A 72,089-nucleotide genomic window follows, 5' to 3' on the forward strand; every position below is an offset into this window, starting at 1 on the left:
ACACATATATTCAGAAGGTTGTATGTCCTCAATCAAGGGAAGGCCTTCTTCATTTTCCATGTCCTTGCTTGCATATTCTTTGCACACCCACTTAATTATTTTCCAATCAAGAAACAGTTTGACCCAAAATCTGCAAAAAATGAAATCCACCAACTTTTCCCAAGCTGCAATATGAATCCATAAATTTGACATCTGATTCATCTTGAGTATTAAAGTAATATCAGGAGAAGAACAATATATCACAATCTATTCCATATGAAGTGTTGTATACTTGGCTTTATCTTACTGTTGCTAATCCCTGGCATATTAATTATGAGAATAAACTTGAGCTAACATTGTACTATATAGTAGTTTCACGACCAATATGGTTTTTCAAGGTAGGTCAAGCGACACTTCTGGCAGCTAAAGTTACTCTGTTGGTCAGGCTGGACTACACCTTGTCTCTGTAGTAGTTTCACAATCGATGAATCATAGTTCTTTTTTTGAAACTCTCTCTTGGAGAAAGGTAGTCATGATTCCTGCCCACTTGGGAATTTTCTCTTGTTCCCATCGCTTGTTGCTAGCCTCTTTCCTGCGATACCCTTGGATCACTCCCAGTCTGTATTAATCCTTGAAGCTACTATCACGACAACTTGAAACTTATGGGGCATGCTTGTTATCATGCGAGACCGCAAACCTTCCTGTAATTTATTGATGTATTTGTTTGTCCTCTTCTGATCAGTCTCAATTAACTTGGAGTAGTGTCGCTCTGTGTTTTGAAACTTGGTAGTTTAGTAAATAAGACTCATATCATATTGTTCTAGTATCAAAGAATTGAAAAAATAGAAAGAGAGGGGTTCAACCAAGAACCCTACAACATGCAGAGTGGACAACATCAAACACCCTGCTTGGAAATGGTAGCCTCTGGGGTGCCCATAACAACTAATAATGTTGGGATTCCCCTCCCATGATTAAACTGCACTTGAGCTTCGTGTTCATTGATCCTTGGAACCAATAACGGCTAGATCCAAGTTCAGGCGACTAAGATAGGTAGGTTATGTGAGTAAAACAAGTACAATTTTAGCTATATAAGTAGGCAATCAATATTGATAACCAAATCAATCCAAATTGAATGGGCACTAGCTGTATGATGAAGAAGACTAAGTTGTAACCTGCTTGAGGCCTATCCAGTTGAAGTGTCAGATCACATTTTTTTTAGGTCAGACAAAGCACATATATTTGAAAGATAAATAACCTCAGCAACACTTCTACATAATCAAAACAAGAAACAAAAAATTTGCACAATTACAATATATATAGTAACCCAGATCCTCAAAACACATAAATTGCCTGACATAATCGGATGATTATCTACAGCTGATCACGCATTGATCAACAACTATGCTTCTATTTTAACGTAAAAAGGACTTTTAGCAGTGGTCATGACTGCCGCTAAAAGTCAATTTTTCTCCAAGAGCATTAGCGGTGGCCGTGACCACTGCTAATGCTCATTTTTTGCACAAAATCGATGCGCAAGGCGCATCCAATCATCATTCAATGATCTACCCAGTTGACATTACGGGTTTTTCATATATATATATATATATATATATATATATATATATATATATATATATATATATATATATATATATATATATATATATGCTGGGAGTGACAACTCGAATGTTGTTTTGGTAATCTCGAGAATAGGTTGGCATCACTTTGGCACATGTAATTCATCAATGGTAAGGCACAACAAATGCACTCGGCTATTATATAACCATTACATGTAAATGTCTTATTAATAGAGATGAATCCTTTTTGGTGACATATGGTCCTTGTAGTTAAGTCAGTCATGTTTGTGCTTTTCTTTCTTCATCAAATCTTTGGACCCAACATATGACATGTATTAAGATGTCTTAATAAAGAATTATCTTGGATTTAGATCTTGTATGAATCATCAGTGAGAACTCTATAGTTCTTTTGTGCACGATTTTGAACATAAATTTGGCATTCATAGAGACTCAAACTCTATGCTTCCTTCAAATGCACCTCATTTAGTCTTGCTCGGATGCAAATCATAAGTGTGTTCAACTGTTGAGAGAGAGAGAGAGAGAGATGTTATTAAATGCCAAAAGGAAAATACTGGGATTACTGCAAATACATGTGCTTGCTTGCTGAAACTCTAATTGAATGAACAACTTCCACTCTTTATTTTTGTTTTTTAAAGAAGGATAAAATTCACTTGATCTGTAAAATCAGTACAAGAGGTCTGCAGGAATGATGATGAGGTATCACCCTGCTACAAAACTAGCGAATAAAAATACTTCCACTCTTTCAAAAAAATAAAAGTCCCATTCATGGAGCTTCCAAGGAAACAGAAGAGGGTTATAGAAAGCGCGGTTCACAGTTTACCACATTCTGCAGGTGTGAAAGTGATGAGGTTGTTGCCAAGGTCGTAAAGGACGTGGAAGTTGGCCAGCATGATGCCTCCAATTATTGAAACTATGGGCATTGTTGATGGCATCAACACTGAGCAAGTCAAGCCTGTATCTGGATCGCGAATGAAATATTGGCTTCTGGAAACATCGAGATCACCACCCTCAAAATGAAAGGTAACATTAGGGATGGACGCTGATTCTGGCAATGATTGGTAGCAGAGATCAAGCCCCGCCTTTGAGGAATCAGCAACCGGTAAACCGATAGCCTTGACGAGTGCATCCTTCACTCGCCTATCACAAGTGAAACACCATATTAAGTACGCATCAGTTGCAAGTTTTGTTCAATGAACATGGGTTTAGGTACCCCATTACCCCAAATTAGAGCAAGAAATTAAAGTGAGACGGTTTCTTACATGTAAGCGGGTGGTACTATATTGGTAAGCGCTGAGCCTGAGTCGATGATGGTACCACCTACTGCTACTCCATAAGACTCGCCCCGGAAATAACCACTGGGTATTAGGAGACGCTTCCCTCCGACACTGATATCCTCCAAGTTCACTAAATAAGAATCCTTGAAGAGCGGGTTAACTACCAGCGGCGTCGTTGTCGAGGCGTCTGAGCTGATCAAGGCAGCACTGTGGCCCAACACGAGTCGACTCGATTTGTAAACAGAGTCATTAAACAAAGTGAAGCAATAGGAGAATCGGTTATCGATTAACGACCCTAGTTGAGAGACGAGTGACATCGGGCTCCGATCTAGCCCAACTATGCCAGCACCCTCATCGAAACCTTGGTTGTGATTGCCGCAGCCGAACCCAATATTCTTAAACGATACGGTTCGATTCCCCGAGCCCAAGGTGAACATCTCTAAGGCAAGGTATCCTTGGGAAGTAGCTGGAGTCTCATAATCAAGCTTGTAGTTGCATCCACCAGTAGAATTATCAAATGTAGTTACACGCGAAGTTAGGGAGGCACAGAGAGGATTGGAGTGTAGCATCCTCGAAAAGGAGGAGGAATTTGACGGGCTAAATATTGGTTCTCTGTTGGAGCAATTGATGCATGGATCGCATTGTGTCCATACAAGAGGACTACCAGTATTAACCATGGCGGAAAAGGAGCGTGGGGGTGTTCCAATCGCTAGATTCATTAAGTACTCACCGACTCCGGCCTCAACCGAAACTTCGACATCATCATCACCTTGTGCCTGATGTTTACCATGCCGGATTTTCTGATGCAGCTTCTGAAGCCGATGTTTCTCTCGGCTAGCTGCTTTGTGTAATCGCTCCAAGTGGGTAAAACTGCGGTGTGCATCGACATGAATCAACTCTACATGAATGTCCAGGGCGGCCGTCGACGTCGTCATGTCAGCGGCGGCAAAGGTGGTGGTTGAGTATGATAGGAGAAGATGAGCGGTAAGCATAATGAGGAGGAAGAAGGACGATAGGTGGTGAGATGGTGGTGCAATTGCCATGTTGGTAGTATTGAGTGTATGAACCAGGTTAGTGATGCTAAATTGTGGAATATTTATAAGCAGAGAAGGTTGTTAATTAAGAGGGAAATTGTAACTGAACATCCATTAATGTTGGGTTGGCACACCAGCTATCCATCTATTCACGTAATCTAAGATGGGGTTTTCATGGTTGGAAGTAACAGTTGTTTCTTCAGTCTATTACTAGCATTGGAGCGCATGTCTTGTTAAGGGTTACATGCGGTTGGAAGTAACCGCTGTTCGGCAAATGAGCAAGACTAAGGCAAGGGTTACCATGTGGTTCAGTTCGGACCGACCCGAAAGACCCATTTTTGCATGGGTTCGCCCTGTTTTTGTGTACGTCTACAACCAGTTAATTTGGGCCAAATATATATGAGGGCCTTTTTCTTCTTTACGTGAAAATTTTGTCGACTATTTAAATGAATTGGGTTTGGGCAATCACCAAATAATCAAGCATGTATCCATTATAATTTCTTTTATTGACAGTAATTTGTATCTAAAATATCAAGACCCGAGCTGAAACCTGAAGTTTTTAATACCCAAACCGATCATACCTGAACCTGTGAAGACACAAACCGATGATACCCGAAGCCGTTAACACATATGGGTCTATTTTTTTTTTCAGCCATACCAAGACCTGAACCTGACCCAAATCAAAATGGGTCAATTAAAGAGCCGACCAAATTATAACGGACCCACTAGATACCTGAACCCATTTAACCCATACTTGTCCACAATTTTTTAGTCATACCCAAACCCGAATTAGATTTGGGTCCTACTTTTAGACCCGATTCAGAATTGAGCTAAACTATCCAGTTACCCCCCTAGTCAGCTTAGCGTATTTACACATATTTTCTAATTTAAAGAAGTGATTACTAAGAGTGGTTGTTGAACAAAGTAATAACGGAAGTTCAATGTTAATGGAGACAGAATCTAGAAATAACAAGCTTAATATATATATATATATATATATATATCAACAGGCATGTTATGATTCAAAACAGTGTAATTGAGATCGTGTCCATGTGATTAATTTGGGCCATTTAGCTAGCAATGCAAATGCATAACATCTCCATTTCTAATTGTCACACCAATGCCAAATCCATACTTGTATACCCAAAGAAGCGACGACTTTTTTTTTACCCAAATAAGATCGCGATTTCTCACCATTCAATGAAAATATGTTTATGTTTTCCCAGAAAATGTAAGAAAATCATGAAAGAATCGACTGAAATTGCTTCTCAAGGTTTTCTTCATAAACCACTGATTGAGCATGAAATCAATCATTATTTCCTAAATAATTCGATTTTGGTTTGTGTTCTTTGAAAAATATCTTCCCTACGAATCAGCATTCAGATTCTTTTAATTTCTCTATATGGTTTAATTCGTTTCTTTGTTTATCTTGTTGTGTTCTTTTGGCAAGTGATTAGTGGGCTGAAAGGGGTGAGCTCTCTCCTTCACTCGATTTCTCAAAGAGGGTTTCAAGATTTCAAAAAACCACTCCCTATGTTTTTGGGCGGGTTTTGGATTTCGAATCCAGCAGGGTGGATCCACAATAGCCAAACTAACAAAAATAAATAAAAAAAGTACTACCCTAATTCCGCATACACCCTCCGATGGCCCAAATGGATCCTAACGGGCCATCGAAACCTAAACAAGAAAAAATACAAGGATTTAAAAAATCTCACTATGCTAAAAATTCAATCTCAAGCAAAATGTGTTTGAAGACACGCTAAAAATAAAACTCCGGACTTTTCAATCTTGGTGGGAGCTTGGCCTTAGCATTCGGGTTCGATGGTTCATGTTTTTTTATTCAAGCTCACTCAGACGCGCTGCATCAGGGATCAAAAAGGCTTCACCCTCATAGCCTGCACCCTGCCAAGTGGATTACTATAGTGCCGACAAAAACATTCATCAATAAATATTTTGTATTTAACTAATTTCATAAACTTAAAAGGAACAAAATAATATATATCCTTGGATGACAAAATGAATTCATCATGTCCGAAATTTACCTGATCACTCCACCTTGTGAAACCTTCTCGAAAATTGAAACTTACATGTTCTCATATTTCTAAAAAAAAATGGAATTCGCAATAGGCTTTCTTTTCATAGTATTTCATCAAAAAGATAATATCTAGCAATTTTACCTTGTGCTAATGCAATCAAATCCCTAGAAAAAAATGAATCATCAACGGGTTATTATCAATGATTCATCCATAATTTTTCTAGGATTGCTTTACTGATGACAAAACTCTTACATAAGAAAATCAAGTTTGAGCGGACACTACAAGAAAATAGGGGATTAGCGACGGATATTAGCGATGAAAAAATTCCATCGCTAATTTGTGAGGGATTAACAAGAGAAACAAATCCGTCGCTAAGAACCGTAATATTTACAAAATATCAACGGAATCGCTTCCATCGCCAATTAGTGACAACTTAGGGATGAAATGTTTGGTCGTAATAACAGCGTATTTTAGCGGCGGATTTGGCGAGGAAAAGTGTGTCGTCGCTATCTCGCGACGGATTTAGAGACAGAATAGTTTTGTCGCTACGTAGTTATATTAATTTACGACGGCTTTACGACAGATTTAGGCAGTCGTGAAATCCGTCGCTAAATGTCGCGTAAATCCCTAATCAAAGCCCTCTTTCTCTTTTTTGTTCTGTTGTTCCCGTCGGCCACCCTCTCCCTCCTGCCGCCCCATATCTCGCTCGTCGACGTCTCCCCGACCCCCACCGCCCGTCGCTCTTCGGCCTGCCGCCGTACCCGTTGCCCCCGGTTCGCCGCCCCCCGACCGACGTATCCTAGATTTTTCTGATAAAAGACACATTTTTTTTCTGATAAAAGGCGCGGATGCCACTTTTAGTTTTTCCGGCAGGGGGTCGGCCCCTCGGCCTCGTTAGTATTTTTCGGCAGGGAGGCAAACCCGCTGCCGCGTGTTGTGTTTTCCAACAGAGGGCCTGAACCCCTGCCGCATGTTGTGTTTTCCGACAGAGGGGCGACCCCCCTATGGTGTTTTCTGTTTCCCGGCAGGGGGTCTCCCCCATTGCCTCGTTAGTATTTTCTGGCAGGGGGGCCGACCCCCTCCCGCGTGTTGTGTTTTTCGGCAGGGGGGCAACCCACTGCCGCATTTTTTGTTTTCCGGCAGGGGGTGCCCCTCTACCGCATTTTTTTGTTTTTCGGCAGGGGGCGCCACCCTGCCAAAAAAAATAACCGAGGCAGGGGGGCGACCCCCTGCCGCGTTTTCTGTTTTTTGGCAGAGGGGGCGACCCCCATGCCTCGTTGTTTTATTTTGGCAGGGGGTCACCACCTGCCCCCTTTTTTGTCGTTTATTTTTTTTTCGGCAGGGGGTCGCCCCCTGCCCCTTTTTTCCGGCATGTGGGGCGACCCCGTGCCTGTTTTTTTTTTTTTCCGGCAGAGGGTTGCCCCCTGCCCCTTATTTTTTCGGCTGAGGGGCGACCCCCTGCCTCTTTTTTTTTCGAGCAGGGGGTCGCCCCTTGCCTCATTTTTTTATTCGTGCAGGGGGTCGCCCCCGTACCTCTTTTTTTTTCGGCAGTGGGGCGCCCCCTGCCTCGTTTGTTTTCTTCGCCAGGAGGTCGACTCCTGCCTCATTTTTTTATTCGGGCAGGGGGTTGCTCCCGTGATCCTCTGGTAGGGGGGAGGGGTGTGACCCTGCCTCTTTTTTTTTTTTTGCGGCAGGTGGTCGCCCCTCCGACCTCTGTTTTTTTTTTTTTTTTGCAGGGGGCGACGGGTCGAGGTTCAAGAACCCGGCGCTCGTCGGGCGCCTAAACCATGTCATCACCCTGTGCCTGCCGCTTTGAGAGACGATCACTGCCTCTGGAGTGTCTTCATTTTAACACTGTGTGATTTCATTTTAACACAGTATCTCTTGCAGATTTCTCAATGTATCCAGCTTGTGCTCTTCCACCCGTGGTAAGTAATTGACAAAAACAATGCAAATCGGGTAAATACCCGTGGTGAGTAAGTGATGCAAGCGCTTCACATGTTATTTAATTTATTGAATGCAACACTTTACTGTTCACACACTCACTTAGTTGTTGATATCTAGGACTGCTTTGTTGGAGTTTGGACATCATGGTGAGCATGATTTTAATGTACGAGAATAGAAGTGTTCTTATTTTTGGAGTACGGATTGCATGCTAGGCATGACAGTAGTTAGCGAGATATTGAAGTATGTTTGTTGGAGGTACATGTTTGACATTTTTTTATATGAATGATTTCCATGTATTGCAATATTTGATGTGATTATATACATGCTTGCATGTAGTTAATTTCAATTTAATTATGACTTCCATGTGAAATTGTATAATGATAGTATGCTTCAAATTAATGCATCATGTTATAAATAGTTTTGCATATAAAAATATTAAGTTATCAATGCATGCATCATAATTCTTGTGATTGTATGACATCATATATTGCATGATAAATTTGATATTTTCTTCATCACAGCATTTGATGGTTTTCTTTTAACTGGTTTGGATACATTTCGTAACATCATTCGACAAAATGACTACAAACCGTTTATGGATGTACCGTATGGTAGTTGACAATGAGTTATCGCATGAATATATAGATGGTATTGAAAGTTTTATTGAATTTGCAACTGCAAGTGTCAGTACAGTGGATCCCACAGGTCGGATTAGGTGTCCCTACAAGATTTGTAAGAATAATTGATTTGTAGAACCTCATGGCGTTAGACATCACCTATACAGAAAGGGTTTTGTGAGTGATTATCATAATTGAATGTTTCATGGAAAAGAATTTAGAAGCAATTTTGATGCACGGGTGAATGTAGTGCACGATAATCCATATATGGATTTGATATTTGATGCCACAGGAACAGAACTCGGTTCTGCTATGGGTCCTAGTGATGTAAGAATTGCAGAAGATGAAGAATCACCAAACGATGCAGCTAGTAGATTTTATGATTTGCTTAGAGATGTTGATGAACCACTTTGGAACGGTTGCAGGAGTCACGCTATCTTTTCTGTAGTTTTTCAACTAATGAATTTGAAGTCCGAGTATAATTTGAGTCAATCATGTTTTGACCATTTTAAGAAAAAGAATGAAGGATTGCGGTAAACAATTTCAAGAGATTATCCCATTACCCGGGACTGGGTCATCACACGATTTGTGATAATTATGTTACCATTTGATGATAACAGAGAAATGTGCCATGTTACCTAGGTGAGGTCGTCAACCATGAGAAAATATATTTGAAGAAAATGTAGGAGGAATGTCCCATTTACCCGGGATGAGGTCGTCACCCAAAATTTGGAACTATTTATGCTATAAACAAAATACAAGAAATAAAACTTTGGCCAAAAAGTAATTTTTATTGATATTAACATTCAAAGACAAAGAGAGGGTGGGCAGACAGTTTGCCACCATTCTCGATATTCAGATAATACATTTGGTCCAGGAAATACAGATAGAGAAATAAAGGAGTCCCAGGTATATTTAGCGACATGATATGCCCCAGACCACTGATCCGACTGTAGCTTGAATTTTGGCACGTTGCCTGTCGGGAAGCGGGTGTTGGCACGAACCTGCCGCTGCGAAAACTGCCTCAGACATCGTTTCGGTTGATAATCAACACAAAAGAAAGGGCCCATCAACTTGTAACGCTTATCGCGAGCGTAGGTGTATCGAGGAACGGTCTCTCTTCTATCGAAGAAGTCCCAAGTAATCTCCTCCTGATGCAGTTTCTCGATCAAGGCTCGACACTGAATGGCTGTCTTCGGCTGCTTACTGTTGAACCTGAAAGAACTGGCCTTCGAAGAAACGTGTCGCAGGAACCATGACTGCAGGGCGTAAGTGCATCCTTCTACCAAAATGGTCTCCCCAAGAGCAAATTGAGCCAAGCCTCTATAAAGAAAGGCTAATGCGGCCATGGAGACTGAAAGTTGACGGGTCTGCTTGCTTCCCCATCTTCGAAAGAGCTGGGCAACTCTGATATCTATGAAATTCTGACCATCTTGGAAGAAAGCTAACCCCACTGTGCACAGGATCATGGCATGCTGAATTCTGTCTTTCGCTGCTCGAGACAGAGTGCCAACCTCTTTGTAGGCTCCGTACTTTTGATATAGTTCGAATAGGTTGATGAACTGATTCCCACTAATCTCAATAAGGGGCCAAGATCTGCTCCCTGTTGCTCTGGCCAAGGCTTCTCGAACATCCACCCCTTTGATGTTGATGAAAAACTGCTGCTCGACAGGATCATCTGAATGGCCAACTGGTTCGGGCAATCCCATGATATCGTTGAACTCATCCATTAGCAGAGTCATCTCTCCTCATCGAAACTAGAAGGTGCAGGTACGCGGATTCCACCGCTCTGCCATAGCTTGAATCAAAGCTCCATTGATGGTTCGCTTGCCTACCGCTGATGCCATCTCCAACCCACAGTCATCCAAGTGGTCTGGGAACATACGTGAGAAGGTGGCGAACCAAGAATAATACCACCGAGGGAAGAAAAGTCGAGACTGGATGACCCGCAGATCCGGGGATCCATCCTGAATCTGATAGAAGACATGATCTCGGGGAAAGACAGCATCGAGAGAATCGGACGCCATTGGAATGATACTGGGGCAAAGAAGAAATAAGGAGAATTAGATAGAATGCAGGACTTACGGATAGACTCTTGAAGAATCAAACCTGGAAATTTTGAAAAGGTTGATGAAATTTTTAAAGGGATTTTCCAGGATTTTTGAAGAAAAATTGATCTAAAAGAGAAAAGAAATATAGGTAGATAGAAATATACACCTGGGGTTTTTGAAAATAAGGGTAAGTTTTGAATAATACACCCAGGGTTTTCGAAAAGGGTTTGATACATATATATGAGAGAATAAGAGAATTATCATATAACTAAAGCTGCACAAACAAGGATGCGCACACAGCACTCCCTAAAGGCTGACTCTAAATGCAATATTTGAAATCGCTTGTAGGACCTTAATCCTAACTCTAGGGTTCAGATCATCTGATTCCAATCAAGATACGCCGATATACCCAAGCCGAAGCTTGAAGTACGTGGCATAGAAATATTTCTTCGGTTCTAAGGTAATGGCTTCCCAACATCCTTGAGCACCTACCGATATACCTCGGACTATGGCCCTTAGGTACGTGGTAGGGGGGCGCGAACCCAAATAAGTGGTTCAGTTGTGAGGCTCTCTCCCAAACTATGGTTCAGTGAGACAGCCCAGCAACGTGAAGATCGGGACAATATTAGGTAGGGAGGTTTTCAAAAATATGTGCAACATGCAAGAAAATCAGAAGACTCTAATGCAAGTCCTAAAGAGATAGATTTAGATAAAGAGAAGCATACACTTGCATACATTGTTTTGCATTCAATCCCTAGAATTGAGGAGAGTTGTATTTAAGACCTAAATCTAATGTGAACATGGATATAATCTCCTCAATATGGTCCTACCAAACCATACTTAGATCCTATATGCAATGATGTCAGCTTTAGGACAGAATCTAGGCTCCTAAGGTTTGCATGAAAATGAAGCTGACATAGAAGAATAAAGACTTAGATAATATCAAAGCAAAAAGAAAAGGCATTAAATTCGACCGGACGGAGACGAGTCCCATCACGGTCGCCAAAACTGTGATCATCGCAAAAATTTTCCTCTCGTAATATTCTCTCTCTCTCTTCCTTCTCTTTTCCTTTCCAACCCCTTATTTCCTCCTTTTTGAAGGGAGGAGAATAAAAGACCGGAAGAAAGAGAGAAGAGAAAAGAAAAAGAGGAGAAGAGGAATTCTTTTGTGGGTCTCACTTGACCTTAATTTTGAAAAATATTTGAAATAACTCACCTCCGTTTTTGAAATATTTGCGGGAAAACTGGGAGATGGGATTCGCTCGTCGGTACGAGGTTCGACCGTTCCTGGCGCCTTTACCAGGGGTAATCGGACCAAGGGTTGAATTAATGCCTTTTATTTTGCTAAGAATTTATCTAAGAGATTATTCTAAGTCTAAATGCACAGAGAATCATGCTTGGAATTCCCAAGTATTTCTGAGATGAATCTGATAAAGTGAAGAAATGATTTCTAACTTAGAACTTAAGATTAAAGTTCTAGGTTTTTTTAGAATAATCAAGAGCTTGGAAAATAAATCTGGATTTTGGAAAATGATTTTGAAGTTTTGAGATAAAAGAAGAAGAAAGGAATTTTTTAAAGTTATAAATGGACTTTGAATCAGAATAAAAATGAAAATGGAATTGAATCAGAAGAAAAGATGGAATCGAGAAATCTGAATAAAATTGAGAAATGGAATTGATTTAAAAGTTGGAATTTCAAGATGAAGTCCAAATCCAAGATCTGGATTTTGAATAGAGTTCAAAGTTGAATTTTGAATTTAGGATCTGAAATGGGAATTTGATTTGAAATCTGAAAATGAAATGGAATTGGTTCTAAGAATGGGAATCAAGATGGAGTTTTAGATCTTAAATTTTGAATGGAATTGGATTCAAGATTTGGAATCCAAGATGAAATTTGGATCTGAGCTCTAAGATCCAAGATAGAATTGAATTTTGGACCCTAAAATGGAGTTGGATCTGAAGTCTGAGATCCAAAGTAGAATGGGATTCTAGGTCCTAAAGTGGATTTGGATCCAAAGTCTGAGATCCAAAGTAGAATTGGATTCTGGATCCTAGAATAGATTTGGATCTGAAGTTTGAGATCCAAAGTAGAATTGGGTTCTGGATCCTAGAATGAAATTTAGATCTGTAATCTGAGATCCAAAGTAGAATTGTGTTCTGGATCCTAGAATGGAATTTGGATCTGTAATCTGAGATCCAAAGTAGAATTGGGTTCTGGATCGTAGAAATGGATTTGGATCTGAAGTCTGAGATCCAAAGTAGAATAGGTTCCTGGATCCTAGAATGGAATTCGGATCTGAAGTCTAAGATCCAAAGTAGAATTGGATTTATACTTGGAAATTTGGATCTAAGATTAGGATTTAACTTTGGTTTTGGGTTTTGAAAAGTCCAAATAGGACTTTTAAAGATGGATCTGGGTTTTGAAAACCCAGATTGAACTTAGGAAGGTTTGGATTTTGAGATTCAGAGTCAATCTCAACTTTGATTTAAAACTTGAAGAAAACTTGATTTTGAATCAGAAGATGAATCAGAAACTTCAAAGTTAAATTGAACTTTGAAATTGAATTTTGAATTGAGTTGGAAATTTGAAGTTTGAAAAATGATTTTGGAATTTCAAAGTCAAATTGGACTTTGAAATTGAGTTTTTGAATCTTGAAATGAGATAGAATTGGATTTGAATAAGATTTGATCTGAGAAATGAAGAAGAAGAATTATTTGGAATTTTTGAAAAAGGGAATTTTGAAAATATGATGCAATTCTATCCTGTATGATGAATGAATTTGAATAAGTTTGAAATTGGATTTGAAAAATCATATTTCATTCTTCAAATGAATTTAAATAAGATTAATGATATAATACACTCCTGACTATGGTCATTGAATGTATTATATAATAGTCATATCTAAATTCAAATGAAGGATAAAATACTTTTTTGGTGCTTTTATAGAATTTAAAACGAAATTAACCCTCAATATACCCTTGCTATGGCCATTGGTATATATTTTGAGTTAATTTTGAGTTAAATTCTGATAAAAGAAGAAAATATTTTAGGAAAATATGATGGATTTTGAGAAATGGATCCAGTGTTATTTTGTAAAAGATAGAAATGCTAAGTTTTGTCCACACCCTGACTATGGCCATTGATGTGGATCATCAACTTAATATCTGTTACCTCCTACGAAATGGTGCACGTGTCATTCGTGTTTTGCCATTGTGAGAATTTTTTGAGAAATAAAGAAAATGCATGAAAACAAACAATTCATGATATTCTACAATGCTCATTCATTCTACCTAAAGCAGGAAATATAAATTTTCATTAAGGTCTAGCTATTACAACAGGTAGAATCAAATTTACAACCCCAAATAATGATATCTTCCATATTTCTTGCAAAACAACTGGGTTAGTAATGAAAAGAGAAGGAAAATCATATATATATATATATGGAAATCAAAAAAGGGTCATATGTTAAGATATGTATGATAAAAGGATGGAAAATGGCATGTATACTTATATACATTCATGCCTATATATACACACACATATATAAATATACACATATGTATATGTACATAAGTATATATATATATTCATATATATATATATGTGTATCATATGTGATATACATCCAATGTAGATGGATAAGAATGCTGCTGTGTGTTAAGGAATGTGGCAGTGACATAGTGATGGAGTTGAACTATTGATGATGGAAATATGCAGGTAAGTAGAGGAGGAAGAACATAGGAAATGGGGTTCAGGGAATGAGGTAGTCATACAGCCAGTTGCTGCTGTGTAGGACAAGTGCAGTTGGGGTTTATACAAGAAACAAAATGACATGGGGTGTGGGTTATGCACACGACAATGGTATGAACAGTATGTTTTGCAGAAGATCTGCATAAGATGAGATGTATATAGGAGGTGTAATGGCCACAGGTAGATTGAAGATTTGTTGGATGGTGGCAGGTGATAAGGATTGTGTGATCCTGAGATAACATACTGCGTATGCACGACAACACTGAATACACAACAAGATATCACATAGTAGAGTGCTGAAGTAAGGGGGATGTGTAGACATGACAGCTTGAGGGCTGCTATAAGCACTCATAACAGTGTGGATTTACTACCAGCCAAGGTCCAATCTCGATCCAGCAAGGCTCGGATCTCATAACAGATCTATTATAAATCAGAAGAACACTTGATTTCAGCTTAGCTGATTAGGATTTTAGGGCGAATCAACACCCAACCTAGGCATTTAATTTGGTTTCAGTAAATCAAGGTTTTCAGTACATCAGGATTTTGAGCTAAACATTCTAATTCAATGTATCCAGGTTTTTCAACAACCAGAAATTGAAAACAAGGCTTTAGTTCTTGACTCGGTAAATTAGGATTTGCAGCAGATCAAAAATGGATTTTAGGTTGAGCAAGACGTCTCTTGGCTGTAGCTCAGAACACAGGGAAAGATTTGTGAGTCCTAAGGTGCCAATATTGTGCTTGAAGAACGCAACATCCTGTAAAGCACAGGATGTTGTATGGTGTTAATAGGGAGGTGTAGGGAGTGAGACCACTACTGCAAGCACAGGAGATGGTCGGTGAATGTGGGAGTTTCTACAGCATGTGTTAAGGTTAGCACATAGGCTGTGTTGGGGTATAGGGATGCTTATAAGAGACTGTGTGTGTGTGTTTTGCAGTAGATGCGGCGTGGTGCCACAAGGGTACCAAATGGGAAGGCAGTACAGCAGACTTGGTGAAATAAAGGACCAAAGTAGGTAACTTACTCTGTTAATATGGATTTTATTCTACTGTAACGCGCAACAAACTGATGCTAATATTGGATGCTAGAGTATATCTAGGAAATCGCTATCATGATCAATATGAATCATACCCATGTACAGACAAATACTTGAAATACTGAATATTACCTGCATGATTTGAGGAAGTTGATATATAGATGGCAAATTAGTATGACATGAGTGATATTGTATACTTGGTAAGAGGCAGAGGTAGTGTATGAAAATGCTAGAGCTAAATGAGGCCTATTGTAAAAAAACAACAACTAGATAACTAGCTTAACAGGGGACTTTCAATATAGCATATTAACGACATATGGGATATGTTGTGAACTCAGTATTTCTAAAGAGAAGGAGAATAAACAAGTTATGATTGTGCACATGCCATGCCAAACATAGATCTGGACTTAATGCATTATTACTTAAGCATGACATACCCAATGAAAAGGATCTACTGATGATTAACTATTTAGTGAGTTATGTTGTTAAATGGAGGAAAGAGGTATCTAGGAAAAAGTTTATACATTAGAATTCTGTGAAATGCTGAAACAGAATCAGCAATAACAAATACTTACTAAAGCCTTAGGCATGAGGGAAAAGATAGCATGAGTGAACATACCTCCTTCAGTGGGGTGAGAAATGATGATGAACCAGGAAAAAAAATACAGGAATTTTTTGTGCAAGGTTAAGGCGCAAGGAGCCATAACAAATTTTCTTGGATCATTCAAACATTCCTTCACCTTCTCAGCATGAGGGAAGGGGTATTTTATTGCAGGAGCAGTAACCATGACATTTTGATATTCACGAACAAACATAGGGCCGCCGCGAGATTTGTATAAGAAAGGGGCCAACCACAATGTCATCACCATAAAAATACCATCTACCAGACCTTTTCATAAAATCATCTTCAGTTAAATCTAGAACTTCAAGAAAAAAAAAGAAAAAAAATTGGTATAAACAGAGAGCACAGTGAAATCACAGGAAAATGGCCTTATGTTTGACTTTACCAACAGAGCTATTTCAGACGAAAATCCACTGATATCATAGCTTCAGCTGTATCCTTGTTAATCCTGGTCTAAGGAATAACATCCTCGAATTGTCGTCCATCAGGGAGAATTGAGGAATCGTCAGGGCAAGGGGAAAAGGTTGTCTACATATTGCTGGCGCTGGGCAAACATGATGTAATGTAGGGACTATGTATGGGTAGCCTACAGGGGAGAACAGGAGAGTAGTGTTTATAAATATGCCATGAGAGGAAATGGAACAGATGGGTAAATCTTGGAGGTGAAGGGATATATGTCTTGACCCTAGCTACAGGAATATGCCTGTTCATGAACAGGGACTGGTACACAAGTGAAGCCTCAGAAAATTCAAATAATATGAAAATAGTAAGTCACAACACACGGTTAGAAGGACAAATAAAAAAAAAAATAAACCAGAACAAGGATTCAAATATGAAAGTAAAAAGAAGAATGCAGAGCAAAAATCATAATGAAAATATGAAGTTGAAATGATTCACGATATATGAGATGAGAAAGAAAAAAAAATGAAACTCCAAAAATATCGACAAGGGATGGAAACTGAAACAGAAATGGTATCTAAAAAGAATGCGTGAATTAGAGATTGAAGCATGGACTCAAACTAGAATAGACAGGAAATTAGAAGAATTCAAATCAGATAAGATCATCCATAGACCAGAATCGTAAAAAAGAAAAGAAAAGAAAGAAAGACATGTTGGAATCACTCGATTCCTGTAGTTGTAGCATTTGGTGGGTTGATGTAGCGATAAGCAGATCAACACCATCAATAATGCATCAATGGCAACCCCGCAACAGGTAAACAAAGGAGAAAATCAGAAAAGGGAGGAGAAAACTTACCCGATTCGCAGATGTTCTGAAGAAAAGAAAGCGATGCTCCTTTGGTGCGATCAAAAGGGGGAGCTCTTTGATTTTTCTGGCTTGCAAGGACTTCCCGGTCTGGAAGAGAGGGAAAGAGTAGGAAAAGTGGTTGATAATGGATGAAATCGGCCAATGGATGGATTGATAATTGCTCGCAGGGTGTGCAATGGATGCTAATAGGGAGGTAGAAGAAGGATGGCAGCGGAATGGCAGGAGACCGATGGCCCGAAGCAGAGGGAGTCCTCCTTCTTAAGAAGATGATGGAAGCTTCCCGAAGGGGAATCCGTTCCAGATCGATGGAGGAGAATGAAGAGGCTGTTTGAGATTTGCGATGGAGAGAGGAGAAGAGGGAAGCGCGGGAAGATTCCGTTGTAAGTTTTCCCTATTTCAAAAAGGTGGTTCCCTTTTTAAGAAATTTCTAAAAAATGGTTAAGGAATGAGGTTTTTGGTAAAAATGGCTTCAAAAGCTTGAAAATCATTCGTTTTCCTTGTAGCTTTTCTCAATTTTTTGGTTTTTTATGTTATTTTTCTATTTTTTTGTATTTTTAGAATAAAATCCTAAAGTTTTACGAGAAAACGAAGATTAAAACTATTTTTTTGTGTTTTTGTAAAATATTTACAAAAGGGAGTTTTTCTGAGAACTCAAGGCGATTTTTGAGAAAATTTCTTCAGAAAGTGGATTTATGTCCGGATTTTTAGGAAATATTTGAGGTTTACAACCTCGAACTGAGAAATATAGGGTTGGGGATTCAACAGAATGCCAGATGAATTGCCCGAGCCATTTAGAACCATTTTTGGTATTTTTATAATTTTAATTTGAAAATCGGACAACGGGACTCAGATTTGGATTTAAAACACTGGGTTCGGACCCGAAATCAATTTTGAATGGATCAATATGGTTTTTAATCCAGAAAATCTGAAGAATGACTGAAATTTAGCTTTGAAATCGCTTTGATTTTCTCAGAAGATGGAGTCAGGGGCAAAAAGGTCATTTTTATAAAACTTTGAAAAATTTGGGGTGTTCACAAAACTCAAAGAGTATAATGACAAAGTATTGTAACCAAAGGCAATGTACATGCTTGGACCTGATCAAATAAAGCAAGTATGTCAATGATTGAGGCAGTTGAGATTTCCAGATGGATATGTCTCTAACATTGCTCGTGCTGTCAAGATTGACGATGAACAATTATATGGGTTGAAGAGTCATGATTGTCATATCTTTATGCAACGATTGATACCCCTAGCATTCCAGGATATGTTAGACAAACCTATGGGGGGTATTGTCTGAGTTGAGCGGATTTTTTAGAACATTGTGCGTATCAGAAGTTGTAGTATTTGATGTAAAGAATTTTGAGGATTCTATCATCACTATTGTTTGTCTGCTAGAAAAGATTTTTTCGCCAGCATTTTTCAATGTTATGGAACATTTGATCATACATTTGCCATATGAACTAAGGGTTGGTGGTCCTGTGCAATATCGATGGATGTACTCATTTGAAAGGTATATGTTTTCTTATATTTGTGTTTTCAATGATAGATATTTCAAATTTGAAATGTATATTTTTTACAGATGCATGTTTGACCTCAAAAAAAAAAGTTCGTAATAAAGCAAGAGTAGAAGGCTCTATTTGTGAGGCGTATACTTTAGAAGAGATTTCAAATTTATCATCTATGTACTTTGAACATCACATTCCAACACATTACACATGCCCGCCTTGTAACGATGATGGAGAACAAGTAACTGTAGATGACAAACTGTCGATATTTTGACCACTTGGGCATGCATTTGGTAGTTGCTGATCAAGACTCTTGACAGATCAAGAGCAATACGCAACACACGTCCATATTCTTTTTAATTACTCAGTGATCGACTCATACATCGAGTAAGTATATGTAGACGCAACACAATTCTAAATCCTTTTATGTGCTATACATGCATACATGATTCGGTAATATAAGTATTTGTGGTTTGCAGACGATTTGATATGGAGTTGCGAAGAGAAGTTTCACATCTCACTGATGCAGAAGTACAAAAAGAACGTGAAACTAAATTTGTGGAGTGCTTGAAAGAGTTGGTAAGGACGCTCACATAAATTGTGTACTTGTAAACAACACTAAGTTACTTAATTGGTCATGATCACAATCATTGTTTATGTTTGTGTGTAGGTCCGCCATGGTGATGTTAAAGATCAAGGAATATGTGATTTACAAAATGGTCCAACCAAAGTTGTGCAATGTTACAACGGGTACATCGTGAATGGTTATCGATTCCATACAAAAGACTATGGTATAAACAAATCAACGATGAATAGTGGCATGTGTGTCAAGGGTAGCAGCTACGGTGAAAATGAACATGATTACTACGGTGTTATAGAGGAAATAATGGAGTTGACTTACTTAAGCATAAATAATAGGGTAACTTTTTTCAAGTGTCATTGGTTTGATCCAACTGCAACAAGAGTCGACAAAGCCTTAGGCATTGTGGAAGTGAATCACAAATCAAGGTTTGGAACATATGAATCATTCATATTAGCCTCGCAAGTTCAACAAGTTTATTATACTTCATATCCGAGTACAAAAAAGTCAGATAGAAATGAATGGTGGGCAGTTTGCAAGGTGAAGTCCAAACTATATCCTGAGTATGATCAGTTACAAGAAGACAAGTTAACTAAAGAGAGTGATTACTATCAATCAGATGATATCTATGACTTCTCTTATGGTCACGATGTTGCGCATGATATGCATGTCATATCTCCATTGATCGATGAAACATTCATAAAAGAATGTGATCCAAATGATATACCAAGTGGATGGGCAAACAATGAAGAAGAAGATTAAGAAGAAGATCATGAAGAAGATCTTGTAGTGACCGTTCACCCCCAGGTACATAGGAGAAACTTGAACTTTAGCATCAACGCGATGTTCTGCGAGTTTATTATTCTATGTATTTTAGATACTCTGGAGGCTTAATGACCTTGTCCATGGTGGGGTGGTAGAACTGATACCAGGATAACCCCATTAGATCATTTTGGATGCATCCTCTACTGCAGTAGTGAAGTTCAATCCCTAGATCTTAAGGATAACCTTACCTCCAAACCTCCTGAGTGGCAGAAGGTCCCTTGAACTTCTTGGTTCATAATAAATTCATGTCACTTATGGTTGTACTATCACTCTTTACCACGGTGAGCATAAGTCCCAAAGGGGTTAGGCGTCATAACCATAATTATAGGACATTCGAATTTCACTTGGGAAAATTAGTGTGTTATGAATTAAAGGACATATGTATCCAAACCCCATTCAGTATTTTGAAGCACAGACCGCCCATGTGGTCAATGGACTATTGCTAAGTTTTATTCATATGCATGCAAGACTCCATTGTCGACATCTACGGTCTTCACGAGCGTTTCACCTATTTCAGGTGGACAACCAACTCTAACACATCGGCCCATACGAGTCTTATTCTATAATAGTGTTTTACATGAGCATATATATACAACGATCACCTTTGATCGACTGCTCGGTGTATGTAGCCACACCCATACTTTGTAAGAATTTTCTCAATATAATGTGATTGACATAATGTAATGTCATTATTATTACTCGTAATTTTGATTCCTAAAATAACATCTACAACACCCCAAATATTTCATATAAAACATGGAAGATAAAAATCTTTGTTTGGTTTACGCATTCACTATTAGAACAAAAAAGAAGCATATCATCAACACATAAATAAATAATAATAATATAATTATAATCTACTTTATTTTAGACACACTAATCAACATCATATATTTTGAAACCATTATTTATTAGAGAACTACCAAATTTCTAACTCATTATGTATTTTGGAATATGAGTGTTCAATCCGGGTTTTGGTCTAGATCACATCGTATTACCGTTTCATTGAAAGCTTTAAGAGACACACTTGGTTGTGATCGTACCGAACATAAAGGACATGCCGACCACAACCTAGGAGTGCCTCAACCACCACGTCGGAGCACTACCACATATCTTGGGTAGGTTTGTGCATCAAACAATACCAAAGTTCTACTCTTCTCGATATATACATATTTGTTTATGTTTTTGAGATTGTCGTTGGGTCGAACAATTTCAAGACCCCTTTTTATGCAATAAATATGTATTTGCTTATGGGCATATGCAAACTATTAAAAAAAATCAAAATATACATTATTAGAAGTACAAAAAAGTCAGGAAAAGAGAAAAAACCACTATCTCATTAATATTTTGTGAAAATATCATAATATGTTAAATATAACTTATTTTTAGAATATTCATTCAACAAAAAAAATGCTTTTAGAAATATCGATTTTTCAGTATTTTATAACCTAAATAATTGGCAAACCATAAGCTTCATTACAACTTATGAAGCTCAACACCAAACAAACTCTAGTGGATAAGCTTCTAAAATGAAGGAAGAGGAAAGCAAAGGCACAATGCTTAATCGAATTGCATTATTTAGATATTACAAACTTTTACACTGAGACAAGTGTTTATTGAAGCAGCACAAGGATCAAACTGAAACATGTATTCTTTCAGGGATTTGGGAGCTTGGTTGTGTACCGCACCTTAGCGTTCCGCGGGCCATGTACTGCACGTGGTTGTGTGATCGAGCCGGAGGTGAGGGTGGGCAGCTTGTGCGAGACGTGGTTGCTGTAAACAAAACCTTTTCCCCTCAGTGACAAATTTTTAAGTGATAGGATTCCACATTTGATATTGAATTTTCAATTTGTCCTGTCATTTATGTTGTTTTGCAAAAACGTTTGCTTATATTGAAAAAAATAAAAATCTGAAATCCCAATGAGATTATGTAATAGGCAAATCTCTCTCATATTATATAACCATTATTGTTTACTATTTCTATTTACTCATTTGTAATAATACCTTAAAAGCAAAAATATGTGCCCAATATCCGCTTGCCTTGCTAGTGCACGTCACCTTGTGTTGGACGTTGCAAGTTCAAATCCCAATGGTATCCATGTATAACTGGTAGGGGTCGGAATAATCCCAGCTTGCCTTTAAAAAAAAATAATATATGCCCAATCAATGGGCGTGTACTCTACTTAATGAATCTATATTTGAAGGCTAATCCAAACAAAGGTAGTTCGGTTGGGATAGATAAGTATAAGAAACTGCGCAAATAATCCACTTGATAGGATATTCTATTTCTTCACATCGAAGATAGTAGAACATGGTTTTTCTTTTTTGGTGCTACAAGCCTGCAATAGGCAAGGCTAATATCATCTTGTGATTTGTCTTAGCAAGCTGGGGTTAGGCAGGCCGCTACCAGCACAGATACATAACAATGCAAGTCATGGTTCTCTCTCTCTCTCTCTCTCTCTCTCTCTCTCTCTCTCTCTCTCTCTCTCTCTCTGTGGTAAGTGCTTTAGCTGAAAAATATGCCACCATTGCATGGATTTTTCTTATGCCTGTATCACCTTTCGTCTCCCTTTTTCTTTTATGTTTTAATAAGCAAACTGGGGCTAGTGGAATTTGACCCCAAAGACCCCTTGGCCACGAGGCTATTCCATTCCGCCCCCAGAGCTTGCATGATTAGTTTTTGGGACAGCCAACTTCGCTTCACCATGTTACGTGAATTACCCTAACAAGATCTTCCAGAAGCACCCAAAGCTTATATGATATAGACCCAGCATTTGGTATCAGAACAAAGAAGACAAGCAAATGAATAAGACCACCTCGCCAAAGTAGATACAGTGAGCAGCATCGGCACAGATGCTTTAAGTGTTTCGCTAAAGAAGATCCAATAAACAAATGCAGGCAAAATGGTCATAAGCCAGGTCATTATCAACAACTCTTGGTTACGTCTATTTCACATACCAAGAGATTGAAAAAAAAAAGTGCACTCAAATCACGTTTGTGTTCAGCCGTGAACAAGCGTGCACACACACATGAAACAGAAATTCATGGAAGCTTTTTTTGCATATGAAGTGACTGAAAAATGGATTATGCTATTAAAAAAGCTCACTTTGTAAGAATACAGTCAAAGATGCCGAAGGTGGACAAATCTCCAAAACTGTGGGATTCTGATATCACCAGCTTAATCCCTCAAACAATAGCATGCAGTTCAATAAAATCCCTGAATCTCATCACAGCTACCTTGTGCAATTGCTACATTTACCATGTTACCAAACGTGGAGCATTGTGAATATCCAGTACTACGTATTGCACTATTCGGACCAAACCACCAATGAGCTTGCACACATGTAAGAAGCTGAAAGCAAGACTTGATTGACACTAAATCCAAAAAAGGGGAAAAATGACATCTCTTGGATCACAAGAATATGGTTTTGAGAATTAACAAGAGAAGCATCACAAAGCACATAATCACAAGAACTGTAGCACACATAACCATGCCTCCCTTTCTCTGTGTTCTTTCAGCCTGTGATAGAAAGGATGTTACATTTAAATGCCTGCAAATATGATACAGCAAAAGAACAAGACATAAAATATGGAATTTGTACCTTCTGCAATTGTTTTAGCCCCTCATCAACTGTGGCTGCAACATTTTGGATGTTGTAGTCAATCCGATCCACAATAGTTCCCTTCTCAAAGAAAATACATTTAGTCTCAGAAATCAGGGAAACGAAATCATCAGCTCAAAAAGGGAAGTTTATAGATTTCTACCTGATCTATTACTAGGACAGAAAGATCTTTCATTATCTGAGCAAGCTCATTTACTGATTGCACCACCTACAGTATTGCAGGTCAGAAAAGTTGGATAATAAAAGATTCACTGGTGGTTGTAACATTATTCAAGGTTGCATGTCAAACCTGGGAAATTTCCCTTTCCCTTTCAATAGTTAAGGCCTCGCTTCTCTTCAGTACAGACATGTGGTATTCATCAAAACCCTATCGTATCAAGGCAACCCAAGAGATTCAGTTTCAACAACAGTGGTTGCCATAATTAGTGTCAGAGACAAATACAAGATATGCCAAGAGAAACTGCTCAATTTCAAGCACAAAAACAGAACATACTGAGTTTTGTTTTTATCTTTCTTAGGAAAGTAATAAAATTGTCAAAATGCCACTGTGAATATGCATGTTACTTATGTCCAAATTGTAGGTATGCTGTCTATAACAAACAGAATATCATGAATGAAAGATTTGACACCACATATAGCTTCTGCCACCTTTTCCAAATAAACTTAGGGATGTAAACGGGTCAAACTCGGGTCAGGTTTAGGCAATACCTGATATGACCTAATCGGTTTTGGATTTGGGTTTGGATGGAATTAGATAAAATTGAATCTGAAACCGACTAGCTTAAAACCAGAAATTTACACTTAACTGGGTCAGGTTTTAGTCAGGTTCGGGTTTGACTGCAAAACTCAATACCGAACCTGAATCTGATTACTAGTCGGATCTGAAATTTTCTACCAAACCAAAGTAAACGGGTTCAGTTCGGTCGGGTATCCAAACCAAACCCATTCTGTTTTCATCCCTAAATACACTCGACCACCAAAAACTTTCAAATTCTAGGCAGTTAAATGGTCATGAGAGAGTTTCGGCTTCAGAGTATGTAACCATCATTGATAACCAGATCACGTAACAATCAGTCAAAAGTAAAGAAGTTTTTCTCAATAACCAATATGCTTTTCAACACACACGACTTAGAAAATAACATACCATGTCAATAAAGTCGTCATCTTTCACTTTAGATGTGCTGTCATTCAGATTGATCTCCAAGTCAACCTGATCCTTTCCCTTGATAGGAGCAAACCAATAAAGAAATCAATAAGTGTTTGGAAAGATAAAAGCCATATAGCATGATTAAGTTTCGTGTACCTAAGTTTCAACGAGTCTAGTTATTCTTGAATAACAACCAAGAGAAGAAAGGGCAAAGCAAACCTCTTTTTGCTGTTGAAGACGTTTTAAATACAAAGATTGTTTCTTCCGAAATTCCATCGAGAGCTTCTGAAGATCAGTTGCAAGAGAACACTGCAAAAGAGTAATTTAAGCTGAGATTTATCTCCATCAAAAGGATCTAGTGAAAAGGATAGGAGATTATATTTATGTGACACAGAGCTTGGACCACCATAATCATTCCCATGTGTCCTTGCTCACATGAGATAAACAGGTGGTGCGGAGAGTAGAATGAACATAATAGTTCCTAAATTGCGAAAAGGACCAAAGCCTGCTTTCACATTTGCAACGGGTTTTAAGATACAAGACCACACAGCTACCCTTGTTAAGGAAGCCTACTTCAACCCTTGTTAAGGAAGCAAATGCTACTTCAACGTCAAAGCAAGCCTACATAAAAAGGCCCTGACAATCCGCATCAATATATATATATATATATATAGATGTGTGTGTGTGTGTGTGTGTGTGTGTGCGCGCGCGTGGAAAAGAAAATTGCAGAAAATCCACTCATATATCACATCATAATTACCCATTATACAAATCTCTTTACCTGCACATTTTTGCGCACATTGGAATCTTCCGAGTGCCCATTAGCAGATAGCTTTTGTAAATTTCGCTCAGATCTTTTCAGTAAGCATGTAATCTCTTGCGTAAGAGCCTCAATCACATGCTGGTGTTTGTTGTTGAAAACATCAAGTAGAGCGCCCTCATGAGCCCTAACCAATTCAATAACTTTTTGTTTTGCACATTGCATGTCTGTGGTTATTTCTTCTGAAACATCCACCCAAGCTGGAGGTAGCCCTACAGTAACTGTACCCCTACTGCAGTAGCCAATACAATCATTCTTGGTCAAAAGATATGACCCATGGAATAACGCAAGTGAAGAAAACAAAAAGCTATCATGTTGGCGTGCAATTAGTAGATGTGGAACAACTATACAGCAGACTAATTTGCAATATCTATCAGATATCCATATTATGATTGGCCTTAGTTGAATGATATTATATGGATTTGTCTCACCTAATTAACTGCCTTTTATGAATTATATTCTATAAAGTGAAAGTAATGACATCTCTCTCACACATACACATACACGCAGACATACAATTATGCTAGACGAAGTTATTAACTAAGAACAAAGCCATAGTTAACTAACAGTTACTAATCAATACAAGAGTAAATGAAATCTAAAAACATGTCTGCTAAAGTAAATGAATTAGCAAACTAACATACAAAAACTTCGTCAAGAAAGCTAACATCATGCAGTTCATACAAAAACTTGCGAGAACTTAGAAACTTGACATCCTATGGATCATTCCAAAACACTTGAAAAGATCAATTCATGAAAATAAGCATCACACATGTTACACTTCTTCATCAAGTATATCAAATAAAGATGAAAGAATAGTGCTACCAAAGTCCATGTTGCGAGTTTGCAACCTTGTGACCATCAAAGTCAAAGCCCCTTGGTTTTAAGTGCTAGTTGAGTCATTGGATCCTTTATGGTAGACATTTTCTTTCAAAAAGCAGTATTTCCAAATGCTCTGTTACTTAAGGGAGTAGCAGAGAAAAATAGGATCCTGCTTTATATATATATATATATATATATATATATATATATATATATATATATATATATATATATATATAGGGTTTATATTTGGTACAAACGATTGTACCTACAATCTAGTTTGAATCTCACGATGAAAGTTGTTTTGACACAATCTAACCTCATAGATGTGTTCAGCAAGCTCGATTTAGTTGGAATCACCTCTTGGATCATGTTTTTTGACGAAAAAACATGTTTTTATGAGTCGGAAAAATTGATAACTTCATACCCGTTGATTTTTGGATCACCAGAAACACCTACATACAGGTCAGATTCCGGCGATCCAAAAGCCGGTTCCCACTAAACAAAACATGTACATCACATCTATAGTGTTAGATGTGAGAAAAAAACAATTCTGCCCCATTTTCTAGGTGGTTTGCACCTAGAAGCGACTGTAGCAAATCTCAACCCATATATATATATATATATGCTACAATCATTTGCATGTACAAATGACTTTGCAAGCTCCATTTATTGTATTTTGTTTTTTGGTCCAAATGACCCTATGGTTGTGAAGTACAAGCTGTTTTTAGTGGGAAGCAGCCTTTGAATTGCCAGAATCCAACCTGGGTACAGGTTTTTGCCGGAAATACAAAATTGACAGTTTAAATGCACCAATTTTTCTTGATTTTGAAAAACTTTTTTTTTTTTTTAAATCATGATCATGGTCATTTACCCCTACAAATGGGGGCTCCACTTGTTTGGTAGGAGTTGTTAGCTATGTCACACGGACAATCCATTTTTCCCTCCGTACCCGTGTTGACACGTGTTCCTGTGTCGACACACATCGACACCTGGACATGCCTTTTTACCCTCCGTACATACATGTTTGTATTCAATTTATATGTTCAGTTTATAACTTTATATTTTTAGTATATAATATATATTTTAGATATAGCATATATATTTAGATTATATTCAATTTATTTTGTATTTATGTGATATTTAATATACATATATATAGTTGTGTTCCCGTACCCACATTTTTTTGAATTAGCGTGTCGTACCCAGGTGACATAGGTTGTTAGTGCACGTCACCTTGTGTTAGGACATTCTTCCATTTAATGCAACTAGAATCTTTATTAGAAGAATTTAATTACTTCAATGGCAAATTGTGACTTAAGTAGTTATCTACCTCCAAGCTCAGAAAAACTATGAACGACAATTCTTGCAGAAGAGAGGGCAAATGTTGAGAGATTGCTAGAGATTAAAAAAATTTCATGAGAACAAAATAGAGTTTTCATTGTTTTTGATAGGTAGACAGATATTCAAAGGCATCTATTGATTAATTTTATTGTTTCTTTGCTTAGTGGCCTAGTATTTTTAAAAGAAATTGATGCATCTGAGCAATATAAAAATGTTGATTATTTGAAAAGATTGTTTATAAAAGTAATAAAAGAAATGAGTGATCAGAAAGTATTGCAAGCCATCACAGACAATACTATAGTTTGTAAAAATGCAGTATTGAGTTTGGAGAGTGAGTATCTTCATATTTTTTGGACTCTTTGTGTAGCACACAACTTGAATCTGACCCTCAAAAATATCATGCTAAAGTCACCATATACTCTATGTTCATGAATTGAGGAATTAAAAAAAATGTCAAAAGCATTAAGCATTTTGTTGTCAACCACCATCATGATAATATCATATTTAATAAGCATTCTGATATAAAATTGTTGAAGGTTGCTGAAATACATTTTGCATCCATTATTGTGATGATGAAAAGAATTAAGGAAGTCAAGAATGATTTGGTTAATATGGTGACTGATGAGAATTGAACATTCTATCGTGTTGATGTTGTCAAAGCTCAAGAAATTAAAAAATTCATTATTAATGATGAGTTTTTTGATAGAGTCGTATACTTTCTTGAGTTTACGCAACCTATTTGGGAAATGCTAAAAGAAGTTGACATGGATAAACTCATGCTTCACAAAGTTTATGAAATGTGAGATAATATGATTAAAAAAATCAAGTTGTAGTTTTCAAGTGTAAGGAAAAAAATCTTTCAGTGGATAATTAAGAATTTTCTAATCATATACATTCAATTTTAATCAGAAGATGGGATACGAGCAACACTCATTTGCATTGCATGACACATTTTCCCAATCCCAAATATTATGCAAAGAAGGGTCAGGAAGGTGGTGTTAGTTGTGTCCCTCCAAATTTAGACTCAGAGCTATCAAGACGTAAAAATGTGTATGGCAAGACTTTATCGAGAATCACATATTCTAAATCAAGTTACATAAGAGTTTGAAAATTTTTCATCTTCGAAGTTATATAGCGAGAGAGGAAGAGGATATAGATCCTATCATATGGTAGTCAACATATGGATCAAAAATGTCTCTTCTTCAACGTCTTGCATTGAGATTAATATCTTAGCCAGATATTTCATACAACAACAACAACTACGTCTTCATCCCAAAACAATTGGGGTCGGCGATATGAACCAAAAAAGAAAATCATTCTAGGTCTTCCACATGAATCTTTCTCCTCCAATCATTTCTATCTAATGCCATGTCCTCGATGAGGTTCAAAGCATTCATATCCTTTCCTATCATCTCCATCCATGTCTTCCTAGGCCTACCCCGACCTCTTTTAACTAATATATTTTCCTATTTCTCCATCCTTCTAACTGGAGCATCATTAAGCCTTCGCCGAATATGTCCAAACCACCGTAAATGATTCTCTCTCATCTAAATTTCAATGAGTGCAATGCCTACCTTCTTACGTATCTCCTTGTTTCGAATCTTATCTTTTATTGTATTTCCACACATCCATCTCAGCATACGCATCTCAGCTACACTCATTTTTTGAATATAATGTCTCTTGGCAGCCCAACATTTCGTACCATATAGTAAAGCGGGCCTAATAGTCGTCCTATAAAACTTTCCCTTCAACTGCAATGGCATTCTACGATCGCACAACACTCCAGTTGCACTTTTCCATTTCATCCACCCAACCTTTATCCTATGATTTACATCTCCATTAATTTCTTCATACTTTTGAATGATAGATCCCAAATATTTGAAACAATCATCCACCGGTATTTCTTGCTCACCAAGCTTCACTACACTCCCATCACTACTTCGTTGCTTACTAAACCGACATTCCATATATTTTGTCTTACTCTTACTCAACTTAAAACCTCTTGCTTCCAATGTTTGTCTCCATAATTCTAACTTAGCATTAACCCCAACTCTAGACTCATAAATCAAAACAATATCATCAGCAAACAACATACACCACGGCACATTTTCTTGAATTGATCTCGTAAGCTCATCCATCACTATAGCAAATAGGAAAGGGCTTAAAGTAGATCCTTGATGTAACCCAACCGTTATAGGAAAATTGGTTGTCACCCCTCCACAAGTGCGGACATTGGTTACTACTCCTTTGTATATATCTTTAATTATACTAATGTACTTGAGAGAAACACCCTTCTTCATCATTGTCCACCAGAGAACATCCCTAGGTACTCTATTGTATGCCTTCTCCAAATCAATAAAAACCATATGCAAATCTTTGTTCCTCTCTCTAAATCTCTCAATAAGTTGTCTAAGAAGATGTATAGCTTCCATAGTTGATCTTTCAGGCATAAAACCAAATTAGATCATCTTGTTGTAAAAAAAATAGATCACATATGCTCAAATCCATAATATGAAGAGAAACAAACTCACCAGCAAGCGTGCAGAAGATTTAGTCTTTGTTCATTTCAATCTTCGATTACTTTCACGAACCAATGAAGAATAAAAGTATTAATTGCTATCTTAGTTATTTGACTATTTCTTAGTTTCTTTATTTAAATATGCAAGTATTTAACATTTTAAAATTTTGATTGCAATGCAAACAAGGATCATCCAAATTTTGGGATGTAAACCCAGATGAGTCTAACTTAGAGGGGGAGAATGATTTAAACATTATAAACATGGACTTATCTTAGGTGGCTCTTCCTTCTTATAATGAATTTGATGATGAAACAAAAAATATAAGGATCATTACCTCATCGTCATATACATTGCGCAGAATATACTTGTAATGAAATGGATTGAATCCAATACACATGCAAGAACACACCTTCAATCAAGTCGAATACTTGATTGAATCAACACATCACCCACACAAGGGTATAAAAGGACCAAAATACCCTTGATGGGTATTTCGGTTTACAATTTAGTATATATACATATAAGTATATGTATATGTATATATATACATATACATATACGTATATATATATATATATATATATATATATATATATATATATATATATATATCTTAACACCCCTCCCTTAAACTCATGGTACAACTATCGAGAGTTTGCCAAGTACGAAATAAAATCTGGGTGATGGTAACGCTTTGGTGAAGAAATTCGTGAGTTGATACTCAAATGGAACATAAAGCAGTATGATAGTGTTCCGTAAGAATTCTTCACGAACGTAGTGGCAATCCATCTCAATGTGTTTCATCTTCTCATAGAATGTATGATTGCTTGCAATGTATACAACGCTCTTGTTGTCACAATACAATTTTGAAGGTTATGTAGCATGAACCCCCAAGTCTTCGAGAAGTTGTATCAGCTATACTAACTCAGACGTAGTTGTCGTTATGGCTCGATACTCAACTTCAGTGAAGGAGAGTGACACCTTCTGTTGCTTTTTGCATCACCATGAAATTAGAGAATCACCTATAAATACACATAAACCAATGGTTGAGCGTCTATCATTGACATTCCCTCCCCAATCAGAATCAAAATATGCAATAACTTCTAGTGAGGAAAAGGATGATAAAAACAAACCAAGATTAATAGATTTTTTAATATATCTAACAATTCTCATTACAACGCTCATATGTACTTTAGTGGGAGCATACTGAAATTAACTAGTAGAATGAATAGCATAAAATATATCAGGGCGGGTAATAGAAAGATAAGACAAAGCCCCAATCATCTATCTGTAGGGCGTTGGATCTTGCAAGGGCTCTCCATCATCTATTTTCATTTTGGCATTTATGACTTCCGGAGTATCGACCAATTTTTCATCCAAGAGTCCTGATCTTTCAATGATCTCCGTTGCGTATTTAGTCTGTGACAAAAAATAACCACGATGTGAGTAAGCAACTTTTATTCCAAGAAAGTATCATAAAAACGAAGATTTGTCATGTCAAAGTTGGCTTTAAGCACAACTTTGATATGGCTAACTCTTTGCTTATCATCTCCTATAATTATCATATCATCTATGTACAGTAGTAAAATCACCATTGTTGCATCATAAGACTTAACAAACAATGCAGTATCAGTAAAGCAAGATTTAAAATGAAATTATGTCATCACATTACTAAACATATCATATCAAGCTTTTGGAGCTTGTTTTAAGTCATACAAGCCCTTACGTAATTGGAGAGCTTTTTCAGGTGTTAAAGTCAAGCCAGGTGGAGGATCCATATATACTTTTTCATCCATACTGCCATTTAAAATATAGTCCATTCACTAATCGATGTTATAGCAATGAGAATTCTAACAGTAGTCATGATAGCGATTGGGGCAAACGTCTCATCATAGTCTATCCCATATTCTTGAGTATATCCTTTGGCCACTAACCTAGCTTTATATCTTTTTAATGTTCCATCGCACTTGGTTTTTACCTTATATACTCATCTGCATCCTATAGTTTTTCTTTCTTTAGGTAATGTTTGGATCTATCAAGTTTTTGCTCTTTCTAATACTTCTAACTCACCGTTCATGGCCTTAACCCATTCTTGAGGATGTTTAGCTTCATGATATGATTGAGGTTCAGAATATGAGTGAATGGTCATTAGGCAAGATCTATACCTTGGTTCAAAAAAATCATATGATACAAATCTACTAGGAGCTCTTGAAATTCTTATAGATTTTCTAAGGCTAGAAGAGTCTTCTTCTTGATTTTGAGAGTATTTTTATAAAGCACATGGTGGGTGACCTTTAGTACGTCGAGCATAGATTTGTAAATTATTGTGAGATAGGTCTACATTGTCAAGATTCTTACTCACATTCTCATTTTTCACGTGCATGTCTTGGCTTTCATGAATATTTTCACACTTATCATTGACTAGGTCAAAGAGGAACGAATAATCACAACTCTGATATTATCTTTGCTAAAACCTTTTTCATTTTCAAGAAACATAACATTTCGATAAACATACAATTTGTTTCTTTCAATGTCATAACACCTATATCATTTTTGGTTTTTGGCATAGCCCAGAAACATACAAAGAATGGCTTTAGGGGAGAGTTTATCATTCTTGTTGGTAAAAACAAAACATTTGCATCCGAAGATCCTCAACCTTTTGTAATCAGGAGATATTTTACAAAGTTTTTCAATGGGAGAGACATTTTCAATATTTTTTGAAGGCGGTCTATTTATCAAATAGACCGCTGTAAGTACGGTTTCGGCCCAAAAATCTTTTGAAACATTTCTAGATATTAGAAGTGTTCTAGTGGTCTCAATAATATGTCTATGCTTCCTTTCGGCAAGTCCATTTTGTTGAAGAGTGTACAGACATAATTTTTTATGTATAATCTCATTTAAGCCAAGATAATTTTCAAATTCTTTTGACATAAATTCTTCCTCGGAATAAGTTTTAAATATTTGAATATTGGTTTTGAATTGATTCTTTATATAACTGTTAATTTTTTTAAAACAATCAAATACTTCTGATTTGTGTTTTAAAAAAAATATCCAAGAGTGTATACTATAATCATCTATAAACACAACATAATAAGAAACGCCTCCTTTGGATACTACTGGTGTGGGTCCCCATACATCCGAATGCACTAATTCAAATGAATTCTTAATTATAAGGTGTCTTGTTCCAAAAGGTAAAGACTTCATTTTGCCAAGAATTCAATCTTCACATACAAAATTTTTTTCTTTACAATTTGAAAGAAATGAAAACAATTGTAATTTGGTCACACTAGGATGTCGTAGTGTTTTATGCCAAATTTTTATATCTTTCTTTTCTATAAAATTACAAAAAAGTTGTTTTGGTACTTCAAGATTGTCCATGACATAGAGGTCTCCTCTTCTATGGCCTTGCCCTCCTGTAGTAGACAAACATTAGATGAAAAAACTATTTTGCAACCATAGTCCGCAATTTGAGAAATAGATACGAGATTTAAATTTAATTTTGACATTATTCTAATATTTGGTATGCGAAAGATAGGTTAATTTGATAAATACCAAAAATTTTGATTTTCAATGAAGTGCAATCGGTAGTTGAAACACAAGAATCATTTGAATTAAACTTGCATTTGATCAATATTGACTCATCAGGGGTCACATGAAATGAAGCACCGGAGTCTAGGATCCAAGAAGTCTTACCATGGTTGTCACTTATAGATATGATCGCTCCTGAATAAGAAGAAGCTTGAGCTTTAAGCATAAGTTGCAGCTCCTCCATTAGTTGAGCTAAAGAGAGTGAACCGATGCATTTGGAGTCGTCCACTTCACTCCTTTCAACTGAAGCCACTGTTTTGTCTTCTTTATAATCCTCCTTCTTTCTTTTGGGACAAAAAGGTTTGATGTGTCCCGGTTCATAGCAATGGTAGCAAATAATTTTTTTACCTTTTCTAGAATCATGATCACCCCTCTTTTTATAGTTATTGGGGTTTCTACCATTCTCATTTCTTAAAAAATGAAGTGGTTTATAACTCTTAGTATGATTTTCGGGCTTTGACATAGCAAGCATGGATTTTTCATCCTTAGAAGTGGACTGTCTTTTCAATCTATTTTCTTCCATAGTTAATTCTTCAAGCGTTTCAACTATGGAGAGGACCCCTCCTCTACGAAGGAGAGCGAATTTAGTTCCTTCAAATTCGGGCCTAAGTCCATTTATGAATTGATTTGATTTGATTTGATTTTCACGGATAAAAATGCTCTATTTTGATTTGATTTTCACGGAGCTCAACATCTTGTGGGCAATGCCACTTTGGCTCAATAAGGGTCAATTCATCCCAAAGGAAAAAGAGTGCATTGTAGTACTCCCTTATGCTCATCACCCCTTCAGTCATAGTCCTTACTTTGTTTTAAATGTTACATATATGCGCAATATCCTTAAGACTATACATGTCTTTAAGATATTTTCAAGCATTACTAGTGAAGTCAAACTTCGCCAAACTAGAACACTTGTGAATGTCCACACTATTCATGAGTCATCCAATAATTTTGGAATGACCCATCCTCCATTCCTTTCATCTTTTCTCATATTCGGAAACGACTTTAACCATTTCCTCTCCTTGAAGAGCAACTTATTTTTCATTCTCAATTTTTGTAAAGATGAGTTTAGGCTCATTTTCGGTACCGTCAACCAAAGCCCTTTTTCCAATATTTTATGTTTTACTATGAATGCCCACATCACATAGTTGGTGTCATTTAGGCGTACGGGAATGGAGACTATCACTTCCCTTTCATTCTCTATTTACAATAAGAGAAAAGAAAAGAAGAAGAGAAAGAGAATGCAATACAAAACTTTTTGGAGATGGTTCGCTTTCCGATGTAACAATCAGAATTTTGTTAAATTTTGCCAAATCTACGATCCTCTTGATCATGATCTTTCTTCTAACAAGCACCCTTTAGAACACCAAATCTCTGATACCATGTAATGAAGTGGATTGAATCCAATACACATACAAGAACACACCTTCAATCAAGTAGAATACTTGATTGAATAAACGCATCACCCACACAAGGGTCTAACAAATTGTTATTGCATATAAACACTCAAGAAAATGAGTTGAGAAATACAAGGGGTCATATAGCTATTTATAATACAAGGGCCACAAAGGGAGCAGCCCAAAGTAACCGTTGGGCTGCTCCCAACGGTCATATTTATAATTGGTGGGAGCAGCTCCAAGAGCTACTTTGGAGCTACTCCCAATAAAACTCAAAAAAATAAAAAGTGAAAAAATACAAAAAAATAAAAGAAAAACTCAGGTTGTCAACCCCTAATAGGCTGATGCCTATTACAGTAAAAGGACTGAAATACCCTTGATGGGTATTTCGGTTTACAGTTAAGTACATATAAGTATATATATATATATATATATATATTAACAATACTTTTGGTATGTAATTATGTATTGTTTACTTCTTTTATTAGTATAATTTATTTCTTTTTTGCTTTACTTGTCTGATTGTTTCCATAATATATTTAGGTTGATTTAATTGTGGTGTTAGTTTTTATTGATGAAGAATAAAATTGTAGATTGCTAATTTGATTTATTGCATGCATGATGAATTGATGATATGATAATTGTTTTTTATTTCATTAGTGTTACTTTTAACTATTAAAAATTATATATATATATATATACCCTCCCGCGCCCCCACACCCAAGTTTTTTTAAAGTGTCGCATTGTCGCATCCCCACCCATACCTGCACCTATGTGAGATAGCATGAGTGTTGTTTCAAGGATTAACAAATATATTAAGAACACTATTACTAAAGGACTATTATAATATTTTTCTTCCTTTTTGAATTTGATTGTGAAGAAATCGAAGTGATAGTCTCAACTACTAGCTTTTGTGTGTGTTTAGAAGACTGAATTATTTCTTAGAGGTTAAGAAGCAACAAAAAGTATCACTATCATCAACGAAAGTTGAATATTATGCCATGGCAACCACGACCTTTGAACTTATATGGTTAAAGAGATTACTTAGAATGGGAATCAACATCTAAATTCCATCAAAGATATGATGTGAAAACAAAAGTGCAATCTATATAGTCAACAATCACATGTTGCATGGGCGGACTAAGCCTAAAGAGATGGATTACCATTATGTTAAAAAAGAATATCTAAAAGGAACAATTTAGTTGCCTTATGTATCATCAGAATACCAGCTTGGAGACCTCTCCACTAAAACATTGCCTTCACCTTTTTTTTCACATGTAAGTTTGAGAGAGTGTGTTAAAATTTGATGTATTTTTTAACACACACACACAAGTATATGTAGGTATATGTGTATAATACTTGTTATATATATACGTATATTATTTGTAAGTATAAATGTATATGTATACCCTATGTACATATATTATATAATATATATTAAATCTTGTAATTTTTTATTTGTTTGAAAGTAGCTATTGGCTACTAGCCATTAGGCATGTCTATCAGATAGTATGCCTTCTCTTTTGTCCTCATCACACACACACACACACACAAGTAAATGTATGTATATGCATATAATACTTGTATGTTTATACATATATTATTTGTAAGTATAAATGTATATGTATATCCTTGGTGTATATCCTTTGTACACATATTATATAATATATATTAATGTAATTTTTTATTTGCTTGAAACTATATTGGCTACTAGCCGTTAGGCATGTCTAACAGCCATTATGCCCTCTCTTTTGTCCTCTTCATCATCATGATATATATATGTGGGTTACTTACCATTGTAAAGGATGCCTGTTAAAGGCATTTTATTAATGAGAAATAATATTTTTTGTATTGTTCGCTCTTGAATGCTCTCATGTGCCTTGGTGCCTAGTGGTGTAACTGGGTCGGGTATACCCAACCTGACCTAACGTCCTGAACCGATATTGGTGGACCCGTGGGTTTGGGTTGGGTCCATAATTTAGACCCCTAGTGAAAACCGGTCGGGTCTTGAGTACTGTAAATGAAGGCCCAAACCCGAACGGACCCAACCCGATTACCCGAACCCAAATGGTTATCCATATTTTAAAACTGAACCGACCAGATTATGTGCCCGAACCCGCTTTGTACCCGAGCAGATTATACACCCGAACTCGAACTGACCTGACTATATACCTTAACTGGTTCACTCGGCTGAGTTGGCGAGTCAGCCAGTTCAGACCGAGATTAGGTACATTTTTTTTTACTTGGAATTTAGAAAGTTTCCAAAGGAAACCAGTTGCACGATCGATTGACATTCCCCTTGAAGATTATCACTTTGTTGTTTCCCAAAAATCTAACGTCTTGCCTTCTCTTGGCTTCTATCTCATGTTGTCTCTAATTTTTTTCCTCGTTGTAGCTTTTGAGACTTGAGACTTGAGAGGAAGAAACCAGGGAATGACCACTATAACAGCTTGAAAGTTGCATCTCTCTCTCTCTCTCTCTCTCTCTCTCTCTCTCTCTCTCTCTCTCTCTCTCTCTCTCTCTCTCTCTCTCTCTATATATATATATATATATATATATATATATATATATATATACAGAGAGTAATACATCCATGCTAAATGGGTTTTTCGGCTCTTTAGCTATGTCATAGGGATTCGGCTAGCAGGGTGCCGCACCCGCGTCGACGCGACTCAATGCGGGTGCGGGTGCGGCCAACCCGATCCTGGGTGCGTTGACCGCACCCAGGATCATTTAGGTCCATTTTTTTTTTTTTGATTTTTTTTTTAAAAAAAATTGCCCTATGAAATGAGCTGCGGAATTTTTTTTTTAAAAAAAATCTGTTGACAGCTGCTGCTGCTGCTCCTGCCTTTTCAATCCTGATCCTTCTTTTTCGTAAAGGATTTTCTCTCTCCATAATAAATGATAATGATGGTGGTAGCCTTGCTGATCCTTCTTTTTGCGTAAAGGATTTTCTCTCTCCATAATAAATGATAATGATGGTGGTAGCCTTGCTCTTTTTCGTAAAGGATTTTCTCTCTCCATAATAAATGATAATGATGGTGGTAGCCTTGCTGGCTATTAGTATTCACTGTTCTCCTGACGAGATGGGTGCGTGATGCAGTTGTATATAAAATGAAATTTGAAAAAACCCGCGTCGGGTTAGTATTCACTGTTCTCCTGACGAGATGGGTGCGCTATGCAGCTGTATATAAAATGAAATTTGAAAAAACCCGCGTTGGGGGAACCCCGGACCCCCTTATATATATATATATATATATATATATATATATATATATATATATATATATATATATATATATATATATATATGCCCCTGCCGCACCCCCGCACCCGGGTTTTTTGGAAGTGCCGAATCCACGCACCCGCGCCCGCGCCCGCACCCGCACCCATGTGACATAGCTCTTCAGGTGTTTTTTTTCACAGTTCGGACCCCATAAATGTGTTGGGCATTGTCGATTTACTAGGAATTTGCACCTCGATCATGTGTTTTCGAAGAAAAAAATGATATTTAGAGCCTCAAAAATTTACAAATATTTTGGACCGTTTCTTTTAAACCTTATAAAACCCACCCATGTGTCGGAATCGAGCGCTTCAAAGATGATCCCTATAAATTAAAGTACATAGATCACATCTGTATGGCCAGAATTCCAAAAAAAAATTGAAAAAAAAAGCTGAAAAATCCATTTAGCATATTTCATTTAGCACGGATGCATTACCCTATATATATATATATATATATATATATATATATATATATATATATATATATATATATATATATATATATATATATATATATATATATATATATATATATATATATATATATATATATATTCACTACCATGAAAGAATCTATATTGTTAAACCTTTTTAGTTTTTATGAGTCTTGTTGATGGTATGATGCATGTAGTGTCGATCGTATGATGCACGATGTATTGTTCCACAATTTAAATATTTTTTTTATTGGCGAGTAATTGGGTCTAGAATGCTAATCATATCAAGACCCAAACTGAAACCCAAACCAATAATACCCAAACCCGTCAACCTATATGGGTAGACTTTTTTCAGCCATACCTAGACTAGAATTAGAATAGGTCTATTAAAGACCCGAACCGATTATACCTGACATAATGCATACCCGAACCCGTTAACCCATCTGGGTCCATAGTTTTTAGGTGTACCTGAACCCGAATGAGATTGGGTCAGGTTTGGGTCTTACTTTTAGACCCAATTCAGAATCGAACTTGATAAAAACTGACCTGGTTACTCCCTAATAGTGCCTTTGTTATTTGCCCTTAGTGGCTTGTGTATTTGCCCATAGTGGTGTGTATTTGACCTTAGAGCCCATTGATATGTCTTGTAATTTTGTGTTATTTTATGACATTCCTTTTCAAACACAAATAAAGAGTAGGCAACCAGGCTGAGACAAAATCCATGCTCTCGAACTGCATTACAAAAGCTTTTAAACTATGAGTTTGACGCTTGCTTAAGACCATATATTGCCCTTTTAATCATACAAACTTGAATTCCCTTTTATAACCAAGTGCTCCATATGCACCTCATCATAGAGATTTCCATGCAAGAATGCATTTTAAATGTCAAGTTGTTCAATGTTTCATTTATTTCTTGTAGCTAACAACAAAACAAATACCCATATTAACAATTTATCTTAAGGTTTCGCCATGATCTAGGCCACATGCTTGGGTATAGCCTTCAGTCAGTAAGTTATTTTTCTTTGTTTTTGATAGAATAAAGGGGAATTCATTATTGAACTTAGACTAGGGAGTACTGGTTGTGTGTAGATGCTGATGCTAGCATCCATGCTGTTGACATCAGTGGTCATATGGAGAACCTCAACATGATGACATCACCCCTATCTAATCCCTTTTTGAGAAAGAGAATGGCCTGCAAAGTAGATCTAAGATAGGCTTGTTCTTTGTTCAACAAAAGAACCTTAAAAATGAGAAAAAAAAAAGTAAAAATGAATCGAGAAAAAGAGGGATTAAGAAAGGATTAAGATGATATTTTAAAGACCAAAAAGAAGCTTTGGTCAATTTTAGAAAAGCAAAGAAGAGATCTACAGAAAAAGATAGGAAAAGAAATATGATAGGAAGAAGTCTCGGGTAAGAGAATGAAAGAAAGACACAGGGTAAGGATGATAGAATGAAGAGTTCAAAAACCTGACCAAGATATAGTATGAAGAATAGCTTGGGTCACTTGTCTAAATCGAACCGTGACCTCATTGGATTCAATATTGCTTTGATAATATGCAAATAAGAGAAGATAAGAGGAGGAAGAGGAGAGAAGAGAGGAAAAGGAGAATTAGGGAAATAACCATTCAGCCTACTGGGAGGGGCTGAACATCCTTTATTATAATCACACATCTCAAATTAAAAAAATGCCTTTGATTAAAAATATGAGCAGAATACCCCAAAATGGATAAATATTACAAGCATGTCACTATGTAGAAATACAAATCTGCAACCAAATAGCTAGTCTGCAACTGAATAGCTGGTCTAACAGGTGTGAGACAGTTCATGAATTTCAAATGTCTCATTTGGCTAACTCTCCAAGACCACATGCTCCAAAATAAAACGATAAAAGGAAAAACTTGTGCAGGTCCCAATTGTGGGATCTCTCCCAATAAGAGGGCCATAATCCACTTTGTCTTGACACACTTTTGCTCCAGCTTCAAATGTAGTTCCTCCAGCTTCAAATGTAGTTCCACCATGAATAAATTTCCAACCTGCTCATTATCTCTCTAGGTGTGGATGTTTATGGAGAGAGGTGTCAGTCTATGTTCTCTACCTACTAAGTGACCTATTTAATGTGTATGAGACAGAATGTTCACTATCTTTTATCTGCAGCTTCCCCCTCAATTAGAATTGAAGAAGCCAATTTTTGCTCCCTAAAGAAGATTCATCTTAATCATGTGATTAAGCAATTATTGGTGTCTCTATCATATGAACTATATTTCCTCTTTGATATTTTCTAAAAGGATGGAAATGTTCTCTCTTCACTCTTATCATATGTCCCCCTCCAATACATCTTCAATGGACTATTCTATTCAGGCTTGATCTCATCCCGAAATGGTGGAGCAGCTACTTCTAATAAAGAGTCCTTATATTGAAACAATCAATGCTCTGATCAACTTATCAGAATATATTAGTTTAGAATGGTGTTAGTAGATATAGAAACTCTTCCTCTAACACCTTTCCCTCCTAGAGTCCAATTCTAACACATCCATTAATCTGATGATGAAAACTAGTTGAAACTCCTATTTTTTTAACTCTCCTAATTTTACAAGGACTCACCTAATTCATTTCTATTGCTGAGCTAGTACATACCACTAGAAGATAAATTTTCAACCCTTTTCCATCTTTCTAAGCAAAGGTGCAATAGCTAATAATAACCTCGCATTCTTGATCTAGCTAGTGTAGCAGTTTCTGGCACTGGCTAAATGGATATTCTGGAAAAAATCTAGGTGTTTTTCAAGTTGCAGAATATACCAATCTAGAAGCATCATCCCTATTGCTTGCTATAAAAGACAAAACAGTATCTTGGTGTGGTTCTTTCAGTTGTTCATTACACCTATCCCTAGTGTTTCCTTCAACTGCATTACTGTCAGTTCAACAACTATCGCCCTGTTAATAATGTCAGTAATTCCATCGTTCAAAATGCTAAACATCTTGGAACCATAAAGATCTTTGATCTCCTCCTTTTGCAAGGGTTTGTTGAACTTCAATTGCTTTAATTATTATCTTTCACCATAAGCTTTTCCAAAAATTTAGCGCAACTTTCATGATGTAGGCTGATTCTATGGTTGCCAATGTGGGAAGCAGAAGTAAGAGGCAAGGGTTTTTTAGGTCCATGTGTATCAGGAAGCATTTATTACTAGAAAGCATTTAAGAAGCGCTTTCAAAAGTTTTAGTAGAACTAGAAAGCAAAAAGAAAAAGAAACAAATTGTCATACCATATGATAGTAAGTCCAGTATAGTATGGTGCACAAAAAGAAAAGGTTAACTAAAACTCATCAAAATTGTATCAGCTTTAGCTTCGCCCAACTGCACAAGTGACAAAATAAAAACAAGGTCCATGTCATCTCATAATTCCATTGTGTGCATATATCTGCACATACCTGCATTCCCAAAATTTACAGCTAGGCTTTGTTGGGGCATATAATCTTGATCTTCAAAAAAACAATATTTGGCAACTAAGCCTATATTCCCTTTTGTCTCTTTTTGTACTTCAACAGAGATGCTGATCATACTTGGTACTGACTCAACTAGGATGGAAATAAAGAAAAAAAAGGAGGATATCTTTGTTAGTAAGGAGCCATTATCATCCTTCACATTTAATGATTAGAGCACACCATGATTCTGCTAGCAAACCACAGAAAGCAGTTATCTGTCCCAACAACTTATACATGAATTGCAGAATAAATATTCAATGACTCTCACAAACAGGTCAGACAATTGGCAAATACCAATATCAAATAATCAAGGTATCAGGATTAGATAACAGCCATGTTGTCACACCACTGGCTCACGTCCCGTGATGTCGAACTCGCCATAAAGGAAGATAGCTATGTTTTGGGCAATTGATAGCTGTCATCAATTTAAAAAGCAGAACAAAAATTCAGAACACTGTTAGTTGCATGTTTCAGCTGATGTCAGCATTTGTCAGAAGATGCTAAATAAACGCATTGCAATTAATGGTTAAAGATCGTATCAGAATCGAGTAAGCTACATAATTGCCCAGATGTCTGAATCATTCAAACCAGTCATATTTGACCAATTTCAAGAATGGGCCTGGCCACTGATGGTCTAACCATAACTCCGATAAAGGAAGAGATGACACAGAACCATTGAAAATCAAGGTGTTTCACATGCCATCAAAATAAGGAAAGGGAAAGCTTTGAATTCAAACAATATGAATATCCTGAAAAATCTCTGCCATCGACATAGATGACCTAACAAACAATAACTTCTGTTTTTCTCTTTTTGAAACATGAATAGAATTGATGATTTATTCATCAAAAAACAAATGTCTGCTTATCGAAAAAGCAAATGCTCTATTACACTTTTGCTGGATCTTCCACAAGTATCCGAAGAACAAGACTATCAGAGTGAGCCACACAGGAAAGAATAGGTTACCACGAAGGATGCAGAGATTCCACGGTTAAAATACAAGCAACATACACTGATTTACTAGATCTTCATCTTCCAAATGATAAATCTTTATTACCCTAGTATGGATTTTCACATCCAAATTTCAGCTAATCAAAATTATAATTTTCTAGCAGCAAGAAACTAAAACAAACTGGATCACCCACAAAAGGAAAAACAAGTCTAGTTTCGATAATGGGCAACGAAATAAAAAAGGAACGTAAAAATGAACCAGAACACCAACCGCGAAATCCCAGGATCTTCGGTGCTGAGAGGTGCATAAGAGCGTCCCTGATGCAAAAGCGAAGCGCTCACCATCTCGATTACTGGACCACCTGAAGGAGAAGAAAAGGGGCTCGAATGGACGCGAGCATTTCGGAGACCATCCCTATACTGTTTGTATTGCTGCGTTCTATTCCTCGTTGCCATCAGGGCCCGTTAGGTCACACCGAAACCCTTCAATTCGGAGGCGCTTGATGGTGATGAAGACCAAAATTACCTAATCAACCCACAAGCTTCCGAGCCGAACTCAATGCAATACCATAATTCGCACGATCTGAGCAAGAAAACTCCCGAAAACCACATACCAGTGTCGATCTTGCCCCACTTCAGCACAGGCCTACCAGGAATAAGCAAAACCCACGAACACCCAGATCGAAACCGACCCAATTTCCAACTCCCCAGATGCCAGAAAACGAACTAAAGCCCAAAAACGCCAGAGAAAAGCCGAATTCAAACGCTAGGTTTCGAAATTTCGGTCATTCACTAAGATGCGAACTCTGATTTGGGTACCAACAACGAAGAAATCAAGAAAGAAATGATGAATAATCAACACGGTCGGTGGAAGGAATGAGAAATCGACGCGAGTACTCGCCGATGTGTTACGAGCAAGAATGGAAAGCGCAAAGAACCCGGAAAATGGGAGGGTCGGGGGATTCGAATCTGAGGATTTCTGAGTTCCTTTCGCTTCGCACGTGAAAAGGTGGTGTTCTTCTGCAAATAAAACCAAAGGAACGATTTTCCATCTGCTTTTACTGCAAGTTTGGCAGGAAGGATCCGTTTTCATTTGTATATGTGAAAAAAATCCTATGGAAATATGGACCCTACGAAATTAGTTTCAAATGTTTGTTTTGAATATGAAACATGGGACATGATTCAATTTGCCATGTTTGTTTTCATTGCCCGGATTGTTAAATCCGACTAATTCCAAACCTTTCATAAATTAGATGTAGTTTTGCGTTGAAACCCAAGTAGTTTTGATCTAGGTATCATTTTAATTTTTTTTTAAATAAGATCCAAATCCATATGTATTGCATTGGGATCCAAATGTCCCTATCTATGATGCTTGATCTGAAACAGATCAAGTTATTCACTTTGTTTAATGGGTCGATTATGCTGAACTTGGCCAATGTCAATATGAATTTAACTTGTTTATCCAAAGGATTATAACTGTCCCCAGTGACCTATTTTGTAGGTTGTGTCTAAAGTCTGTTTTGCTTTTGTTGAGTTGTAAGTGTTGAGTCACTTGTAACTTTCTCTGAGTCATCATTGCACTTTGGTTAAGGTTGATCAATATCCTGAAGGGTTAACCCATAGATCTGAAATGTAATGAGCCTGCAGGCAAAATAGTGAATGAATGTAAAATGTATTGAACTTTCTTGTTCACCTTCATTGTGATTACCTTCAAGGTGATTGCAATTTTTCTCATTCTCTTCTATTTTGCTCTCTATACTCCGCTTTTGTAGCGGCAAGCGAGCGATTAGAAAGGCTTGTAGTGATAAGGAAGGATTGTCGTACCGCAATGGCCTATTGAAGAAATAGGTATATGACAAGTAGTACAAAATCTCATTCTTAAGTTGGAGAAGGGACTCCAGAGTCGGTGTCAAGAGACGTGCTGACAAGCCACGATTTGTGAGCAAGACATCGTGGCGCCTCAATACAATTTGCGAAGCACCAAAGGTAAGGCAGTTGCTGAGACCAAAGAAATGAGTTCACCTCGAGGCCATGAGCAGATGGCCAAGACTGTCAATAGACTGGTGGCTGATGTGACTTCGCATGAGGAAGCAATTTCACGTGCAGTTGAGTCGTTCAGAGCAATGGACGATGAGGTAACAATCCTGCAAGAGCAATTGAACTTGCTGGTAGGACAGGTTACGTCGTTGACTACGACAATGATTGCTTTGCAGACTGAAGTAGGGGAGCTTCAGTTGAAGAACTGCACTTTACAGCGGACGACGACCCTAAATGGTGGAAATGGTGATAGGCCATCAAAGATAGATGTGTTGAGGCCAACGAAGTTCAATGGTTCCAGAGACAACAAGGCCATAGAGAATTTTTTGTTCTAGATGGAAGACTATCTGGATATTCAAAATGTACTGGCCGAGGACATCATGGTAAAGGTTGTTGCAACTCTACTTGATAGAGATGCCATAGCCTGGTGGAGACAGAAACGTAGCGATATGGAAATAGGACACTGTGTAATTGATACTTTTGAGGCCCTCAAAACTGAGTAACGAAACTACTTTATGCCGCAAAATGTACAACGTCAAGCATATCAGATAGTGTCAGAATTGAAGCACACTGAAGCTTTGATAGATTACATCAGGACATTCCCGAAGCTTATGTTGAACATACCTAATATGCCAGATGAAGACAAACTCAACTGGTTTATTGTGGGACTACAACCATAGGCATAGTCCGAAGTAGAAATGAGCAATCTCGAGACTTTAAAAGATGCATATGTGACAGTCGAGCGCTTAGTGGATACTTAGTGCAAGACCTTCACTCCATCGACCAAGGCCGAGAAGAAGCCGGATCATGGAGGCAAGAAAGAGAATCAATGCGACAACAAGGGTGAGGCATCGACCCAACACCACTTCGATAAGAAGCAGAATTACAAGAAGTACAACAACGCCAACAAAGGGTGGGTTGTGACTTATTGGTTCTGTGGCGATAGGCATATCGCAAGGCAATGTCCAAAGCGTCTCATGAAGGACGATAAACAGGCTAATGCGATACAAGTAGAGAGTAGTGATATCGAGATCGTGCAACCCAGGATGGGGGTCATGCAGACCATAAACGTGGTCAGAAGCTGTGCAATGAAAAGCATACTGGTCAGCAAAGAACTCATGTACTTGGAAGTCATTGCGAATGGAAAGTCTACTATGACAATTGTAGACTCCGAGGCCACACATAACTTCATCTCTCGGAAAGAGACAGAGTAGTTGGGCTTGAAGCCGGAGCCAAAGCAGAGGACCATCAAGATGGTGAACTCTAAGGCCAAGCCCATCTTTGGTAAAGCAAGGGATGTGGCTATCCAAATTAGGAGTTGGGTCGGCAAAGTCAACTTCTCAGTGGTGTCCCTGGATGATTTTCGGATGATTTTGGGCATGGAGTTTCTTCACAGCCAGAATGTAATAATATTGCCGAAGGTGAACTCATTGACAATCATGGGGCCAAACTCTTTGCACATGATGCAGTAGTGTCGCTGACCCTTGCCAAACTTATTCTTAGAAGCAAGACATCAATGTTGTTTGCTATGCAATTAAAGAAGGGTGTCAAGCGGGGAGAGCATACATTCTTAGTTGTTGTGTGCACCAAAGGGAAGGTTGAAGCAATAGTGTCGTTGACCCTTGCCCCACTGTTGGTGGAGTTTCAAGAAGTGATGCCCCCAGAACTGCCAAAGCGCCTGTCGTCGAGACGCGAGGTCAACCATAAGATTGAGTTGACCCCGGGAGCAAAGCCCCCTGCCATGGTCCCTTATTACATGGAACCGACTGAATTGAAGGAGTTGCGCAGGCATCTGGAAAAGTTGTTAGAAGCAGGCATTGTTTGTCCTTCAAAAGAACCCTTCCGCGCCCCTATGCTCTTTCAGGTAAAGCATGATGGTTTCAAAAGGTTATATATGAATTATCGTGCACTGAATAAGGTCACGGTGAAGAACAAGTATTTGTTGTCACTGATAGCGGACTTGTTCAATCAGTTAGGCAGTGCTTATGTCTTTTCAAAGCTAGATTTGCGATCGAGTTACTAGTAGGTGAGGATTATAGATGGTGACAAATTAAAGATAACTTGTGTCACTCGCTATGGTGCCTATGAATTTCTGGCGATGCCATTCGGGTTAACTAATGTTCTGACCACATTCACGATATTGATGAACAAGATCTTCTACCCCTACTTGGACAAGTTTGTAGTAGTCTATCTTGATGACATCGTGATCTATAGTAGCAGCATAGAGGAACATGTCGAACACTTGCGAACAGTGTTTCAAGTGCTGAAGGAGAATAAACTTTGTGTTAAGCAAGAGAAGTGTCTCTTCGACCAAGAGAAGATCAACTTCTTTGGCCACATCGTAGGGCGTGGTTTGCTATGCATGGATGGATAGAAGATAAAAGTCATCCAAGAATAGAGTCTGCCAACCAAAGTGTCAAAGTTGCGGTCATTTTTCAGTTTGGCAAACTACTATCGGCGGTTCATCGAAGGCTACTCCCTCATTGTTGTGCCAGTCACAGATTTGCTGATGAAGAATCGAGTATGACTCTAGACAAGAGCTTGCTAAGTGTCCTTCGATGGCTTGAAGAAGGCCCCAGTGAGGGAACTAGTGATGTAGTTGTCGGACCACACAAGACCCTTTGAAGTCCATATAGATGCTTCAGACTTTGCCATTGGCAGAGTTATCATGTAAGAGGGACATCTGATTGCTTACGAGAGTCGAAAGTTAAAGGATGCTGAGAGGCGTTACATTGTGCACGAGTGTGAGATGATGGCTATCGTGCATTGCCTCAGGACCTAGCGGCACTACCTTCTGAGTGCCCAATTTTTCATTATGATGGACAATGTCGCCATGAGCTATTTCTAGATGCAAAAGAAGCTGACGCCCAAGCAAGCTCAATGGAAAATGTTCCTAGCTGTGTTTGACTTCGCTTTAGAGTATAAGGTGGGGAAGACTAATGTTGTTACTGACACCCTGAGTCGCAATGTTGAACTTGCGGTTGTGCGGGTGGAACCTTCCGAAGTTCACTTGGAGGGTGCGTTGCTGGACCGTATCTACGAAGGTATGCAGTAGGACACAACGGCGCAATACCTTGTCTCTCTGGCACAAGCGGGAAAGACTCAGCGATTCTGGCTACGAGATGACCTCTTTATGACTAAAGGGGGATGTGTCTTTGTGCCACGGTGGAGAAGTCTTCGTCACAAACTGCTTAAGGAGTGCCATAATACACTATGGGCTCAGGACATGAGTGAACCTTAGCACTTCTTGAGCATGGCTACTATTGGTTGTAGATGAGAGACAATGTGGAGGGGTATGTGCGAACGTGCCTCGTCTGCCAGTAAGATAAGGAGACCAACCAAAAGACTGTTGGTTGATCATGCATATATTTAGGATTTATTTCATATTAAAATATGCATGATTTTATGAGAAAATATTTTAAAAACCTAAATTTATGCTAGTTTTGAGTAAATGTGCTAAAATGATAAAAAAATAGAAAATGCTTAAAAATTAGTTTTATTTTGCAATTTAGTGTATATATTAGTGATTGTCATTAATACAGGAGGTCTAATTCTTAAAATAATAGGCTTAGAATAGTTTTTTATAAAATATACTGAATTTGAGGTATTTTGCAAATAAGTTTTCTTCAGGAGAGGTTTCAAAATGGAATTTTCAGAAAAGAGGACTTATGGAAAATGTTCAAAATTTATAAATATGATACATAGGGTTTGAGAGGGGGTGTCTTCTCCCTTGCAAAGCCCCTCCCTTTTTCCCCTTCCTCTCCACCTCTTTCTTGCCTCTTCTTCTCCTTCTCCCTCTTTTTCTCCTCTTTCCGGTGGAGTGCAATCTGGCGGCGGCGCAAGAAGGAGGATTCCAACCTCTCTTCTCAACCAAGTCAAGAGTAAGAATTCCTTTTCTTCCTCTTCTTCTTGTTCTTCTCTTCTTCTATCCTTTCTTCTTTTCTCAAATTTCAGTGTGTGTTGTGTTGATTTTCTGTAGCATTAGCATTAGCATCTGAAATTTTTGCATACTTTTCCTTTCATTAAAATTGTGCTTCATAGATTCATTCTGAATTTTATGTTTGTTTTTTTTAGTTTTTCATATTAAGTATCGCAATGTGCGTGTACAGTGAAATCATATATGTTTTTATAGTTGCCGGATTTCAGCACAAAGATATAGAAATTTAATCAATTATCTGGATCGATTATCATTTTCTTTATAGATTGATCGATCATCTGGATCGATCACTCTAATTTTCGGCAATCTAGCCATGCATTTTACTGATATCCATCAGAAATTTGAAATCCACCGGCAATCTGGTTGTGCTTTTCACTGATATCCGGAATCCTTTGCTTGAATCATTTTGGATCTGCCGTAGATAGTTGAGCGGAATCCCCTGCATAAGCCATGAATTCGTGAATCCTCTTTTTGTCGTGAATCCTTTAATCTGATGTTTGAGATCATCTGAGCAGAATGAATCATCTGGTGGAGTGAATCATTGTCGTGAAAAAGGAATCATCTGATCGGAATCTCCTGCGTAGCTGTGAAATCGTGAATTTTCGTCACGATTTACATTTGAAATTTCGATCAATATTGTTCACTGCATCCTTCGGTGAAGATCTTCTATATTTTGGAAATGCCGGTGGACTCTGGCTCACTTTTATTGTTTTCGACTTGCTTTTTACTGTTTCCGACAATCTGAGTCATGTTTTTCATTACTGTTTCTGGCAATCTGAGCCCCATATTTTTTTTACTGATATTATTGATAAAATTTTGATATCCAACAAATGTTTGATAGTTGTGCATTTTACTGCCAGAATTCATTGGAAAATCGAGGGTTATTGTTCAAACAGTGAAATCTCTGTTTGGAATTCATTGGAAATTGAAGGTTATTGTTCAAACAGTGAAATCTCTGTTTGGAAATCATCCGGAAAGCATTATGTTTTTTTTACTGTTCTTTACTGCTCATTTTCATTGTTTGAATGAAACTGAGTTTCACTGCAATGTTTTTATTTGAGTTTTACTTGATTTTTACTAAGCGTTTCATTGTTTTTTACTAATTTTTTGATTGAATAATAGTATTAGATATTAGTTAATTGAATTGTTAGATATTAGTTAATTTATGAGTTAGTTGTTAGTTGTTTTGTAGTTAAAATTACTTAGTTAATTAGTAGTTAGTTGCAAATTGCTATTAGCTATCATTAGGTTTATATAGTTCATAGTTAGTTTGCATATATTCATATTAGAGGATTAATATAGTTTTTACTTGTCATTTAGATTTCATTAAAATTTGTCATTTAGATTTTTTGCATATTATCTTTCATTTTTTTAGCATTTAATTAGTATAATCTGCTTAGTGTAGTTTCTATTACTCTCTTGTGCTGCTCGTGTTCTTTCAATTTGTGCAGGATAGCACGGAGTGGAGCATAAGCGAGAAAGTGACATAGAAGCACAAGAATAGAAGACTTTTGCTTTTATTTTAGAATTTAGGAATTTAATTCTAGGTTTGTAATAAAGTCTTTTAAGCCCTCTGCGTAGGGTATTCATTTGTTGTAATAAGTAGTTAATTAGATTTCTTTTTTTCGTACTTTTTTTCATTTTAGCAATAAAGAGTAGTTTAGTTGTTTGTTTGAATACGAAGTATTCCCGTTCCCTGAGTTTGACACGGTCTCTACCACTTGTGTGAGCCAGTTTTTATTATTTGGTGTCTTGCTTTCACACTTGTTTTTATTAAAAATATTGTTTTAAAAATTGTTTTCATAAAACTCACACCAAATTTTTGGCGTCGTTGCCGAGGAACGACGAAATACGAGTATTCACTTTATTGCCGAGTATTTGCCTTTTGCATTTAGGTTTAGAACCATGTGTGTGCATACCATAGAGATGAGCTTACTTTTCTGCACAACCCACCCACTAGAATCCCCTTAGAGGTGACTGTGTACGATTGGTACCGTGCACATAGATTTCATTTTTTGCATAATCCCTACTATGTGCAACTGCGTGGTGTTTGTTTATTTCTCGCTTTTTAGCTTTGTTTTTTTGTTTACTCGCTTTGTGGTTTGCGTGGTTTGGCCGCTTAGTGCGTTAGTTAAGTAGAAAACCCAAAGTTAGGATGTTTGCCACACCAGTCTACTCTGTTGGTGTATGCAAGGACGACGATCGCTCGACCCTGAGCTAGTTGAGTCTTTTGAGGATCCTGAGTCTCTCGTTAGGAGAATCCATCGACCTATCAATATGGCTGGCGACCAGCCTTTGATTCATCCTCTTAGGGAGTATTTCATGTCAAATCAGTACACTCTCGCATCCTGCATCACGAGACCTGATATAGGAGCGAGTCATTTTGAGATTTAGGCCAACATTATCCAAATAGTACATTCATTTTATGGCCTTAACAATGAAGACCCATATCGTCATCTCGACGAATTTCTTGAGATTTGCTCGACAGTGCGAATCAACAATTTTGGAGACGATGCTATGAGGTTGACCTTATTCCCCTTCTCTCTGAAGAATAAAGCCAAGCATTGGCTGAAGGCGTTAGATACAGTTCAAATTATCACTTGAGAACATATGCACAGGGAGTTCTTAAAGAAATATTTCTCAATTGGTAAGATGAATCAATATCGAAAGGCCATCACCAGCTTTTCACAAATAGAAGGAGAATTGTTTCACGAGACTTGGGAGAGGATGAAAGTTCTTCTCCGCAAGTGTCCCCACCACCAGGTGCCTCGCTGGCAACTAGTGCAATATTTCTATGACGGTTTTACTGAGAAAAATCATCAAATGATTGATTCATCGTGTGGTGGCACTTTTATGCTCAAGAGTGAGGACGAAGCTTGGTCTTTATTTGAGACCTTGAGTGAGAACGCGATGCATCATGCCTTATCTTCACGACTCGATAGGACTACATCTATGCCTAGTGGTCCTAGGAAAGATGGGATTTTCGAAGTAGGGTCCGAGTGAGATTTGCAAACCAAAGTTGACCAGTTGACTAGGAAATTAGATGAATTCATAGCCAATTCTTCGTGAAGTGCAATAGGAAGAGTGTGCGAGCTATGCGCTAGCCCTGCACACTGTGTTTCAGAGTGTCCGATAGCATCGCTATATCCTGAATTCGTTCAAAAGCAGGTGAAGGTTGCCCAAGGTTTCGCTAGACCCAGGCATGATTCATTTGCACCCACCTATAACTCAGGATGGCGAAACCAATCCATCAACCTACCCCATCAGCCCTCCCAGACACAGCATAGACAGAGTAACTTTTCACAAAGTTACTCGCATCCCATAGTTCCACAGGTCCAACCCCAGTATAGTCTGCCTTCTCCTTAGGAGCCCACATCGAGCACATCATTTCAGGAGAAGATGTTAGAGACCTTTTCTGATATTAAGGTCACTCTTTGTTTCCATACGCAGTCAATAGCGAAGCTAGAGACTCAAATGGGATAGTTGGCTCAGGCCTTCAGCAGGCAAAGCGAGGGACACCAATCTAGTCAGCCTGTTGTCATCCTCAAGGGAGAGAATTCCATGTCATTTGACCTGCACTCCACAGATTCACACCCTGCGCAGGTCAAATCTGTTACAACCCTTCAAAATGGGAAGGTGTATCACCTCGTTCAGGAATTGACTTAGGAGACCAATGTCATACCCACTGACGAGTCAATCTTCTCCATTCGACCTCAAGAGAAGGGGCAAAGCCCACAGCTTCTACAGTCATCATATATTTACCAAGGCTCAGTCTCCCAGGCATTCGGACCGCCGATTGCTTTTAGCAAGCAAGAGATGCAGATGCAAAAGATGCTTGACCTAGTCAAGAAGGATCATGACCACCCCATGTTTGATGTTTCATATATCGATAGTTAATCGATCCTAGACTCTTCTTTTGAGAGTAGTCTCCCAGATGATACTAATCTTCGTCTTTCCTGTAGCGAGAGTCATGATATCACTTTTAGGGGTAGAGTGGGCGGGAACACAATGCGTAGTGTCATAGATGACACTCTTTTTCTCAGAGAGCCTGATTGAGCATGACTTCATGTCCATTGATCTCATGGATAATGAAGGTTTTTTTCAGAGATCCGTCTGGCTGAGGACGTAAAACTTAGCGCTTTATGGGAAGCAACCCATATGTATAATGTACCATTAGTAGCTTTAGTATTTTTTATGTTTTTAGGTAGTTTTTCTTCATGAGCGTCAAACCTAGATCATGTATGCATTGCATTCTTTTGCATATTTCTATAAGTTGTGAACTAGGAGACAGGTGGAACCTATGCAGACCCATTGACATGTCGTATCAGGTAAGATTCCACAGAGTGGATCAGGTAACTTTTACTCCTTTTTCTCTCATTTATTTTTATTCTCATATGCATTCACTTAGTTTCATACAAACATGGGGGAGTGCTACTGAGGATAGTGTTATTTAAGCATGGGGGAGGGTGTAGTTTTTACATCTAAACTTTTCATGCCTTTGTACTTGCATGTTTGATGTAAACTCATAAAAATTAGGCTTTTAAGGAACGATTTTGAACTTGTATGTCTGCTTTGCAACATCTAATGTTTTTAGAGAATTTTTAAACCCCACAAAAAAATTTTTGACACGAATCTAGAAAACCGTGGTTGTTTATGTGGATTTCAAAGAAATGATTATAGATGCATGTTAGAGTCTATTTTGAATCACAAGTATGAATATGCACAGTTTTATTTTTGAAAACTAAGCAAATGAACAATATTGCATTTATGAGCTCAAAAAGTGAAAAAGAGCATATGTTTAGTTGTTTGATATCTTTGTACTCCCTAGTAGCTGGGCTTAGACACAAGTTGAAGTGTTTGAGTTTCATGTTGAAAAGGATAACGATGGAAGTCAATTCTTTATCTACATTGATATATATGGCCTATTTTGTTCGAGCAAGTAGAGCTTGAGGGGTATTTACACCTGGTGCCCTAAAGCCATCTGGTTTGGGAGGTACTGACCTGAAAGCCCGTTACATGGACTTTATAGAGAGCCTAATAGATATTGACATTGCACATGACAGAGAAGTAGACTATACATAAACTATAAAAAATTGAAGGTCTAGTGACTCGAGCAATTAAGTCCGAGGGATACTTTGTATCTGGTGCCCTAAGGTCGTTTGATCTAGGAGTCACTGACCCAAAGTTTGTTACACGGGTCACAGAAACTGGAAAATTGATATAATACTCAATAAAAGAAAGAAAGAAAAAAATGTGTGAAAAATTAAAAATCAAGAAAAAGAAAAAGAAAAAGAAAAAGAAAAAGAAAAAGAAAAAGAAAAAGAGCGTAAAAAAAGTTCACTGCTTAGAAGCAAATATTGAGAAAACCAGTGCAGAACACATATGAGTGAGGATAAGTAAATAATAACATGTATGTATTTGAATTTCTTAGAATGAAACATAAATGATTATGCTATTTAGAAAAGTGAAAGAAAATATTTTATTCTGTGGTAGCAGGTAAGATACTCTGATCATGTTTTGATAATGTAATGGCATGAAATATTTGTGAAAACAAACTCCTTGACTGCCTAATGATTTTTAAAGTTGAATTTTATGTATACATGATGGAGATGTTTGTGGGTAGCATCACTGCAAACCCTCACGATACCTTACTCGTCCACTGGGTCAACCCAGGGGTTAAAAGAGCTTGTTGCATGTGTTAAATGCAACCATGATTCCTACGAAAGTGAGTTATTGATAGTTGAAATTCTTGCATTTTTCTAGTTTGCTCAAGGACTAGCAAAACATAAGCATAGGGGTATTTGATCATGAATATATTTAGGATTTATTTCATATTAAAATATGCATGATTTCATGAGAAAATGTTTTAAAAACCCAAATTTATGCTAGTTTCGAGTAAATATGCTAAAATAATAAAAACATAGAAAATGCTTAAAAATTAGTTTTATTTTGCAATTTAGTGTATATATTAGTGATTGTCATTAATACAAGAGGTCTAATTCTTAAAATAATAGGCTTAGAATAGGTTTTTATAAAATATAGTGAATTTGAGGTATTTTGCAAATAAGTTTTCTTCAGGAGAGGTTTCAAAATGGAATTTTCAGAAAAGAGGACTTATGGAAAATGTTCAAAATTTATAAATATGATACGTAAGGTTTGAGAGGGGGTGTCTTCTCCTTTGAAAAGCCTCTCTCTTCTTCCCCTTCCTCTCCACCTCTTTCTTGCCTCTTCTTCTCCTTCTCCATTTTTTTCGCCTCTTTCCTCTTTCCGGTGGAGTGCAATCCGGCGGCAGCGCAAGAAGGAGGATTCCAACCTCTCTTCTCAACCAAGTCAAGAGTAAGAATTCCTTTTCTTCCTCTTCTTCTTGTTCTTCTCTTCTTCTATCCTTTCTTTTTTTCTCAAATTTCAGTGTGTGTTGTGTTGATTTTCTGTAGCATTAGCATTAGCATATGAAATTTTTGCATACTTTTCCTTTCATTAAAATTGTGCTTCATAGATTCATTCTGAATTTTCTGTTTGTTTTTTTTAGTTTTTCATATTAAGCATTGCAGTATGCGTGTACAGTGAAATCATATATGTTTTTACAGTTGCCAGATTTCAGCACAAAGATATAGAAATTTAATCGATCATCTAGATTGATTATCATTTTCTTTACAGATTGATCGATCATCTGGATCAATCACTCTATTTTTCGGCAATCTAGCCGTGCATTTTACTGATATCCATCAGAAATTTGAAATCCACTGGCAATCTCGTTGTGCTTTTCATTGTTATCCAGAATCCTTTGCTTGAATCCTTTGCTTGAATCATTTTAGATCTGTCGTAGATAGCTGACAGGAATCCCCTGCATAAGCCATGAAATCACGAATCCTCTTTTTGCCGTGAATCCTTTAATCTGATGTTTGAGATCATCTGAGCAGAATGAATCATCTGGTGGAGTGAATCATTGTCGTGAAAAAGGAATCATCTGATCGGAATCTCCTGCGTAGCTGTAAAATCGTGAATTTTCGTCATGATTTACATTTGAAATTTTGATCGATATTGTTCACTGCATCCTTCGGTGGAGATCTTCTGTATTTTGGAAATGCTGGTGGACTTTGGCTCACTTTTATTGTTTTCGACTTGCTTTTTACTGTTTTCGACAATCTGAGTCATGTTTTTCATTACTGTTTCCGACAATCTGAGCCCCAGTTTTTTTTTACTGATATTATTGATAAAATTTTGATATCCAACAAATGTTTGATAGTTGTGCATTATACTGCCAGAATTCATTGGAAAATCGAGGGTTACTGTTCAAACAGTGAAATCTTTATTTGGAATTCATTGGAAATTGAGAGTTATTGTTCAAAAAGTGAAATCTCTGTTTGGAAATCATCCAGAAAGCATTATGTTTTTTTTACTGTTCTTCACTGCTCATTTTCACTGTTTGAATGAAAATGAGTTTCACTGTAATGTTTTTATTTGAGTTTTACTTGATTTTTACTAAGTGTTTCATTGATTTTTACTAATTGTTTTGATTGAATAATAGTATTAGTTATTAGTTAATTGAATTGTATCACTTTTCGAGTTTGATTTTTAATCCATTTTTTCAGAGTCATATCTCCCTAATGAGAGATCATTTTTTAGATTTGTAAAAGTATCCTCTCCATCTGCATGTATAGTTCATCTTAGAAAATTTTCATTTATTTCTATGGAGTATTTCTGTTTCTTTTGCATTTTAAGTCAAGACAATGTCTGTTTTTAATTTCAGGCATTACTCAGACTTAAAATCAACTTGTTGCATTCATATCTCCCTAATGGAAGATCATTTTTTAGATCTGTAAAAAGGAGTTTTCTCCTTATAATGTCTAGTTTATGCATGCAATTTTTATAAATTTTCATTAAGTTTTATCTATCATTCAAATAAAAAACCAGAACCCTATTGATTTTTCTTTTACAGGCTTTTACAGATTTTTGGCCAACTTGATCCGATTGGATCTCCCCAATGAGAGATCATTTTCTAGATCAGATTGGATCTCCCCAATGAGGGAAATGCTTCCTTGATGAGTTAGAAATCTATAGAATCATTTTCAGCTCAATTTGAGTTGTTTTAGGCTTACATTCATTCGAAATACTCTGATAGGGTCGATTTGCATATCTTAATTTTGAAATATCTTGTTTTACTTGGATAAGAAAACTCAAATTCGGGTTTTCTTATAATCGTTTTATGCATTTTTTTATTCTAGAACACTTTTAAGATTATTAGAAACCTTCAAAGCAAATTTCATCAATTTCTAATATGTTTATGGATTTTTCTTTCATTTTTTGGGGTATAAAAATGCTAAATTATGGATTTTCTCAAATTTTCAATAATTAAAGAAAATTCATAAATGCTTACATTTATTTCTAACATCTTTGCTCATTTTACAAAATTTTCCTTTTCTTTATTTTCAATTGATGTAAATTCATTTAAGTGTTGTAATAATCTATTAATGAAAATTTTTATTTTATGCTTAGTTTAGAATGAATGAGCATTTAGATTAAATTCCATAATTGATGTATTTCATTCATTTCTTTTCTTTTCTTTTGAAATACACTATAAAAAATATGAATGACACGTGCACCATTTAATGAAGGATAAATAATCCTAAGTAAAGTTCATATTTATGACCCTAGTCGGAATATGAATAATACTTAAAATTATTATTTTTTATTTAATAAAAAATTGATCTACACTTAGATCATTTTGAAAATCATCATCTCTTTCATAATTCCTTTTTTCTTTTATTTGAATTGAAACAAAAATTAATTCAAAATGTATTTGTGACCCTAGTCATGAATATATTAAAATTAATTTTTTTAATTCTATAAAGGCATAAAATCTTTTTCTTTCTTTTCTTTATGAAAATTTCAAATAAAGATTAATTTAAAGTATATTTATGACCCTAATCATGAATATATAGAAATTAATCTTGTTTTTAATTCTATATAGTATGAATTTTTTCTTAAAATTCAAATGATTTTTCAAAGAAATAGCATATTCATCATTTAAGATAGAATTGCTTCATTCTTTTTTTCAAAATTATTATTCAAGTTATTTTCAAATTTCCAAGTGATTTTTGAAATATTTTTCATTTCTAAATTCAAAGTTATTTTTCAAATTCCAAATTTAATTTCATTTAAATTCAAATCCTATTTCAAATATCTATTCTCAATTTCCAATTTTTGATTCTTATTTTCAATTCTAACTTTTTATTTTCAAATTTCTAAATTTAACTTTGATTTTTTTTTTCAATTCCCAGTTTTAATTTTAATTTCCAAATTTCAAATGCTAATTTATTTCAATTTTAAATATCAATTTTATCTTCCATTTCCGAATTTCAAATTTTTTCTTTGAATTTTATTTCAAATTCAAATATTGAATTTAATTCTTTTTTTCTTTTAAAATTCCAAGTTTTGAATTCTATTTTTATTTCAAATTCAATTTTAAATTTTTCATTCTAAAACTTTAATTCTTAATTTTGAATTTCATTTCAATTCTCAATTTTATTCTAAATCAAATTTTGAATTTCCTTTTAAACTTCTAATCTTAAAATTCCAAATACAATTCCAAGTTTGATTTCTGAATTCAATTCTCAATTCAGAAATCAAACTCCAATTTTGATTTTCTATTTTAATTTAATTCAGATCTCAAATTTCAAAACTTAACTTTGAATTCAATTTTAAAATATTCAAAACTCAAACTTTCAAATTCATTTCAGGTTCCAATTTCTCAAATCAAAATCGATTTCTGAACTTCAAAGTCATCTCTTAAAGGATATTTTTAAATCCATTTCAAAATCACTTGGAAAATTCAGATTTCTGAAATATTTTCAAAAGCATACACATTCTCAAACTCAAAATCATAGCACAAGCTTGATTCAATGTGCATTTAGGACTTAGAATAATTTCTTAGATAAATTTAAGCAATACAAAGGCATGAATTTGATCCTTGGTTCAATTATCCCTGGTAAAGGCGCTAGGAATGGTTGAACCTCGTACCGACGAGCGAATCCCGTCTCTCCATTTTCTTGTATATTTCTAAAAATGGAGGTGAGTAATTTTTCAAAATCTTTTTCAAAAGGTTAAGTGGACCTTGCGAGAGTTCTTCTCTTTTCCGTAAAAAGGAAAAAGGAAATTTTTTTGCAACAATCACAGATTTGGTGACCGAGATGAGACTCGTCTTTGTCTGGTCGAATTTATGTCTTTGCCTTGTTTAAATTTTTCTAAGTTATTATTTCATAAGTGTCAGCTTCATTTTCATGCAAACTTAGGAGCCTAGACTCTGACCTAGCTGACATGATGCATATAGTCTTAAGTATGGTTTGGTAGGACCGAATTGAGAAGATTTATTCATTCTCACTTAGACTTAGGTCTGAAATACAACTCTTCTCAATCTAGAGATTGAATGCAAACAATGTATGCAAGTCTGTGCTTCTTTATGATTTTCAAAATTCTATCTCTTTAGGACTTTGCATTAGAGACATCTGATTTTTTGCATGTTGATCATATTTCTAAAAACATTTTTTTACCTATATTGTCCCGGTCTTCACGTTGTTGAGCTTTCTCCAAGAACCATAGTTCAGGAAAAAAACCTCACAACTGGGTCATTTATTTAGGCTAATAACCTCCCTGATATGTACTAAGGGCCCTAGTCCAAAGTATATCGGCAGGTGCTCAAGGATGTTGGAAAAACCATTACCTTAGAACCGAAGATAATTTCTATGTCATGTACTTCGAGCTTTAGCTTGAGTATATCAGCATATCTTTGATTGGATTCAGATGATCTAAAGTCTTAAAGTTAGGATCAGGGTCCTATAGCCATTTCAAAATTTGTGCATTTAGAGTCAGCTTTTAGGGAGCGCTCTTTGCGCATCATTATTTATACAACATTGATTCTGTGATGCTTGCGTATTTCTTATATTTTCTTACCTCTTTCAGAATAAATTTTCTCAAACCCTAGGTATTTCTTTAAAAATTTCTACTCTGCTTTCAAAACCCAGGTGTATATTTTCTCTATCTTCACTTCTTCAGATCAGTTTTCTCAAAACTCTGGAAATCCTTTTCTGAATTCTCCTCTGTTTTTCAAAATTCGAGGTGATTTCCTTTTTTTTCTTCCTTTCTTCTGGATCTCGAATTTCCAACCTTATTTTGATCCTGCCTGCTATTTTCTCAGAAATCATGTATTTATATCTTTCCTTTTCTCCTGGATTTTGATCCCTATATTTCGACCATGTTTTTAAATCTCTTCACATTACTTTCCTATGTTTTTTTGTAAGTCCGCTGATCATTGTAGTGGGAAACTGCCATCCCAAATCATCTATTTTCTTACTCATTCTTTCATCATGGTTGACAACCCCGCCTGAGTAACAAGGCATATTTTAGTTGTTTACTTCTTTCATGGGAGCGATAACGCAATTGTCACAACTTCTATGATGACCCAATCCCTGGTAATGGGATATTCTCTTCAATTGTCAACCTGATTCTAATTCTTGCTTATTTGTCATTTTCTTTACCAAACTTACTTTTTTTAAAACCTTCTATCAGTTTAAACCACCCCCTTTATTCTGCAGAGAGCTTTGACATTATTGCAAGATCCTATTAGAAGATTGCATTATCTCAGCGTGTCAGTTAGAGCAGCAGTAGCGAGCAAAAGATGGATTCTCTGAGACTTGCCAGAAGACAGGGTCAAACAACCACGAATGACATTGATCCCTCCATATATCAGTTGTTCAAACGAATGATGATCAAGATACAATCAGAGCAAGCTGGGGCAAGTTCAGAAAAGAGGCCCTCCAAGGAGAAATCCAAGGGCAAGACTGTGAAGAATCATGTCACAATTACCAAGGAAAAAGCTTAGTATGAAGATACTTTAGAAGAAACAAATTCTGTAGATGAAATCTCTGATGAAGAACAAGAAGTGTTCCTGTCAACTCGCCAAGTATTCATGAAGTAGATCCTAGAGCCTGAATCTGTCCATAAAACCAAGGATTAGCTAGATGTCAATCATATCCAACTACAGCTGAGAAAGATAAGTTGCTTAGTCAAAGACCTGCAAGTCCAAGACAAGGGAAAGAAGGTATGCACAAGCAAGGATTTTTATGATGGTTTCGTGAAAGGCATAAAATTCAAGACACCTGCCAGGGAAAAGACATCTATCGCCCCCTCCAAGAACAACACTAGCAATAGCAGCAACACGGGAGGTTCTAAGCTGTAAACACCCCAAATTTTCCTTATCTATTCTCAGACAACCCCCCTCGTGCAGTGCCAACTCTGGTAGGTCAATATAGGAGTCAAACCTCGAGTCTGTTTTAGAAAATTATCATTTTACCCACTTTTATTAGAAAATTACCATTTTACCCCTAGGTCATCCCAGGCCCCTGGTCAATCAGAGTCAACCAAGTTCATTGGTCAGTTCAGAACAGTTAAAATATCAGTCATTTCAAGCTCATCTGAGCTCACAATGAACATACCATTTCCATTTCTGACCATTCCTGCCAAAATAGGATCATTTCTTCAGAAATGAGTTCATTTCTCACTCAAATCCAAGCCAATTGTCTCCAAGTCAGTCATTCTCAGTCAATTCTATTCCCTTGAGTCTAGCTTGAGCTCACCAAAAGTTCAAGCGCTCCAGTTTCAGTTCAAAAACACTTCCAAGTGTCCAGAAACCCATTTTAGCTCATTTAGCTGAAATTGAGCTGAGTCCAGTCAGTTGAGCTAGTGTTCGAGCTTCACTTTTAGTTCATCTCAGTGTTACAGATCACTGTTCTAGCTCAAACCCAGTGCTGGTCTGCAATTCACTTCACTCTAGTGACCATTTCTCAGCTTTTCTTGACAGTTTAGTCGGGGCGTTCAATTGAGTCAGTGTCTTGTCAATTCATTTGAGTTCTGAAACCCTAAAACCCAACTCAATCTAGTTCATTTCAGTTTAATTTAGTTCAAACTCTAATTTTTAGTGTCACTCTGGCTCAGCAGAGACAAAAATCATTTCTTGAACCATTTTACCTATTTTTGTCAAAATTATCATTATCTGAACTGGTACAACTGTCAATCGGGGTTTAATATCCAAATTTCTTCATTCAGGGTTAGCATTTTGCATGACATTTCATATCATTTCTCAGCATTTCTCATCATTTTTCATCATTTCATACCATTTCATCACATTTCATTTCATTTTCGAGATCTAGAACTCCAGTTTTATAATTTCCAATCCAGATTGAGTTTTAAAAGTTTTCAAAAATCAATTTCAAACCCTGGGTTTCCAAAATTAACATTTTTACCCCCAGGATTCTAAATTTGGAAATATTTTCTCGAGACAAACAATCTGAATTTCTTTCAAACTCAAAATTTCAAATTCTAAACTAGATTTTCTTCGCAACGGGGTATGAAATTTCAAATTCAGAGCTCATTTCAAAAACTGCCAAAAATAGCTCATTTTGTCCAGAATTTTTTTAAGAGACCATTCTACCCCTCTGGTTTTTAAAATGGATCTCAAAAAAATGAATGTGGACCCGCTTCCAAGGTGGTATCACACTTCGAGTTTTCAAAAAGAAAATCAAAATTTTATCTTTTTCTTTTCTTTGTCTTCTTTTTTTTTATTTTTTATAAGAGGTGGGACCCACAAGGGGGTCGACCCCCTCTCCCCTCTTTCTTTTTATTTCTTTTCCTTTTCTCCTTTTCCCTCTTTTTCTTCTTTCTTTTCTTCTTCTCCTTTCTTTCCTTCTTTCTTTTCCTTCTTCTTTCTTTCTTTCTTTTTCTTTCTTTCTTCTTCTTTCTTTCTTCTTCTTTCTTTCTTTCTTTTCTTTCTTCCTTCCTCCCTTTCCTTCCCTCTCTCCTTGGCCGACCCACTTATTTCCCTCTTTTTCCATTCTTTCTTCTCCATCTTCTTCTTTCCTTTTCTCCTCCTTCCCTTTCTTTCCTTCCTTCTTTCCCTTCTTTCTTTCTTTCCCCTTTCTTTGTTCCAGCACCCTTAAGACCCCTCTTCTTTCTATTCTCAAGGGATCACACGCCCAACTCCCTTTGACAACCTTCTCCAGCCTTAGCTCTCCTCTCTCATTCACTCCCTCTCTCACATAACTTCAGCAACCTCATCGCAGCATCTTCCACCCTTCCCAGCTTCCTTGGATCTGATAGCAACTATCATCAACACCACCCTCTCTTCAATAGGATTTTTGGTAGCAACCTACCATTGGTTGTGGTCTTCACTTCAACAACAGTTGCAGCTCACCTTGAAGCATCACCTTCAGCTGACCTTCCATCTCCAACCTTTAGCAGCATCTTCCTCAACCTCGAAGCCGCCACCTTCAGTCGGTATTGCTCCACCCCTTTACAATAAGCAAGTATTGCTCCCCTTCTCGGTAGAAACTACAATAGCCTGAACGTCGATCCCTCCAGCTACTTCAAGTTAGTGCAGGCCAAACTCCAAGGTAAAATCCTCTTCTTTTGTTTTGACGTTATGAAGATCCAAAGGTGTTCATGGTTTAATGGATTTTCTTTTTAAATCTAACTTGGAATTAAGTCAAAACCGGTTTATATGACTGAAAGGCTTTAGTTGTCAATCTAAAAAACAAAAAGGGGGAAAAATCATGTCAGCTATAGGATCCATTTTGGCTGAAGCTCTCTTTTAGAGCCTTACATGTCATGCTATGTGAGTCAAGGGATCCATCCAGTAAGTGGATCGAACCCCTCTCACTGATAGCTAACATCAATTTATTTCGTGCCTCCTTGTTCTTTTTTTTTAATTCATTTTAAGTATTATTTTTGGGAAAATCCTAGATTTTAGGTATTTGATTTAATTAGTTTTATTGTCTTATAGATGATTTTGTTAGTTTCATTAATATTTGCCTAGGAAAACTATAGATTTTAATTTATGTGTGTTGTCCAATCATCATTTTATGCATGATCTTTTGTCGATAAATCCCGAAAATTTTGTTATCATGTATCTAGTTATCCTTGATTTCCTGTAGAAAGTTTGAATTAATTTGGGTTTGGAAACCTCATTAAATAAATAAAATCTTAAACTGGGTTTTTAACCCTCTGGAAATTCCAGATTTTGTTTTAGCAGACTTCCAGACTAGAGATCTCCACCATAGGAGATCCAAATCCCCCTCTAAAAAATACTGTAGCTCCATTTTTTAACCTGTTATTTTCCTGGAGTTTTCTAAAGAGATCCAGTCTCTTCTAAAAATTAGATCTTTTAACCCCTTGTGAAAATCTCAATTTCTGCTTGTCAGGGTCTAGACTGACTCTAATCTACTATGACGCTTCAATCCATAGGTTGGATGTCAAAACCTCTAACAATGGAGTTGTTCTTAGTGAACTCCTCTATCATTTTCCAGAATTTTAGGAATTTTAGGGTTTGGATTCCTAGTTTTCTAGATTTTACAAATTCAGTAGCTAATTCCTTGTTAGTTAGATTTTATTAGAATTAGAGGTTTGATAAACCTTTATATCCATCCAAACCGTTCATATAATCTCAAAATCGTCAAAATAGGAATCACTACTTTGTTTGTCAGGTCCATTGTCTCAAAATTTCAGTTATTTTCTTCATTGTTTGCTATTTTTCCCATAATTTTTTGTGAAACCTGTCAGTCTGCCCTAAGTTCTAGAGTCGCCAGATTCTGATCCGACTTGCCGGAGCTGTCAAGCTCCGACCATAGGTCAAAACTAGAATTTGTAAAAAGCAAAACTATTTTCCTAACTGTTTTTTGTCATCCTATAAAATTTGGAGAATTTCTATGGTCGTTTAATACCTAAAATTCAGTTTAGATTTAGAGTTTTAGGCAAAATCTTGATTTTTAGGATTTTTAGTTAATTTCAATATAAAAAAAATATTATAAATATATATTTTTGAGTTTCATTATGTTTTTAGAATTAGTCTAGGTGTCCTTTCCAAATTTGGCTCAATTTTAAGTTCATTTTCCATTTGTGTTAGTTTATTTTTAAATTCAAAGGCGAAACTCAGGCGAAAATCAAGTTAAATTCGATATTTTGTGATATTTTTGCCATTTTAAGGTTTTTATTATGTGAATAAGCATATCATATCATATTAGGGTTAATTTCAATATCATTTTCATTTCACATTTCAACTTTTTGCAAAATTTATTTTACAAAACCCTGGTTTCAAGGTCATAGTCTTGCTATCAAGGGCATTTTGACCTCAATTTTGAAATTCCAATCTTTATTTTTCTAAATTTTCATGCATATCATCATATTTCATCATATTGTGTTTTATTTTATTTTATTTTCAAATTTCCAAATTTTATAAAAAATTCTTTTAACAAACCCTGATTTCAAGGTCATCAAGGGTATTTTGGTCATTTTTACTCCATTTTCGAATTTCCAAATTTATTTTCAAATTTTATTACTTATTTCTTATGTTTATATCAGGGAGGTATGCATTAGGGTTTATATCTGAATAATATCTGATAATTTCTAATATTTTTGGATAAATCCAGATAAACCTACATTTTTGTGCTAACTTGTTTTCTAGTTTTACAGGAATATTCAAGAAGAAGACTTTATTTTATTTATTTTTTAATTCAATGTAATATCAAGTTGTAATATTTGGAATAATATTTACATTTCCTGCATAGAATAGGACTACATTGCATATAGTTTAATTCTGCAAATTTCAATATCTGATGTCTGATGCATGTGCATATTTTTCCAAATCCATTATGGTTTACACGAATGGCACGTACACAAGCTCTTAGAGAGTTCACAAACTCGGTGGAATTCGTATTTATGGTCATAGTTAGAATACGAAGGAAATCCAGATTTGCGATCTTCGTATTAGCCATATTCAGCCTACACTCTTAGGCTAACTTCAAAAATGCACTGCATTTTTCAAAATTTCAAAAGAATTTTCCAAATTTCTCAAAGAATTCTGTTTCAAATTCATTCATTCATTCAATTTGCATCATTTTCAAACTCATTTTCTAATTCTATTTCAGAGAAATCGATTTTCTCAGAACTTTCTAAGTCTTTCTTAGGATTTGATTTTCTCAGAACTCTGAGTTTTTAAATGGTATTTCAAAGTATTTCCCAAGTTCAAATCATGATTTCCCAAGGTTTCCACATTTTCAATTTCATTTTCAAATCCCAAAATTGATTTTTCCAAAGTCTCTGAATTACTTATGAAATTGATTTTTCTCAGAATTCTCAAATCCGTTTTAGACATCGATTTCCTCAGAAAAGCAATCCAAATCTTAAAAATCAATTTCTAAAAGTCCAAGTTTTCTTGAGAATCAATTTTCTCTTCAAAAGTCATTTTCCAATACAATTTCCGATTTCCAATGAAATTCAATGATTTTCCCAGAATCATCACTTTCCCAAGTATTTCTCAAGCATTTTCCAAGCAGATTTCAATTTCCAAAGCAAACATCATATTTCTCAAACTTGCATCTTTTCAAAACTCTATAGCACATGCCTGATTCTCTATGCATTTTAGGAAAATAGAGCATGATTTACATAATTTAATTTAGTCAAAGCACACATTTGATACTTGGTTCAATTACCCCTGGTAAAGGCGCCAGGAACAGTTGAACCTCGTACCGACAGGCGGATCCCATTCCACAGAATTTTCCCGCAAAATTTCAAAAATAGAGGCGAGTAATTTTCAAAACCATTTAAAAAAAAAACTTTGGTCGAGTTTGACTCACAGAATCGTTCCTTTCTCTTGCAGAGGGAGGGAAAAAATTTTGCGATGATAACATAAGCCCGACAGAAGCAACAATGAAGGCAGAGAGGGGGACATCTGCAAACAGAATAACAAGCCGTTCCAGTCAAACTCTCACCAAAAATCCCTGCAAAAAGAAAAGATAAAGCGTGATGGTTGGGATAATGACCGCCAATTTACTCCTTTAAATCGTCTGCATGAAGAAATCATTGAATGCATGCTGACCAAGGGACTAGTAAAGCTCCCAAGAGCCACAAACCCTCCCATAGTCATGGAAAGATTCCTGCATCATTTCTGCAAATTCCATCAGACAGTAGGACATGACACTGACCATTGTTTCGTTCTCAAAAATATTGTTCAATACTGCATTGATAAGAATCTTCTTGTTAAAGATGAAGAAGAAGACTGGCCAGTCGTCCCGACCAAGCCTGTTCAATCCTGCTCTCAACAGAAAGCAAGTACTCGATAGAAACCAAAGCACAATGGTTGGGGTTACGATCACAAATTCACACCTCTAGATCAGCCCCTTGAGAAGGTTCTTGAATATATGTTGTTCAAGGGTATGGTTAAACTCCCAAAAGTTGTTGATCCTCCTGTCACCAGGGGCAAATAGAAGAATCGATTTTGCAAATTCCATCGAGCAATGAGGCATGATATTGAACATTGCTTCATCTTTAAGAATATTATGCAAGATTGCCTTGACAAAGAGCTACTTATGAAAGACGAGGAGGAGAGTTAGCCAGCTCTCTCGTCGACACCTTCCTCGACCACTCAAGAGGATGATGATGCCAATGCTCTCTCGTTTCTTTCATTTTTCTTTTGCCATTTTTAAAGGGGAAGTGTAGTCCCAATTCTTTTTCCTCCTTATGATGTCATTTTAGTCCCTAGTCACTTGTTAACATTTCAGTAATAAAATATCAAATTTCTTCATGTCGTTTATATTCAATATCTCTTTCTTTACTATATTGGGGCAACTTTTATATCCTGTATGCAGACATGATCAAAATCTTTAATCATCAATTTTTATCAATCTCTATTAATTTTTATCAATTTCCTATTATTTCCCCTTCAGTATAAGGCACAATCCTAACATCATTCATGAGAGCGATAGGATTACCTATAGGGGTTTGCCCAAAATTGTGAATTTTGAAAATTTCTGCAAAATCCCCATCATGATCACCGAGAGCTTTTTAAAGCAACAGTCTTTTTCAAAAACTTGGGTTGAATCTTTTGCATCAATACCAGTTTTTGCTAGTCTCCTTTCAAAATTCAACCTTTAAGTGGTGTCTTCGTCAAAAATTAATTTTTACCGATCTTTTTCAAAGATCAATCCTAGGGTTGAAACTCTTACCAAAAATTGGTCTCAAACAAATCATTTTGAATCAACCCTCGCATTGATCTTCTTTTCTTAAAAAACGGTTTTGAACCAATCATTTTGAATCAACCCTCGTGTTGATCCTTCTTTTTCCAAAACTGGTTTCGAACTGGTCATTTTGAATCAACCCTCGTGTTGATCTTTTTTTTTTCAAAACTGGTTTCGAACCGGTCATTTGGAATCAACCCTCATGTTGGTCCTTTTTTCCAAAAACTGGTTTTGAACTGGTCATTTCAAAATCAACCCTCATGTTGTTCCTTCTTTTTCCAAAACTAGTTTCGAACTAGTCATTTTGAATCAACCCTCGTGTTGATCATTTTCTTTCCAAAACAAGTTTCGAACCGGTCATTTTGAATCAACCCTCGTGTTGATCCTTCTTTTTCCAAAACTGGTTTCAAACCGGTCATTTCAAAGCAACTCTCGTGTTGATCATTTTCCTAAATCAACCTTCGTGTTGATCATTTTCCGAATTCAACCATCATGTTGATCATTTTCCTAAATCAACCATCGTGTTGATCATTTTCTAAAATCAACCCTCTTGTTGACCATTCTCCAAAATCAACCCTCATGTTGATCATTCTCCAAAATCAACACTCGTGTTGATCATTTTTTAGAATCAACCCTTGTGTTGATCTTTTTCTAAAATCAACTCTCGTATTGATCATTTTTCAAATCAACTCTGATGTTGATCATCCCCTAAAAATCAGCCCCTGGGTTGATCCTTTTTGCCAAAAGAATTATATTTCACCGATCTCTTTCAAAATCAACCTTTGGGTTGATCCTCTTCTCAAAAATGAATTTTTACTAGTTTTTCAAACAGAATATTCTCGTCTTACTTTAAAGATCTCATATGCAGGCATGATCAAACAAAATCTTTCGTCAACAATTCTCCATCAATTTTCATCAATCTCTGTTTTACCCCTTTAGTATAAGGGATAATCCTGAGACCATTCATTGAAATAACTCATTTCTCTATAATAGTTCATTTAAATTGTGAATCTTCCTGAGCCCAGGATTTCCTAAAATTATCATCACAATCATCAAAAGTTCTCAAAGCACCAGTACTTCGCCAAAAGTCAAAACCCAGTCCTCGAACTGGCCATTTTCAAAATTTTTGATCTTAGATCGAATCATTTTCTAAACCCAGTCTCAATACTGGTCATTTTCAAATCTTTGATATTAAATTAAACCCTTCTTCTAAAAATCCAGTCCTCGCATTGATGATCTCCAAAAATTTGTTTTTCAGATTAAATGCTATCCAACTTCCAAGTTAGTCTAATTGTTTCAAAAAGTAGTTTTGACTCAGACAATTATTTCAAAAATGAGTTTCAACTCGAACATTATTTCGAAAATGAGTTTTGACTCAGACAATTGTTTCAAAAACGAGTTTCGATTCAGACATTGTTTCAAAAATGAGTTCTGACTCAGACATTGTTTCAAAAACGAGTTTCGACTTGGACATTGTTTCAAAAATGAGTTCTAACTCAAACTATTGTTTCAAAAATGAGTTTTGACTCCGACACTATTTTAAAAATGAGTTCTGACTCAGACAATTGTTTCAAAACGAGTTCTGACTTGGACATTGTTTCGAAAATGAGTTTCGACTCGGACATTGTTTCGAAAATGAGTTCTGACTCGGACATTGTTTAAAAAATGAGTTCTGACTCAGACAATTATTTCAAAAACAAGTTCTGACTCGAACATTGTTTAAAAAATGAGTTCCAACTCGAACATTGTTTTAAAAATGAGTTCTGACTTAGACAATTGTTTCAAAAATGAGTTTCAACTCGGACATTATTTCAAAAATGAGTTTCAACTCGGACATTGTTTCAAAAATGAGTTCTGACTCGAACATTGTTTTAAAAATAAGTTTCGACTCGGACATTGTTTTAAAAATGAGTTCCAACTCGAATATTGTTTTGAAAACGAGTTCCGACTCAAACAATTGTTTCAAATTGAGTTTCGACTCAGACATTATTTTAAAAAGGAGTTCTGACAATTTATGAGTTTCTAATTGTGGAAGAGAAAAAAACTCAGCTGACAAGAATACTTACAAGGCAACGAATGATGCGACCCCCTAGGAGTAATATGATATACAAAGATTTCTAGCAGATTTTGTAGGCTGTGTATACCAAATTTTGTAAGACTGTATACAAATTAGGTAAATCTCTCTGGGTTGAAATAAAATTTCAATTTTACTAAACAGGCGAATAAGTTGGACTCTTATTTGTCAGCTCTATAGATGACTACTCTCTGTACATGTATCTCTACTTACAATTTGAGAAATCTGAAGTCTTTCAGGTTTTTAAGAACTTCAATAGAAAACTATAGAAACATACTGGTAAAGTTATAAAAGTAGTCAGGCCTGATTAAGGTAGAGAATACTATGGGCATTTTACTGAGATGGGACAAAAGAAGGGTCATTACTGTGGTTTCTAAAAGAAGAAGGCATTATGCCTCAGTATACTATGCATGGTAGTCCCTAATAGAATGGTGTATCTGATAGAAGAAATCAAACTCTTAAAAAAATGGTTTGAGCGATGTTAAATCACTCAACCTTTCCTTTGACCTTATGGGGTGAAGCTCTTAGGACAACAATGCAGATATTGAACCAGGTTCCTACATAGGTTGTCTCCAACATAGACGTCATTTTACAAATAGTATTTGTCTTATCGCGATTTGCTTTTGCGAACTTTGTCTATGTGAACAAATCATTGTAATGTTTTCCCTTCGTAAATAAAAATCATAAAAAGGATTAGCGATGTGTATGGTAAACAAATTGGTGTAATGTTCACCCTTCGTTAATGCAAATTGTAAAAGTGATTAGCGTTGTGTATTGTTAACAAATCTTTATAATGTTCACCCTCCGTAAATGAAAATCGTAAAGCGATTACCGTTGTGTTCAGTGAACAAAGCCTTGTAATGTTCGTCCCTCATGAATGAAAATCCTAAAAGCAATTAGCGTTGTGTACAGTGAAAATGAGTTGTTTTCTGTAATGTGACAATTTTATTAGTGCAACACACAAATGTCACTGAACAAATCATTATAATAAAGATTTGCACAAACATTGACCATGCTGAAATGATTTGCAGAAACATTCATAAACGGCTGAAACGATTTGCACAAACATTGTCCATGCACTTTTACAGCGATTTGTACTCATGCATAGTGCGATTTTGGCCCAGTAATACCATCACTATTTACACAATGATGTATGAAGGCAACGTCTATATCAACGATATTTCCTAATCGCTTTTACGGGGGATTAGGAAATAAGTTTAGGGTTTGGGATTTGGAGTTTAGGTTTTAGGTTTTAGGATTTGGGGTTTTACTTCAACGATACAAAACGAGTTAACTTCTTAAATGCAAATCGATTTTGTTCAAAAAAACAAACAAAGACATTTATGGTTTAGGGTTTAGGGTTTAGGTTTAAGGTATAGGGTTTAGGATTTAGGGTTTAGGGTTTAGGATTTAGGTTGTAGGGTTTAGGTTTTTGGGGATTAGGGTTTAGGGTTTA

The 72,089-nt window shown here is 36.5% G+C and overlaps 2 protein-coding genes across 2 annotated transcripts; both read right to left on the reverse strand.

Annotated features, from left to right (window-relative positions):
• Positions 1-2,386: 2,386 nt before the first annotated feature.
• Positions 2,387-3,894, reverse strand: LOC149822612 (aspartic proteinase nepenthesin-1-like). Its single transcript, XM_089980329.1, has 2 exons — positions 2,837-3,894; positions 2,387-2,714 (listed from the first exon to the last, which is right to left on the reverse strand). Exons 1-2 carry the CDS (start codon positions 3,892-3,894, stop codon positions 2,387-2,389), a joined length of 1,386 nt encoding a protein of 461 aa, XP_089836455.1.
• A 19,295-nt stretch (positions 3,895-23,189) lies between these two features.
• Positions 23,190-44,528, reverse strand: LOC149822613 (syntaxin-43-like). Its single transcript, XM_089981672.1, has 8 exons — positions 43,796-44,528; positions 25,672-25,942; positions 25,110-25,199; positions 24,888-24,965; positions 24,033-24,110; positions 23,886-23,951; positions 23,723-23,803; positions 23,190-23,640 (listed from the first exon to the last, which is right to left on the reverse strand). The coding sequence occupies exons 1-8, from the start codon at positions 43,978-43,980 to the stop codon at positions 23,533-23,535; spliced, it is 957 nt and encodes a 318-aa protein (XP_089837798.1). The 5' UTR covers positions 43,981-44,528; the 3' UTR covers positions 23,190-23,532.
• Positions 44,529-72,089: the final 27,561 nt, after the last annotated feature.

Source organism: Nuphar pumila, chromosome 11, assembly GCF_984573655.1.
Source record: "Nuphar pumila chromosome 11, dmNupPumi1.hap1.1, whole genome shotgun sequence".
Taxonomy (NCBI): domain Eukaryota; kingdom Viridiplantae; phylum Streptophyta; class Magnoliopsida; order Nymphaeales; family Nymphaeaceae; genus Nuphar; species Nuphar pumila.

Bases quoted from the DNA above. Each gene is read 5' to 3' on its own strand.
- LOC149822612 (XM_089980329.1), bottom strand. From the start codon at position 3,894: ATGGCAATTGCACCACCATCTCACCACCTATCGTCCTTCTTCCTCCTC. The intron at 2,715-2,836 runs GTAAGAAACCGT...CACTTGTGATAG, and splicing joins ATAGTACCACCCGCTTACAT to GCGAGTGAAGGATGCACTCG.
- LOC149822613 (XM_089981672.1), bottom strand. From the start codon at position 43,980: ATGGCAACGAGGAATAGAACGCAGCAATACAAACAGTATAGGGATGGT. The intron at 23,804-23,885 runs GTAGAAATCTAT...TTCTTTGAGAAG, and splicing joins CTGTCCTAGTAATAGATCAG to GGAACTATTGTGGATCGGAT. The intron at 23,641-23,722 runs GTACAAATTCCA...TTTCTATCACAG, and splicing joins GGCTAAAACAATTGCAGAAG to GCTGAAAGAACACAGAGAAA.